Source organism: Capra hircus, assembly GCF_001704415.2.
Source record: "Capra hircus breed San Clemente chromosome X unlocalized genomic scaffold, ASM170441v1, whole genome shotgun sequence".
In the NCBI taxonomy this organism is placed as follows: Eukaryota; Metazoa; Chordata; class Mammalia; order Artiodactyla; family Bovidae; genus Capra; species Capra hircus.
In genome coordinates this window covers 16,603,245-16,675,333 of record NW_017189516.1, presented here as the reverse complement: position 1 = coordinate 16,675,333, position 72,089 = coordinate 16,603,245, and positions in this window count along the sequence as shown.

Sequence of the window (72,089 nt, the reverse complement as noted above, 5' to 3'; positions counted from 1 at the left end):
AACAAATTTTTTTTAAAAAAATGAGTGATTATCAACAAAGTTTAGACTTTGAATCAAGAAGGAAAAAAGGCACAGACAGTTTGGCAATTGTTCTCTGCTTATTATGTCCAGCATACCTCCATGTTTAATCACCCAAGATGAAACCCTATCCTTCATCTCCTACATGCCCCACACCTTGGCTTGAAATGCCTTTCTAGTTTGTTCTTTCCTATTCAGGTTCAGTTCTACTGTCTGGATCTCTACTTTTGTCTCCTCACTCCATGATACTTACAGGTTACTTATTTGGCTCCTTTGCAGCCTTCTTCCAGTTTCTCCTTCTCTGGCCTATTTGCCCACCTCTGCCAGGCTAAGCTTTGGAATTGCTTTGATTTGGTCTTCACCTTTCTGCCAATGACATGAATTCAAATTAATTCATTCATCAGATTTTTAAAAAATGTTGTTTAACTGTGGTAGGTCTTAGTTACGGCATGTGGGACTCGTTCCCTGACCAGGGATCAAATCCAAGCCCCCTGTACTGGGAGATGGAGTCTTAGCCACTGAACCAACAGGTTAGTCCCTCATCAGATACTATGATGTTCAGAATGTACTGTGTTAGGAGTGCTGGAAGAGTTGTCTAATACACATTAGAGTCCCTGTCTTTCATTAGGATAGATAAGACAGTTACAAAACACCCATCTGAGAAGGTGGTATGTGATAAAAACCATTGGAATGGTAGAAGCACAAAAATAGCTAGTGATCTTTTCTGGAGGGTGAAATTGGGGATGAAATAGTAAATGAGTCAGTGCTACAGAATTGATAGAAATACTTTATATAGAGATGGTGCCAATGGGATATCTAGTAGAGAGGATGGCATGAGCAAGGGCATGGAAATAGGAAAGTACAGATTCTATCCTGGGAATCATGAGTTAAATAATTGAAGTAGATGAGCAATGCAAGATCAAGTAGTACAGTTACAAAGACCAAAGAGAATGGAAGGCTTTGAGAGCCAGACAGATAGGTTTGAATTTCATGTTGTGCACACTGAAGAACAAGTGCCCTGGGGTTTCTCAGTTATTGTAGCCCCATCCCCTGCCTATTGTTAGGATATGCTGTGGTAGAGTGAAAAGGTTTTGTTGAGAAGTTTGGAGGAACCCATGAACTTTTGTCATGAACTCCCATCATGTTTTCTTCCAGTTGCTTTATCTCTCTATTCTTGGTTTTCCTTGTGAGACCATTTTCCTTGGACAAAATGATCTTCCTAGCATCTCTATTTCTGACTGCAAACATGGGTCGAGAAGCCCTGATGTTATTTGAAGAGTTAAGGCTAATGGCTAAGGAAAGAAGTGAGGACATTTCCATGGAGAAATGAGTCATTTGGAAACACTAGAAAATAAGAAAATATTTCTCTATAATCTATCCAGGTTCCCTGTTGCACATCTTTTTCCTTTTAGTGGCTTCCTTTCCATCTTGAATCTAGAAGGTTGCAAATTCTTCAGGGATGAAGCACATGTGCTTTGTTTAATCTTTTTACCTCTGGGGCATAGCACAGTGCCTAGCCCTTAGCCTCTCATGCTATATGAATAATTTCTTCCAACTTCTGTCAAAACCTGCTCTCAAGAAGGAAATATGTAAACAAATTTATACTAAGGTATAAATGGCTAATAACCATTTAAATGATGGCCCAATACAAATAGGAATTTTTCTTACAAGGAATGAAATAGCCCTTTGCTAAAAACAAAATCCAGTTCTAATAGTGGCATACATAAACTGAAGGAGGTTTCAAGATGGTAGCAGTGCCATTTCCAGCTGGATTTCTAGTCACTGTTAGTCTTTTCTCCTGAAAAGACCCCTCAGTTCCCATCTCAAGGTTAAATCTTGCCTCATTCTCTGTAACAAACACTGTCTGTTTGCAGTGAAAACTTCTGGAGCCCTGCTTTAACATTCTGGGCTTAGTATTGGACTCTGCTTGCGTCTAAATTGGTTCTGGGTCTCTCTAGTCCATTTCACAAAACTAAAATTGTGTCTTGTTTCATCAGCCTGGCTACCTGCCATGGTGATATGTCTTCTCCTCTGGAAGCTCTCAGATTAGAACTCCGTGTTTGTCTCTTTCTAGTATATCCTAACATCTTTCCCTAATCTGATTACCCACAGGGCCAAGTTTTGGCTTCCATAACTAGTTCAGTATCCATGGTCTTGCTCCTCTTTTGCCCTCGCTTCATCCAAGCACTATGTCTCAGAGGAAGGTGGATGCTGGCCTGCTTAGGACATAGGAGGCCCCAGCCCTATGACCAGGAGGAGCAGATGGTTTCAGCTCCAACCAAACAGCAAGGATGATGAGTTCCCTGCAGGATAAGGGAGTTCTCTTATCAGAGCAGGGAAAAGAGGGTTGGAGCTGACATCACAGTCAGATGTCCATTGTAGAGATTAGGTGAATAAAGGGGCTATATTAAGAGATTAAGAAGAAGTGGCAAGAATACACAGAAGAACTATACAAAAAAGGTCTTAATGACTCAGATAATCGTGATGGTGTAGTCATTCACCTAGAGCCAGACATCCTGGAGTGTGAAGTCAAGTGGGTCTTAGGAAGTATTACTACAAACACAGCTAGTGGACGTGATGGAATTCCAGCTGAGCTATTTCAAATCCTAAAAGATGATACTGTTAAAGTGCTGCACTCAATATGCCAGCAAATTTGGAAAATTCAGTGGTGGCCACAGGAGTGGATCGCATTCCAATCCCAAAGAAGGGCAGTGATAAAGAATGTTCAAACTACTGCACAATTGCTCTCGTTTCACATGCTAGCAAGGAAGCACTCAAAATCCTTCAAGCTAGGCTTCAACAGTATGTGAACCAAGAAATTCCAGATGTATAAACTGGATTTAGAAAAGGCAGAGGAACCAGAGATCAAATTGCCAACAACTGTTAGATCATAGAGGAAACAAGAAAATTCCAGAAAAACATCTACTTCTTCTTTATTGATTATGCCAAAGCCTTTGACTGTGTGGATCACAACAAACTGTGGAAAATTCTTAAAGAGATGGGAATACCAGACCACCTTACCTGCCTCCTGAGAAACCTGTATTCAGGTCAAGAAGCAACAGTTAGAACCAGATGTGGAACAACAGACTGGTTCCAAATTGGGAAAGGAGTACGACAAAGCTGTATATTGTCACCCTGCTTATTTAACGTCTATGCAGAATACATTATGTGAAATGCCAGGCTGGATGAAGCTGGACTGAAGATTTCTGGGAGAAATAGCAACAACTTGGATATGCAGATGATACCACCCTAATGAAGGAAAGCAAAGAGGAACTAATGAGCCTCTTGATGAAGGTGAAAGAGGAGAGTGAAAAAGCTGGCTTAAAATGCAACATTCAAAAAACTATGATCATGGCATCTAGTCCCATCACTTCATGGCAAACGGATGGGGGAAAAATGGAAACAGTGGAAGACTTTATTTTCTTGGGCTCCAAAATCAATGGTAACTGTGACTGCAGCCGTGAAATTAAAAGACGCTTGCTCCTTGGAAGAAGAGCTATGACAAAACTAGACAGCTTATTGAAAAGCAGAGATATTACTTTACCAACAAAAGTCCATATAGTCAAAGCTATGGTTTTTCCAGTAGTCATGTATGGATGTGAGAGTTGGACCATAAAGAAGGCTGAGCCCGAAGAACTGGTGCTTTTGAGCTGTGGCGTTGGAGGAGACTCTTGAGAGTCCCTTGGACAGCAATAAGATCAAACCAGTCAATCCTAAAGGAAATCAACCCTGAATATTCATTGGAAGGACTGATGCTGAAGGTGAAGTGCCAATACTTTAGCCACCTCATGGGAAAAGCCGACTCAATGGAAAAGACCCTGACACCGGGAAAGATGGAGGGCAATAGGAGAAGGGGATGACAGAGGATGAGATGGTTGGATGGCATCACTGACTCAATGGACATAAGTTGGAGCAAACTCCAGGAGATAGTGAAGGACAGGGAAGCCTGGTTTGCTGCAGTCCATGGGGCTGCAAATAATTGGACAGGACTGAGTGACTAAACAACAACAAGAGGTGCATGAATTTATCTCTGGTCTCTCAGAACTGATTTTTTTTTCTCTTTTAAATTTATTTAAAAGTATTTTAATTGGAGGATAATTGCCTTACAGTGTTGTGTTGGTTTCTGCTCTACAGCAATGTGAATCAGCTGTTAAGTATGCACATATCCCCTCCTTCTAGAACCTCTTTCCCACCCATATAGGTCATCACAGAGCATCAGGCTGAGCTCCCTGTGTTATATAGCAGCTTCCCACTAGCTATCTATTTTACACATGGTGGTGTATGTATATCAATGCTACTTTCTCAATTCATCCCACTCTCTCCTTCCCCAATGGTGTCCATAAGTCCATTCTCTGTGTCTGCATCTCTATTCCTATCCTGCAAATAGGTTCCTCAGTACCATTTTTCTAGATTCTGGATCTTCTTGCTTTTACAGGTGCTTCTCTGCTTTTTCATGCACTAGTTCCATCCATTGCCAGGCTCCATAACACAGAGCAGTTTGAGTGTAAGAAATACTGCTCACCAGAAAGTTTTTTCTAGTCACAAAGCACATATTTCCTTTCCTCAGCCTGTCACCCTCGATCTTCCTGGACAAGCTCTTGTTCCCTCCTCAAACTCTGTGTGGCCTGGTTTTAGATACCAGCAGCTGAGACTATGTCAGCAGTTAGACTGACATTTCCCCATCTGGCATTCAGTTGTAACAGTGATCTCTGTCTCCAAATTAATGGCCTGCTATTGTCAGAACCAGAATTCCTCTGAACAGTGTGGTTTCTTCTCTCTTGATGTTGGGCCATTCACATGAACCTCTCAAGAAAAATGGGATGATGTTGCCTATGTGTTTCTGTCTGTTTGGCAAGGGGACAGCTTTTCAGTGACTCCTAAAGCCTGGTGTTTTTGGAGCAAAAATCTAGACTGATAGGAGGAGCCTGTTGAGTGCTGAAGAATTTGGAGATCCTGTCTCCACTTCAGATGCTTTTCTGTCAGAAGTTCAGACCCCAAGGAAATATTACTCAGCCATAAAAAAGAATAAATAATGCTATTTGCAGCGACATGGATGCAACAAGCATTTATCATACTTACTGAAGTAAGTCAGAAAGAGAAAGACAAATACCATATGATATCGCTTATACATGCAATCTAAAATATGACACAAATGAACTTATCTATGAGATAGAAACAGACTCATGAACTTAGAGAACATACTTGTGGTTGCCAAGGAGGAGAGTGATAGGGGAGGGAAGGATTGGGAGTTTGGGATTAGCAGATGCAAGTTATCATACATGGAATGGATAAACAACAAGGTTCGATTGTATAGCACAGGGAATGATATTCAATATCCTCTGATAACCCATAATGAAAAAGAACACGAAAAACAATATATATATATATATATATATATGTATAACTGAATTGCTTTGTTGTACAGCAGAAATTCACACAACATAGCAAATCAATTATACTTCAATAAAAATTGAAAAAGAAGCTCAGACCCTAAACTTGTCAGAAATCCCAAGCTGCTCTAATTATCCAAGTTGTAATTATGATACTTTTATTTTTTGTTTTTGTGAATTCATTGTACAAATTAAACACTGATGAATATTTGCAAAACAAGGACTCACAAATAGTATTTTATCCTCTTAATTCTAGTTTATTATAATTTTACAACCATACTTTTATTTTTAGGCTCCATGGGATAGTATAACAAAAATAAATTCTGGCAATAAAAATGATCTGTGTTTCAAGCCTCCATATGCCAACTATCATATCTTCCTCCAACTGTGAATAAGGAATGTTATATTATGCATGAAGCATTTTATATAATGTTTTGGTATAGTTACAATTCAGGTATTAGGAAATCAACCCTGAATAGTCATTGGAAGGACTGATGCTGAAGCTGAAACTCCTAGACTTTGGTCACCTGATGTGAAGAGCCAACTCATTGGAAAAGGCCCTGATGCTGGGAAAGATTGAGGGCAAAAGAAGAGGGCAGCAGAGAATGAGATGGTTGGATGGCATCACCAACCCAATGGACATGAACTTGAGCAAACTCTGGGAGATAGTAAAGGACAGGAAAGCCTGGTGTACTGCAGTCCATGGGATCTTAAAGAGTCGAACATGACTGCAACTGAACAACAACAGTTGCAATTCAAGTGTTAGTAACTATGCAAAGTACTTGCTAAAATTGGAGTCTCCTAGGAACTGAACCTGGAAAGGTTAGGACAGGGGGACACACACAGTGAGAAAATATCCTTTTGGCATCACTACAATTATGGTACTTTAAAATTCTTTCCTGTGCTGTGCTATGCTAAGTTGCTTGCAAGGAGTCAGTTGTGTCTGACTCCTTGAGACCCCATGGACTGTAGCCCACCAGGCTCCTCTGTCCATGGGATTCTCCAGGGAAGAATACTAGAATGGGTTGCCATTCCCTTCTTCAGAGGATCTTTACAATCCAGGGATCGAACCTGAGTCTCTTACATTCCCTGCACTGGCAGGCAGGTTCTTTCCCACTAGCACCATCTGGGGAGCCCCAAATTCTTCTTTAGTCATCTATTTCAAGCTACCACAGCACAATGGCGTGACTCCTATTCTTCATAGGAGAAATCTAGGCACAGAGCAAGCGTAAGGCAGATGTGAGAGCAAAGCAAACTTTGAGTTGCAGGATAACTTTTTTTATTTTTAAAAAACTTTTTATTTTGTACTGGGGTATAGCCTAATTAAGAATGTTGTGAGAGGTTCAGGTGAACACCAAAGGGACACAGCCATATATGTACATGTATCCATTCTTCCCCAACTCCCCTCCCATCCAGGTGCAGGCTAACTTCTGTCTTGCTGCTTCTGTGCGTAGATGAGGCCAATGGGCTTTGGCAGAGATACTGAGACAGGGCTGGCTAATGTTGGACAAACATTGTGGTGGTTGGCACATGCAACCCTCCTTGTGAGGTCCTTCCCCATTCTCCTGGGGCTCCCTCCTTCTGTCTCCTGAAGTACCCCGATACAACCCAACATGCCATCGGGGCAGGAAATAACCTAACAAGCTGAGCTGGATAAAGCTATCAGTTCAGTTCAGTTCAGTCGCTCAGTCGTGTCCGAATCTCTGCAACCCCATGAATTGCACCACACCAGGCCTCCTCATGCGAAGAGTTGACTCATTGGAAAAGACTCTGATGCTGGGAGGGATTGGGGGCAGGAGGAGAAGGGGACAACAGAGGATGAGATGGCTGGATGGCATCACTGACTCGATGGAGGTGAGTCTGAGTGAACTCCGGGAGTTGGTGATGGACAGGGAGACCTGGTGTGCTGCGATTCATGGGGTCGCAAAGAGTTGGACACGACTGAGCGACTGAACTGAACTGAACTGAGGCCTCCCTGTCCATCACCAACTCCCAGAGTTCACCCAAACTCATGTGTATTGAGTCGGTGATGCCATCCAGCCATCTCATCCTCTGTCATCCCCTTCTCCTCCTGCCCCCAATCGCTCCCAGTATCAGGGTCTTTTCCAATGAGTCAACTCTTCGTATGAGGTGGCCAAGTACTGGAGTTTCAGCTTCAGCATCAGTCCTTCCAATGAACACCCAGGACTGATCTCCTTTAGGATGGACTGGTTGGATCTCCTTGCAGTCCAGGGGACTCTCAAGAGTCTTCTCTAGCACCACAGTTCAAAAGCACCAATTCTTCGGCACTCAGCTTTCTTCACAGTCCAACTCTCACATCCATACATGACCACTGGGAAAACCATGGCCTTGACTAGACGGACCTTTGTGGGCAAAGTAATATCTCTACTTTTTAATATGCTGTCTAGGTTGATCATAACTTTCCTTCCAAGGAGTAAGCGTGTTTTAATTTCATGGCTGCAGTCACCATCTGCAGTGATTTTGGAGCCCCCCAAAAATAAAGTCTACACTGTTTCCACTGTTTCCCCATCTATTTCCCATGAAGTGATGGGACCAGATGCCATGATCTTCGTTTTCTGAATGTTGAGCTTGAAGCCAACTTTTTCACTCTCCTCTTCCACTTTCATCAAGAAGCTCTTTAGTTCCTCTTCACTTTCTGCCATAGGGTGGTGTCATCTGCATATCTGAGGTTATTGATATTTCTCCTGGCAATCTTGATTCCAGCTTGTGCTTCTTCCAGCCCGGCGTTTCTCATGATGTACTCTGCATATAAGTTAAGTAAGCAGGGTGACAACATACAGCCTTGACGTACTCCTTTTCCTGTTTGGAACCAGTCTGTTGTTCCATGTCCAGTTTTAACTGTTGCTTCCTGACCTGCTGGAAAGCAATTGCTTAAGGATTTGTCCCACTCAGGGATATTTGCATTTTAACAGTAGACTCTAGAAGATCAAAAAGACTTTGGGGGGATATATTTCTTAAAATTAAAAAATTATTTTTAAATGATTACATACTTAGAGAAAATTGCAAAAACAGTAAATTCATCCTTCACCCAGCTTCTCCCAGTGGTTGACATCTTATATAGCTGTAGTATAACATCAAAACTAGGAAACTGACATTGGTCCATTATTCTTAGACTACAGGCTACATTCAGTTTTTACTATTAAAACCACCCTGCATCTCTCTCTCTCTCTCTCTTTGTATATGTGTATTCTAAGCCACTACAACAATCAAGATACAGAACTGATTCCCATCACCACAAAATAATCCTTTCATATTACTTCTTTGTACATATCCACTCTACCCCCAACTCTTCTCCAGCCTGGCTGCACCATTTTGTATTCCCACCAGCAACATACAGAGATCCAATTTCTCTGTGTTCTCACCAGAATTTGATATTTATCACTATTTTTTAAAAATAGGTGCCTACTGAGATCTCATTGTGATCTTAATTTACATTTTCTTAAAGGCTAGTGATGTTGAGTATCTTTTCAGATACTTATTTGCCATCCATATCTCCACTTTGGTGAAAAGAATGGTCATGTCTTTTGCCCAGTTTCTAGTTGGATTGTTTGCTTTTTTTAATTGTTGAGTTCTGAGAATTCTTTATATATTCTAGATATAAGGCCTTTACTGGGTATGTGGTTGGCAAATATTTTCTCTGTCTGTAATTTGTCATTTCATCTTCTCAACAGGGTCTTTCAAGAAACAAATGTGCTTAATTTTAATAAAGTCCAATTCATCATTTTTTAAAGGATTGTGCTTTTAGTGTCAAGTCTAAGAACTTTTCACCTTGTCCTCTGAGGTCCCAAAGATTTTTTCCTATATTTTGTTTCTAAAAGTTTTAGAGTTTTACATTAACTCCAAGATCCATTTTGAGTCAATTTTTGTAAGGTCTGAAGTTTGGGTCAAGGTTTATTATTTATTTCTTGGCAACGTGGCACATGAGATCTTAGTTTCCTGATTGGGGATAGAACCTGAACCCCCTGCAGTGGAAGCACAGAGTCTTAGCCATTGGACCACCAGGGAAGTTCCAAGGTTCATATTTTTGCTTATGAATATCCAATTGTTCCAGCACAATTTGTTAAAAAGGCTATCCTTCCTCTGTTGGATTGCCTTTACATCTTTGGCAAAAATCAGTTGGGTGTATTTGTGTGAGTCTGCATGAGTTTTTAATTCTGCTTCATTAATCTATGTCCATCTCTCTGCTAAGACAATAATTACCTAGGTTACTGTAGCTATGTGGGGCTTCCTTGTTGGCTCAGCTGGTAAAGAACTCGCCTGCCAATACAGGAGATGCATGAGATGTGGGTTCAATCCCTGGGTCAGGAAGATCTCCTGGAGAAGAAAATGGCAACCCGCTCCAGTATTCTTGCCTGGAAATTTCCATGGACAGAGGAGCCTGGCAGGCTACAGTCCATGGGGTTGCAAAGAGTTGGACACGACTGAGCAAATAGATTTGGTCTTTCACAATTAAGTATGATATTAACTGTAAATTTTTGTAAATACTCTTTATCAAGTTGAGGAAATTTCCCTCTATTTCTAGTTTTCTGAGAGTTTTTTTTTTTTTAATCGTGAATTAGTGTTGACTACATATGCTTCTTCTGCCTGAATGTCTCTTCTTGGTGAACTGATCCTTTTATTATTATGTAATGGTCCACTGGAGAAGGGAATGGCAAACCACTTCAGTATTCTTGCCTTGAGAACCCCATGAACAATATGAAAAGGCAAAATGATAGGACACTGAAAGATGAACTCCCCAGGTCGGTAGGTGCGCTATATGCTACTGGAGATCAGTGGAGAAATAACTCCAGAAAGAATGAAGGGATGGAGCCAAAGCAAAAACAACATCCAGTTGTGGATGGAACTGGTGATAGAAGCAAGGTTCAATGCTGTAAAGAGCAATATTGCATAGGAACCTGGAATATTAGGTCCAAGAATCAAGGCAAATTGGAAGTGGTCAAACAGGAGATAGCAAGAGTGAACATCGACATTCTAGGAATCAGTGAACTAAGATGGACTGGAACGGGTGAATTTAACTCAGATGACCATTATATCTACTACTGTGGGCAGGAATCCCTTAGAAGAAATGGAGTAGCCATCATAGTCAACAAAAGAGTCCGACATACACTACTTGGATGCAATTTCAAAACGGACAGAATGATCTTTGTTCATTTCCAACGCAAAGCATTCAATATCACAGCTATATAAGTCTATGCCCCGACCAGCAATGCTGAAGAAGCTGAAGTTGAACAGTTCTATGAAGATCTACAAGACCTTCTAGAACTAACACCCAAAAAAGATATCCTTTTCATTATAGGGGAATGGAATGCAAAAGTAGGAAGTCAAGAAACATCTGGAGTAACAAGCAAATTTGGCCTTGGAGTATGGAATGAAGCAGGGCAATGGCTAATAGAGTTCTGACAAGAGAACGCACTGGTCATAGCAAACACGCTCTTCCAACAACACAAGAGAAGACTCTACACATGGATATCACCAGATGGCCAACACCAAAATCAGATTGATTATATTCTTTGCAGCCAAAGATGGAGAAGCTCAATATAGTCAGCAAAAACAAGACCAGGAGCTGACTGTGACTCAGATCATGAACTCCTTATTGCCAAATTCAGATTTAAATTGAAGAAAGTAAGGAAAACCACTAGACCATTCAGGTATGACCTAAATCAAATCCCTTATGATTATACAGTGGACGTGAGAAATAGATTTAAGGGACTAGATCTGATAGATAGAGTGCCTGATAAACTATGGACGGAGGTTCATGACACTGTACCAGAGACAGGGAGCAAGACCATCCCCAAGAAAAAGAAATGCAAAAAAGCAAAATGGCTGTCTGGGGAGGCCTTACAAATAAGTGTGAAAAGAAGGGAAGCGAAAAGCAAAGGAGAAAAGGAAAGATATACCCATTTGAATGCAGAGTTCCAAAGAATAGCAAGGAGAGATAAGAAAGCCTTCCTCAGTGATCAGTGCAAAGAAATAGAGGAAAACAATAAAATGGAAAAGACTAGAGATCTCTTCAAGAAAATTAGAGATGCCAAGGGAACATTTCATGCAAAGATGGGCTCGATAAAGGACAGAAATGACATGGACCTAACAGAGGCAAAATATATTAAGAAGAGATGGCAAGAATACACAGAAGTACTGTACAGAAAAGATCTTCATGACCCAGACAATCACGATGATGTGATCACTCACCTAGAGCCAGACATCCTGGAATGTGAAGTCAAGTGGGCCTTAGAAAGCATCACTACAAACAAAGCTAGTGGAGGTGATGGAATTCCAGTGGAGCTGTTTCAAATCCTGAAAGATGATGCTGTGAAAGTGCTACACTCAATATGCCAGCAAATTTGGAAAACTCAGTAGTGGCCACAGGACTGGAAAAGGTCAGTTGTCATTCCAATCCCCAAGAAAGGCAATGCCAAAGAATGCTCAAACTACCACACAATTGCACTCATCTCACACGCTAGCAAAGTAATGCTCAAAATTCTCCAAGCCAGGCTTCAACAATACATGAACTGTGAACTTCCAGATGTTCAAGCTGGATTTAGAAAAGGCAGAGGAACCAGAGATCAAATTGCCAACATCTGCTGGATCATACAAAAAGCAAGAGAGTTCCAGAAAAACATCTATTTCTGCTTTATTGACTATGCCAAAGCCTTTGACAGTGTGGATCACAATAAACTGTGGAAAATTCTGAAAGAGATGGGAATACCAGACCACCTGACCTGCCCCTTGAGAATTCTGTATGCAGGTCAGGAAGCAACAGTTAGAACTGGACATGGAACAACAGACTGGTTCCAAACAGGAAAAGGAGTACGTCAAGGCTGTATATTGTCACCCTGCTTATTTAACTTATATGCAGAGTACATCATGAGAAACGCTGGACTGGAAGATGCACAAGCTGGAATCAAGATTGCCGGGAGAAATATCAATAACCTCAGATATGCAGATGACACCACCCTTATTGCAGAAAGCGAAAAAGAACTAAACATCCTCTTGATGAAAGTGAAAGAGGAGAGTGAAAAAGTTGGCTTCAAGCTCAACATTCAGAAAACAAAACTCATGGCATCTGGTCCCTTCACTTCATGGGAAATAGATGGGGAAACAGTGGAAACAGTGTCAGACTATTTTTCTGGGCTCCAAAATCACTGCAGATGGTGACTGCAGCCAGGAAATTAAAACACGCTTACTCCTTGGAAGGAAAGTTATGACCAACCTAGACAGCATATTAAAAAGCAGAGACAAAAAAAAAAAAAAAAGCAGAGACATTACTCTGTCAAGAAAGGTCTGTCTAGTCAAGGCTATGGTTATTCAGTGGTCATGTATGGATGTGCGAGTTGGACTGTGAAGAAGGCTGAGCGCCGAAGAATTGCTGCTTTTGAACTGTGGTGTTGGAGAAGACTCTTGAGAGTCCCTTGGACTGCACGGAGATCCAACCAGTCCATCCTAAAGGAGATTAGTCCTGGGTGTTTATTGGAAGGACTGATGTTGAACCTGAAACTCCAATACTTTGGCCACCTCATGCGAAGAGTTGACTCATTTTAAAAGACCCTGATGCTGGGAAAGATTGAAGGGAAGAGGAGAAGGGGATGACAGAGGATGAGATGGTTGGATGTCATCACCAACTCAATGGACAAGGGTTTGGGTGGACTCTGGGAGTTGGTGATGGACAGGGAGGCCTGGCGTGCTGTAGTTCATGGGGTCACAGAGTTGGACATGACTGAGCGAATGAACTGAACTTAATGTTCTTTTTCATTTCTAGTAATTTTGTTTGCTCTGGAATCTACTTTAATATTAATATAGTCACTTCTGCTTTTGAAAAACAGGCTATATATTGTATGTATTTTTCTATTCTTTTACTTCCCACCTACCTATGTGGTTGTGTTTGAAGTGACTTTCTTACAGACAGAATATGGTTTGATTAATTATTTATAACCTACTTTGCTAACCTTTTATTCAATAAATTTAAACTATTTATATTTAAGGTAATTATTGATCCATTAGGGCTTAAGTCTACCATCTTACTATATTTACATAGTCATAAATATGTTAACACTGAATACTGCTTTAATTCCAAGCTATGATATAAGTATGCTGGGAAGATGAAAGAGAAACTTTTGCGTGCAGAATGCTAGAAGAAGAGTGGTAGACTGTCATCTTCCACAGTAGGAAGTCAACTCACAATAAATAAAATTGAAAAGAAAAAATATCAGTATAGTAATATCACTGATAAAAGATGTAGGTAATTTAAGGGAATAGTTCAAAGGGTTGAATGTGATTGCTTCTGGGAAATGAGAATCAGGGATGGGGAGGGATAGAGCAAGAGTGTGCTTTTTTAAAAATAATTTTTAAGCCCAGGTCCTTTTTTTTTTTTTAAAGTCTTGATTGAATTTGTTACAATATTGCTTTTGTTTTTTGTGTTTTGGCTTCTTGGCAGTGAGGCATGTGGGACCTTAGCTCCCCAACCAGGAATCAAACCTGCACCCGCTGCATTCAGAGGGGAATTCTTGACCACTGGACTGCCAAGGAAGTCCCGAAATTGCTTTTATAAAAAGCTTTGTAGTAAGTACCATTTGACTTTTAAAACTTTATATCTATATTGCTTGATAAAAATGTAACTGTTACTATTTACAAGAGATAGGACATGGAAGCAACCTGGATGTCCGTTGGCAGACGAATGGATAAGAAAATTGTGGTACATATACACAATGGAATATTACTCAGCTATTGAAAAGAACACATTTGAATCAGTTCTAATGAGGTGGATGAAACTGAAGCCTGTTATACAGAGTGAAGTCAGAAAGAAAAACACCAACACAGTATATTAACACATATATATGGAATTTAGAAAGATGGTAATAACGACCTTATATGTGAGACAACAAAAGAGACACAGATGTAAAGAACAGGCTTTTGAACTCTGTGGGAGAAGGCAAGGGTGGGATGATTTGAGAGAATAGCATTGAAACATGTATATTATCATATGTGAAATAGATCACCAATCCAGGTTCGATGCATGAAACAGGGTACTTAACGCTGGTGCACTGGGACAACTCTGAGGGATGGGATGGGGAGGGAGGTGGGAGAGGGGTTCGGGATGGTGGACACACTTACACCCGTGGCCATTCATGTCAGTAAAAAAAAATGTAATTGTTGTTGTTTAGTCGCTGTTGTGTCTGACTCTTTGTGACCCCATGGACAGTAGCCCACCAGGCTCCTCTGTCCACGGGATTCTCCAGGCAAGAATACTGGAGTAGGTTGCCATTTTCCTTCTCCAGGAGTATTGGCAGGTGGATTCTTTACTACTGAGCCACCAGGGAAACCCAAATGTAATTAGTAAGTTTAAATTTTAAAAATAATCAAGCCTTTTTTAGTCAGTTTTCATCAACTCTGGCTGCCTGTTGGAGTTGCCTAGGGGAGCTTTATTTTTCCTTCATTTTAATGTATTTAATACTAGAACTTAGAAAAGTACACATACATACATGTATACATATAAGAGAGGTCCTGCCTAGGGGAACTTAAAAAAAAAATCAATTTCAGGCCCTACCTAATACCAATTAATTGCACCTGGAGTTCAGACATCAGTAGTCAAAAATCATTTTCCAATTTATTTAAATGCATATCTAGGGTTGAAGAGGGCTGATTTAGAACATATATTACCTGTATACCTTTGGTAAAATGCTAATGGCAGTGAGAAAGGTAAAACATGAGGCTTTTACCATCTTCAGGTCAGCCCGTTTATTGGGTGCTGGTACATCAGACATTTTGGGGAAGCCTTACTTGAGAGAAATTAAACACAAGCTGTGGAGGTTTAGTCATAAGTTGTGTCCAACTCTTGCCATCCCACAGACTGTAGGTTCCTTTGTCCATGGGGATTTTCCAGGCAAGAATACTGGAGGGGGTTGCCATTCCCTTCTCCAGGGGATCTTCTCATACCAGAGATCGAACCTGGTCTCCTGTGTTGCAGGCAGATTCTTTACTGACTGAGCCACCGGAGAAGCCCTAAACACAAGCTAGATATTTGTAGAAAGTGAAGCAGAGAGAGCTAAAGGGCATTAGAACTGCAATCTTGGGCCTTCTGGGTTTACTTCATGTGATTAAAACTAACCGGAGGCTTCCCAGGTGGTGCTAGTGGTAAAGAATCTGTCTGCCAGTGCAGGAGATGTAAAGAGATGCGGGTTCGATTCCTGGGTCAGGAAGATCCCCTGGAGGAGCACCTGGCAACTCACTCCAGTATTCTTACCTGGAGAATCCCTTGAACAAAGGAGCTACAGTCCACAGGGTCACAAATAGTCGGACATGATTGAAGCAACATAGCATAGCATGACAACTGGTTTCCTGGTTCATATAGGAAAGCAGAAGAGGAGGAAAGAAGAAAACATAATTCCTAAATTTAGGGTATTTTGTAGTCCTTACAGTATGACCTGAAATAGGTTATATACAAAATGGCCTGTGATACAATCTCAACTCCTCTATTTGGGCCTCTATTAGCATTTAGTAGGGTGATAACTAATGGCTCAGGTACCAAGATAGAAGACATTGAAGCTGTGTCTGCAGAAGAACATGGGACGTTGACAAGGAACCAGAAGAAGGTTCATTTTGTACAGGTATCCAGAAGGATGTGCATTCAGGAAGGCTGCAAAAGTTAAAAGACATACATTACCCATCTTAAGAGGTAACTAGAAAATGCACTCCTAAAGGGAATTATGTTATTTTTTAAAACTGTACAATTTAGTGGGGTTTTTTTAGTGTAGTCACAAAGTTGTACTATCATCTAGAACATGTACCTAATCTAGAACATTGTCATCCTCCAAAGAAACTCAGTGCCCATTAGCAGTCATTTCCCCTTCTTCCCTTCTCTCTCTTGTAGGTCTTCATAGAACTGTTCAACTTCAGCTTCTTCAGTATTACTGGTCGGGGCATAGATTTGGATTGCCATGATATTGAATAGTTTGCCTTGGAAACGAACACAGATCATTCTGTCAACTTTGAGACTGCATTCAAATACTACATGTCGGACTCTTTTGTTGACTATGATGGCTACTCCATTTCTTCTAAGGGATTCTTGCCCACAGTAGTAGATATAATGGTCATCTGAGTTAAATTCACCCATTCTAAATCCAGAGTCCTAAGCATATGTAAAAATGTAAGTCCATAGTGACTCAGAGAGTGGTAGCAGATACTGGCTTTCTGAATACAAGGCAGCTGAATAACTCTGCTCAGCTGAGCCCTCTGGTTTTTTTTAGTACCAATTAAATGACATTTCTGTTTTCTGTTTTGTTGTGTTGTGTTTCTGTACCAGAAAAGAGTTTGTCCTCCAATCAATGCATGCTTTGATTTGCCTTTTATCAAGCTGGGGAACTTTCAACTTATTATCTGGGTTTTAGCCCCAAACAATATAAAGCATTTTATTCTAAAAGCATTTTGCTCCCTGAGTGTTAATTACAGTCGTTTCAATGGTCCCTGCTGCCAGTTTCTTCTGCTCTTCAATCTGAGTAAAGTTAATTCAGTCACCCAAATTTTTGGAGATACATGCAGGCTTCATTGCTGCTTTATTTTTGTCCTGTCCAGATGGCTCCAGGTTCCTATGACTGCATAGAAGTCTTTTTGGATTATCCTGTTTATTTTCCCCAAAGCCCTAGGTAAGAGTTGGTCTTCATGAAGCACATTTGTCAGCAAGATGTCATTCACCACCACTGCTGCTTGAACACCACAACCAAAGTTATTAGACTTACTATATCTTTTCATAAACTCCATAGCAAAAGCTGGAAGAAGATTGCTGGTTTGTTTTTTGATGCAGCCAGAGGAAGAGAAACAGCTGGAAGGACTCACCAGAGAGAAAGGGTACCCTTAAGGGGCTCCAAAATCCCTCCCTGAGCCCTTCTTTGTCTTTCAAAACTATAAGCAGAACATCTCTAATAAAACTAATAAACACACAAAGATGTGATGTTCAAAGAAATAATAAATCAAAACTGACAAATGCAGTATTTCACTGTGAGACTGAGGAATTCAATTCATCCAAAGGGAACACTTAGCTTTTGTTTAAAAAGAATCCTCACATGTTCCTATACAATGAAATCTCTTATCTTAGCCTAGGCTAGAGCTTAATGTGCTCTGGTGCCTGTAGGTTTTGAAACCTTGAAGAACATGCAGGAAGTCACCCAGCACAGATTTGCAGCACTTGGTTTTTGACATGTGCACCAGAACATATACAACCAGAAATTATGAGTTACCATTGTCACTGGTTTCATTCACCAGAAAGGTTTATTGTTCAAAATGCCTTGTGTGCTAAGTCGCTTCAGTTGTGTCTGACTCTTTGTGATCCCAGGGACTGTAGTCTGCCAGGCTACATGGGATTCTCCAGGTAAGAATACTAGAGTGAATTGCCATTTCCTTCTCCAGGGGATCTTCCTAACCCAGGGATTGAACCTGTGTCTCTTACGTTTCCTGAATTGGCAAGCAGATTCTTTACCACCAGCTCCACCTGGGAAGGCCAGATTAATGAAGATTATTAGATTGTTGGTTCTCATTCCTAGATCAGTCCCTCTGATGGCCTACCCTTGCAATGCAGAATCCAAATGGCCTCTAAAAGCAGGGGGAGTTACTTGTCTTTTATCTAGGAGAAGCCAAATCAAAAATTTCTGACTTCTGGGGTCAAGCTAGCCTATGAATAATGGTGCCTGCCTTATCAGTAAACAAAGGATGTTGCTGCCATCAAGCCACTACAGGTACTCCAGATACTGAGCCCAGAGGGAATTCAGGATGGAGACACACTGGCTTCCCTGCCTGCTGCCAAGCCCTCAGTTCCTGCAGCCACCACCCAAGGATGCACCCTGAAGAGACTCAGGATGAGAAAGCACAGGGTACTTTTGGGCCCCAGATAGTTGAAGTGCATATCAAAGGAGTGAGTTCAGTGAGCCTGGACTCTTACATCCCTTACACAGAAAAACACTAAATTTCTGAACTTGAGATATCTGGTTTTCTTTAATTAACAGTAATCTTTTAAAGTTCCAATTATTAATACCTGGTCTTTGTTGCAAAAACTCCTATATATCCCAGCTCTTCCTGCTGCAGTGAAAAGGAAAAAGGAGGAATGAATTTTCCTCTTTCCCTTTCCTGGGAACAAAGAATATAAAGAGAACAGTGAGCATGCCTGAACATTCCCAGCTTTTTACTTTAACTGCTCCTAACTCTGAATGTGTGCAACTAAGTTTACTTTTCTGCCCCCTAACTCTGCGGAAACTACACTTAGTACCTATTTTCCTTAGACTATGCTAAATACATCTCCCATCTGGTGTTTACTCTTACAATACCCTTCCCCTTTTAGTTACATATCAGAAAGAAGGCCTCAGAGCCACCGAACTGCCAAACTCAATTACTGGGTTACTGATGCCAGTTTATGACTATCTTGAAACAATGCAAGAGGAATAAATCAAGATCCTATCACCTTTGTTCCTCATCACTGACTCCTGACTGTGAGTCCTTGCCTTGTATAAGCCCCTAGGCTACTCATGGGGAGGGAGCACAGTTCTTGCAGCATGAGTCGACTGTGTTCCCCTCTCCACTGAGTGAGAATAAAAGCCATCTTTCTATTCCCTCCAAACTCTGTCCCCATATTTTTCATTTGGCTTCTGTGGCCAGAGAAAGCCAAGATTTTGGCCTCCAACAACTTGGGTGGTTCGTCTGGGATCTGGTCACGGGCAGGCGGCCCCGTAGGGCCCTTGGCTAATGGACAGCCAGGGACTTCTGCCACAGGGCCCTGCCCAGAATCACACCCGACTCACCTGCCGACTTGGCTGGGGAACTCTGGAACTGTGGTGGAGAACCGGAGAGAGGTTGTCCTTCACAGATGCCAAGGCCCCTTTTGCCTTGTTGTTCAGTCGCTCAGTTACGTCTGACTCTTTGCGACCCCATGGACTGCAGCATGCCAGGCTTCCCTGTCCATTGCCAACATCCAGAGCTTGTTCAAATTCATGTCCATCAAGTTGGTGATGCCATCCAACCATCTCATCCTCTGTCATCCCCTTCTCCTGACTTCCAACTTTCCCAGCATCAGGGTCTTTTTGAATGAGTCATCTCTTCCCACCAGGTGGTCAAAGTATTGGAGCTTCAGCTTCAGCATCAATCCCACCAATGAATATTTAGGACTGCTTTCCTTCAGAAATGACTGGTTTGATCTCCTTGCTGTCCAAGGGACTCTCAAGAGTCTTCTCCAACACCATAGCTTAAAAGCATCAATTCTTCAGCACTCAGCCTTCTTTATGGTCCAACTCTCACATCCATCCATGACTACTGGAAAAACTATAGCTTTGACTAGATGGACCTTTGTCGGCAAAGTGATATCTCAGGTTTTTAATATGCTATCTAGGTTTGTCATAGCTTTTCTTCCAAGGAGCAAGCATCTTTTAATTTCATGGCTGCAGTCACCATCTGCAGTGATTTGGGAGCCCAAGAAAACAAAGTCTGCCACTGTTTCCATTCCCCCCCCCCATCTTTTTGCCATGAAGTGATGAAACTGGATGCCATGATCTTTGCTTTTTGAATACTGAGTATTAAGCCAGCTTTTTCATTCTCCTCTTTCACCTTCATCAAGAGGCTCTTTAGTTCATCTTTACTATCTGCCATAAGGGTGGTGTCATCTGCATATCTGAGGTTATTGATATTTCTCCCGGCAATCTTGATTCCAGCTTGTGCTTCATCCAGCCCAGCATTTCGCATGATGTACTCTGCATATGGTGGCTCAGAGGTTAAAGCGTTTGCCTCCAATGCGGGAGACCCGGGTTGGATCCCTGGGTCGGGAAGATCCCCTGGAGAAGGAAATGGCAATCCACTCCAGTATTCTTGCCTGGAGAATCCCATGGACGGAGAAGCCTAGTAGGTTACAGTCCACGGGGTCGCAAAGAGTTGGACATGACTGAGCGACTTCACTTTACCTTACCTTACTCTGCATATAAGTTAAATAAGCAAGGTGACAACATTCAGCCTTGACACACTCCTTTCCCAATTTGGAACCAGTCGGTTGTTTCATGTCCAATTCTAACTGTTGCTTCTTGACCTGCACACAGGTTTCTCAGGAGGCAGGTAAGGTGGTCTAATATTCCCACCTCTTTAAGAATTTTCCATTTGTTGTGATTCACACAGTCAAAGGCTTTGGTGTGTCAATGAAGCAGAAATAGATGTTTTTCTGGAATTCTTTTCCTTTTCTATGATCCAACAGATGTTGGCAATTTGATCTCTGGTTCTTCTGCCTTTTCTAAATCCAGCTTGAACATCTGGAAGTTCTCAGTTCACGTACTATTGAAGCCTAGCTTGAAGGATTTTGAGCATTACCTTGCTAGGATGTGAAATGAGCTCAAGTGTGCAATAGTTTGAACATTTTTGGCACTGCCCTTCTTTGGGATTGGAATGACAACTGACATTTTCCAGTCCTGTGGCCACTGCTGAATTTTCCAAATTTGCTGGCATGTTGAGTGGAGCACTCACAGCATCATTTTTAGGACTTGAAAAAGCTCAGCTGGAACTCTATCACCTCCACTAGCTTTGTTCATAGTAATGCTTCCTAAGGCCCACTTGACTTCACACTCCAGGACGTCTGGCTCTAGGTGAGTGATCACACGATTGTGATTATCTGGGTCATGAACATCTTTTTGTATAGTTCTTCTTTGTATTCTTTCCACCTTTTCTTAATATCTGCAATTTCTGTTAGGTCCATACTGTTTCTGTCCTTTCTTGTGCCCATCTTTGCATGAAATGTTCCCTTTGTATCTCTAATTTTCTTGAAGTGATCTCTAGTTTTTCCTATTCTATTGTTTTCCTCTGTTTCTTTGCATTTTGTTGCATATGTAATTAATTAAGGTGATGAGAAGGAAAAAAAGCTGGCTTGTAACTTAAAAAAAAAGGCATCCTGGGGGAAACTTACATTTCTATGTGCTTTTCATATGTAAATGTTCTATCTGATCTTCCTAAGTTTTTCTATTGTGTGTTTGTTTGTGTTAGGCTTATAAGAGGTCTTTTTATAATTTATTGGTGGCCAAATGATGGATCCTTCTAAAATCAGAGAAACTAACAAATTTTTAAATGTAGAGTGGTCTCACTGTAAGCAACTGTTTTCTGGGTACCTATAAAACAAAAGTCAAATTAGCCTGAGAATGAGAAAAACTGGTTTTGGAAGCCTCATTGTGACCTTCCCCTCAATGTCTAAGAACAATTAAGAATATCAACAGAAAAAAACTTGGAAGAATTCTAGCTGTTATTTCAAGGAGATAATTATTTTTTTAAAAAAGGATTTGCCTCAAATTAAAAAAAAATTGGGGATTGTTATTTAAAATGGAGTAAACAGAATGGATATTTACATGATTAAAATCAGATTTGACAAGTTAATGAGCCAAGAGGGATTCCCTTTGTTTTCAGTGGCTCAGCTGTGTCCAACTCTTTCCAACCCCACGACTGCAGCACTCCAGGCTTCCCTGTCCTTCACTATCTCTGCGAGCTTGCTCAAACTCAGGTACATTGAATCAGTGATGCCATTCAACCATTTCATCCTCTGTCATCCCCTTTTCCTCCTACCCTCAATCTTTCCCAGCATCAGGGTCTTTCCCATTGAGCTGGCCCTTCACATCAGGTGGCCAAAGTATTGGAGCTTCAGCTTCAGCATCAGTCCTTCCAATGAACATTCAGGGTTGATTTCCTTTAGGATTGACTGGTTTGCTTTACTTGCTTTGGACCTTTGTCAGCAAAGTGATATCTTTTCTTTTCAATACGCTGTCTAGGTTCTTCATAGCTTTTCTTCCAAGAAGCAAATGTCTTTTAATCTCAATGGCTGTAGCTGCCTTCCATAGTGATTTTGGAGCCCAAGAAAATAAAGTCTCTCACTGTTTCCATTTTTCCCCCCATCTATTTGCCATGAAGTGATGGGACCAGATGCCATAATCTTAGTTTTTTGAATGTTGAGTTTTAAGCCAGCTTTTTCACTCTCCTCTTTCACTTTCATCAAGAGGCTCTTTAGTTCCCCTTTGCCTTCTGCCATTAGGGTGGTATCATCTGCATATCTGAGGTTATTGATTTTCCTCCCAGCAATCTTGATTTCAACTTAGGCTTCATTCAGCCTTGCAAGAAAGCAAGGTAACAATATATAGCCTTGAGGTACGGCTTTCTCAATTTTGAACCAGTCTGTTGTTCCATGTCTGGTTCTAACTGTTGCTTCTTGACCTGCATATAGGTTTCTCAGGAGGCAGGTAGGGTGGTCTGCCTGCCTGTTTAAGAATGTTCCATCTGTTTAAGAATGTTCCACAGTTTGCTGTGATCCACACAGTCAAAGGCTTTAGCATGGTCAATGAAGCAAAAGTAGGTGTCTTTCTGGAAACCTCTTTTTTTCAGTGATCCAACAAATGTTGGCAATTTGATCTCTGGTCCCTCTGCCTTTTCTAAATCTGTTTTGTACATCTGGAAGTTCTCAGTTCACATACTAGTGAAGCCTAGCTTGAAGGATTTTGAGCATTACCTTGGTACCATATGAAATGAGCGCAATTGTACAGTAGTTTAAACATTTTTTGGCATTGCCCTTCCTTGGGATTGGAATGAAAACTGACCTTTTCCAGTCTTATGGCCACTGTTGAGTTTTCCAAATTTGCTGGCATATTTTGTACAACACTTTAACAACATCATCTTTTAGGATTTGAAACAGCTAAAACTCCATACCTCCACTAGCTTGTTCTTGTAATACCTCCTAAGACCCACTTGACTTCACACTCCAGGATGTCTGGCTCTAGGTGAGTGATCACACCATCGGGGTTATCTGGGTCATTAAGATCTTTTTTTTGGTACAGTTATTCTATGTATCCTTGCCACCGCTTCTTAATGTCTTCTGCTAATGCTGGGCCCATTCCATTTCTGTCCTTTATTGTGCTCATCTTTGCATGGAATGCTCCAAAATCAGATTGATCATATTCTTTGCAGCTGTCAACTACAAACTGGCACTTACCAAGAGCATTGCCAACGACTGAGCAACAGAGCCATTTGCCATTTGCCTCTTCTGAGATTGAACCCCAGGCTGCTATAGCTTAGGGCTGACCTTCAACAATCCCTGAGGGAGTTCAAGGTGGAGTGAGGCACTCTGTGCTCCAGGGAATCTGTTGGGACAGGTCTTTAGATAGTTGGATGTTTTTAGGAACAGATTTTATGATTTCAATGCTTGCATCTCCTCATATCTAGAGAAGCACTAAAATCCCTTCATGGTGACATCAGATCCTCATGACTAACAAAAACCTTTTGTGAAATGAGTGCTTCATGGCATTGAATGCCCTCTTCACCAAAACCTTATATATTGACTTTCCCCCACTGCCGCTTTGGAGCAGTCTCTCAGAGCTATCTGAGATGCTGCCTCATGGGCTGCAGTCCTCATTTTGCCCCAATTAAATTTAACTCACAACTTTCAAGTTGTACACCTTTTTCAGTCAACACAGATGAAAATGGAGAAGCTCTATACAGTCAGCAAAAACCAGACTGGGAGCTGACTATGGCTCAGATCATGAACTCCTTATTGCCAGACTTAAATTGAACAAAGTAGGGAAAACCACTAGGCCATTCAGGTATGACCTAAATAAAATCCCTTACAATTATACAGTGGAAGTGACAATTAGATTCAAGGGATTAGATCTGATAGAGTGCCTGAAGAACTATGGACAGAGGTTCGTAACATTGTATAGGAAACAGGAATCAAGACCATCCCCAAGAAAAACAAATGCAAAAAGGCAAAATGGTATTTTGAGAAGGCCTTACAGGTAGCTGAGAAAAGAACAGAAGTGAAAGGCAAGGTGAATTGGAAATATATACACATCTGAATGCCGAGTTCCAAAGTTCCAAGGAGAGATAAGAAAGCCTTCTTCAGTTATCAATGCAAAGAAATAGAGGGAATAAATAGAATGGGAAAGACTAGAAATCTCTTCAAGAAGATTAAAGATACAAAGCGTACATTTCATGTAAAGATGGGCACAATAAAGGACAGAAATGGTATGGACCTAACAGAAGCAGAAGATATTAAGAAGAGCTGGCAAGAATACATACAAAGAAAAAATATACAAAAAAAGATCTTAATGACCCAGATAACCTCAATGGTGTGATCACTCACCTAGAGCCAGACATCCTGGAATGCAAAGTCAGGTAGGCCTTAGGAAGCATCGTTATGAACAAAGCTAGTGGAGGTAATGGGATTCTAGCTGAGCTATTTCAAATCCCAAAACATGATACTGTGAAAGTGCTGCACTCAATATGCCAGCAAATTCGGAAAACTCAGCGTGGTCATAGGACTGGAAAATATCAGTTGTCATTCCAATCCCAAAGAAAGGTAATGCCAAAAAATGTTCAAGCTACCATACAATTGTACTCATCTCACATGCTAGCAAAGTAATGCTCAAAATTCTCTAAACGAGGCTTCAACAATATGTGAGCCAAGAACTTCCAGATGTTCAAAGTGGATTTAGAAAAGGCAGAGGAACCAGGGATCAAATTGTCAACATCTGTTGGATCATAGAAAAAGCAAGACAGTTCCAGAAAAACATCTACTTCTGCTTTATTGACTACGCCAAAGCCTTTGACTATGTAGATCACAACAAACTGGAAAATTCTTAGAGACGGGAATACCAGACCACCCTACCTGCCTCCTGAGAAATCTTTATGCAGGCCAAGAAGCAGCAGCTATAACCAGACATGGAACAAAGGACTGTTTCCAAATTGGGAAAGGAGTATGTCAAGGCTGAATGTTGTCATCCTGTTTATTTAACTTATACACAGAGTACATCATGAGAAATGCCTGGCTGGATGAAGCGCAAGCTGGAATCAAGATTGCCAGGAGAAATATCAATAAGTTTGATATGCAGATGATACCACCCTTATGGCAGAAAGCTAAGAGGAACTAAAGAGCCTCTTGATGAAAGTGAAAGAGGAGAGCGAAAAAGCTGGCTTAAAACTCAATATTCAAAACACAAAGATCATGGCATCTGGTCTGATCACTTCATGGCAAATAGATGGGGAGACAATGGAAACAGTGATAGACTTTATTTTTGGGGGCTCCAGAAGCACTGCACATGGTGACTGCAGTCATGAAATTAACAAGATGCTTGCTCCTTGGAAGAAAAGCTATGACAAACCTAGACATCATATTAAAAAGCAGAGACATTACTTTGCTGACAAAGGTCTGTCTGGTCTAAGGTATGTTTTGTCCAGTAGTCATGTATGAATGTGAGAGTTGGACTATAAAGAAATCTGAGTGCCGAAGAATTGATGCTTTTGAACTGTGGTGTTGGAGAAGACTCTTGAGAGTCCCTTAGAATGTAAGGAGATCAAACCAGTCAATCCTAAAGGAAACTGGTCCTGAATATTCATCGGAAAGACTGATGCTGAAGCTGAAGCTCCAATACTTTGGCCGCCTGATGTGAAGAAGAACTGACTTATTGGAAAAGACCCTGATGCTGGGAGAGATTGAAGGCAGGAGAAGAATGAGATGACAGAGGATGAGATGCTTGGATGGTATCACTGGCTCAATGGACATGAGCTTGAGCAAGCTCCGGATGTTGGTGATGGACAGGGAAGCCTGGCGTGCTGCAGTCCATGGGGTTGCAGAGTCAGACACGACTGATTGACTGAACTGAACTTGCATGGAATGTTCCCTTGGTCTCTAATTTTCTTAAAGAGATCTCTAGACTGGGCCCTAACATTAACAGTCAAACAAGTCTGTTCTACTTACCTCAGTTTTAAGTTACATATATATAAGGGCCTAGAAAAATTTACACTGAGATATCTGTCCAGCAATTAGTTTAAGACAGGTAAAAATGGCTTGACTTCCTAGGCTCTATCCAACTCCAGGGATCTCAGAGCCTTTTATATAAAAATAGTAATTTTACTTTGGCTCAATTTATAAATTCAAATGGACTTTGCTGAATGCTGAAGGTATAATAATTTAACTCTAAAGGTATAGAACACAGAACTTCATAAAGTAAATTTCAGTTTGACTAAAAAATCTTGTCACTGATTTTAGTAACTTTTGGTAACAGAACTTTCTTTGAAAAACTAAGCAGCTGTCTTTGTTTTGCAAATATCTGAACCAAAATGTAAATACAGGCTTCAAGGACCTGCAGGCAAGGGAAAAAAAGGTGACACTTAAAAAGTTCCCTAACTCAAACTTACAGACAACAGGCCTTGGGCATCTGAACAAGCAACCTCAGTGTATAACAACTGCTTATAAACTAGTAAGTTAATATTGTAATACCTGATTCATAACTAAGCTTTTAAATGAAGCCATGATGTCTCTAGTCTGCCTATTTATGTCTGTGTACACATTATATATGAGATATCTCTACTTCTAAGAAGTAATATCAAAAGTAAGACCACATCCATCTCATCAGAACTGATTCAAATGAATTCTTTTTAACGAGAAACTGGAGCTGATTATACAGAGTGAAGTAAGCCAGAAAGAAAAACACCAATACAGTATACTAACACATATATATGGAATTTAGAAAGATGGCAATGACGACCCTGTATGCAAGACAGGAAAAAAGATACAGATGTGTATAACGGACTTTTGGACTCAGAGGGAGAGGGAGAGGGTGGGATGATTTGGGAGAATGGCATTCTAACATGTATACTATCATGTAAGAATTGAATCGCCAGTCTATGTCTGACGCAGGATACAGCATGCTTGGGGCTGGTGCATGGGGATGACCCAGAGAGATGTTATGGGGAGGGAGGTGGGAGGGGGGTTTATGTTTGGGAACACATGTAAGAATTAAAGATTTTAAAATTAAAAAAAAAACAAACTAAAAACAAACAAACAAAAAAAAATTAAAAAAAAGATAATAGAACAGGGAAATGCTTATTTTATACTATTAAATGAAAAAAGAATGATATTAAAATACATAGTCCCACATTTAAAAGTTCACATATATAAAAGAAGACTGGAATGAAATATAACTAAAAGAATTTATGCATTTTTTGTTCAGATTCTATAATGAAGATGTATTACTTTCATAATGAGTAAAAGCAAATATTTGCTGTTGTCAAAAATACAGTGTTAAGAGAAAGACAATCACAAGGACCCAGACCCTTCAGTTTTTAACTTATTTGTACCAGGAAAGAAACAGCTAGGGGAGTAGTGTCTTGGGAGTTAGAGGCTGGAATTCCATTTCTTTGCCTGGTAGTGACACACCAATATCATCTCTTTCTTCCTCCTTATTACAAGCAACAGGAAATTTTGTTGGGAATGAATAAGTAACATCTTGACTAAAAGGCTTATACAATAATGGAAAGAGGACCAGACAGAAGTGAGCCAAGTGAGCCTTGGCTATAGACCCAAGGTCTCAGGCTTAAAGACTACTATAAGCACCAGGCAGGTAAGCTACAGGAGTAAAAAGGTGGACTGGTTTGACTCTGGAGAACTAGACAGTAGCTGCCATTCAACCACAGCAAATTGTTCAGGCTCATATCCATGTCCAATGTGCCAGAATTTTTGAATTTTTAGGTCATAGTGGACATCTGGAGCTTAATATGACATGTTTGATTCTTAAATGCCAGCAACAGATTCAAACTGTTTAAAAAAAAACAGCCCAAATAAAGCATATCTGAAGGTTCCATTCAGACCACAGGCTGCTGTTTGCAACCTCTGTTATAGTCTCCGCTTATAAATATTGCAATAAGTTTTGCTTATTTGGGGGCAAATAAAATCAAAGCTTAACTCTCTTTACAAGTCTTAAGAGAAAAAGTGTCACAGCCATGTATGGAAAAGCAATATTATTTCCAATGGCAATAACAGTGTCTGTCTAGGCTAACCCGTTTATCAAATACTTGAAGAATTTGAATCTTTAGGAAAGATAATGAAGGCTGAGATTGCACAGAAATAGTGAGTTTTGAGGGTTCAGATCCATGTCAAAGGACCCACTTCCTTCAATGAACCCAGCCATTCATTCAAAAACTCAGCATTTCATCTATCTAGTTCATTTTATGTGTATAAATCTTAGCTCCCCAAGTAATTATGATTTGTAGGAGGGACAGTACATGCTACTTAACCATTCTGTAATCCATATCACTTTGTACAATGCAAGTCATAGGGAGACTGTTCAAAAAGCATTTATTGACTAGAAATGACTGTAGTTTTGTGGGCCAACTAAATGGACCACATATACTGCTCAGGGGGTTTAGCTGTCTGTTTAGAATTTAGATTTGCTTGCTTCCAGAGTATTTAAAGGTAGTAGCTAGAGAGAGAAAAAAGAAGTATGACCTAAAAATTCAGTTGGTCCAATGATACATGGACATCTCTTAGATTGCTAGCTTTAATCTGTTATTTCTTACACTATTATGGAACTTTTCAAACATTTAATATCATCTATTCTCCTGGATTCTAAGGACTTGGAGGGCAAGAATAATGGCCTGTTATTAAATACTTCTTGCTCTCCCGTAATGCTGAGTCCAGCAGCTTACTCACAGCTGATGTTCAGCAAATGCGAGCTAGCTGATGAACTCTCTATGACCAAAGATGGTTCTGGTATTTCTGGTCCCAACCATCTTACTCCTATGGGGATGTGCTGAGTCCTTCAGTTGTATACTATTTTGACATTCTCCTATTTGTAGGACCACACAGTACTTTTATATTATGTATTAAAATTTCTATGTTAATATGGAAGGAAATTCTATAGATTAAAGAGGTTTAAGGGATATGTCAACTCCATTGCAATACTGGGGCCTTATTTGAATTCTGATTCAAACAAACAAGCTATAAAAACAAAATATTTATGAAATAGTTTGAAATATGAACATTGACTTGATAATTGATTAAATAAAGGAATGATTGTCAATTTCAAAAAAAAAAGTAAGACCACAGAAAGAGAGACAATGTGGCCACAATATTCTTTAGGTTCTGGAGAAAATTGGCTAAGACAAAATTTCTTTTAAAATTGCAAAACTGGCTCTTTTTGCGTATGCAATTAAAAACAGCTAGCTCATTAAAAAAAAAAAAAAGCCTAAAAAGAGACTTGAAGTTAACTCTTATGTACTTGAGATACACAGCCCACCTTGCCTGAAACTTCAGCTTTGGGTTAATAGTTAATGCTCACCCATCTATAAAATGCTAATATAAAGGTCAGTTCTTGGTTACTTAAGAAAAGTAGGGTGTGTGTTTTCAGTAAAGAAGATGAGGAATGAAATTACATTTTATTAAGAGAAAAGAAAGTAGGTTTGGCTTACAGGTGACTGTTTCTGAATGGGAAAGGTGATGGATACGGAAAGTAAAAAAAACAAAACCAAGGCTTATGGAAAGTGAAACCCGAGAAAAGAATTTTGTACATGATATAAGTTTTCTTAAGATATTGAAGTGCCTTTGAAATTTTTCATTGTTGCTTTGGCTAAGTGAATATCTATTGTTTCACAGTGCATGGTAGGTATTACTAATACAGATGTTCTAACGGTTACATGAAATTCATAAAAAAACTGATTTAATATTGAAAGCTCAGAAGGACTGTGATAGGTAGATGAGTTCTGCATGTATTTGGGAGGGATCTGAGTCTGGGGAGGGAGTGATGGCATATTCAGAAAAAACAAGGTAGAAGCCAGAAAATGCAGGGAGTGTTTTTGAAATGGGGCATAGAGGTATTATGCAGCATGGTTGCAGGAGGGGAATGTGAGAGAATGAAGCACATAAAGGTTAACAATAGATAACTGAAATCACAGTGCCAACAACTACTATATATTGCCTGGTTTATACTGGCACTTTGCTAAGTGCTTTTCACCTATTATCACATTTAAAGCACAGAACTCTCTGAAGTAGACATTGCTATTCCTATTATACAGTTGAGGGAACTGAGGCACAGCGAACTTATATAACTGAAACTTTTCATGCAGTCTTGGAGTAAGTACCCTCATGTTCCTTTGTCTTTCCACAGCTTATTCAAACTGTTAAATTCCACTATGGCCACATTCTCAAACTATTGATTTGTGTGTGTATTTTATCTCCCTAGCTCATCTTCTGTCTCTTTGAAGGAAGGGATTTTGTCTGTCCTCTTGTACCTTCCCCAGAACAGGTAGCTTAACACACATGAAGGTTCATTAATTGATTAGGAATCTACCAAGCATTTTGCTTAATAAGCACTTTTCTACCTGTCATGTTTGTTGACTGCCTGAGTAAATGCCTTCATCATCAAGTGTATCTGGGAGGGAAGGCACTGGCACTTTGGTGATTTCACTTAATTTCCTCTAGGTGTGTACTGTATATTTTACAAGGTGAGGAAACCGAGGCTCATAGAAAATAGGTAACGTATGTCAAAGAAGAATCCAAAGACATCGTTTATTATTATCACACTGATTTACTTGACTACAAAAAAACTAAGATTGATTTTATCTAACAAAGGATTTATCTACAAGAAAAATGAGAGAGGAAAGAAGGAAAACCACAAATATATTTTGAAATAGTCAACTTTGTTTTCCTCTTGTTGAGTAAGCTGGCCACCAGCAAAGGGCCACATGGAATGTTCTGCCCACTGGGTCCTCAAAAAAAGCAATTTGGTTGTTTATGGATTCCCCAGAAGACCTTGGGAATTTAACTCTAAGCAATGTATACTAAATCTTTCACTGTCTTCACTTAGCACCCCCATCTCAGCTGCAACTTTCCCAGGATTTCTCAACGAGCCCTCTAAGTCACTCAGCAACCAGGGTAGGTTGACCATGGGGATAGCAGGTTCCTTCTGATGCTGATTATGAGTTAACTGTTGTTTTGGGATCATGGTTGTGAAAGAACATTTTAAGAACCTGGATGTTAGATAGTGGAGGGTGGGGGGCAAAAAGCTTAAGGATGATAAGAAGAACAAATATTTCAATCTACTTTATGTCCAACGACTTAGTTTGCCTAAGTCCAACCAAGAATGCTATTCACAAGGATTAATTTGGTTAATATTAAGTAAGGAAGTGGCTTTTGAATTAACTGACTGATTTTTCCATGTCGCCTAAGGTATTTATTCAAGTACAAAAAGATGTGTTACCCATCTCTCAGACTCTACCTTGGCTGGTGAGCAAACAAAACTTTTGATAAATTTATTCTTGAGCTGTTCCTTTTGCTATTTGAGCCAGTCTGGTAACATGGATAACATGATCTAGTTCAGCAACTCCTAACCAGAGTATAACCAGTGGGGCTTCCCTAGTGGCTCAGAGGTAAAGCGTCTGCCTGCAATGTGGGAGACCCGGGTTCGATTCCTGGGTCGGGAAGATCCCCTGGAGAAGGAAATGGCAATCCACTCCAGCACTCTTGCCTGGAAAATACCATGGACAGAGGAGCCTGATAGGCTACAGTCCATGGGGTCGCAAAGAGTCGGACACGACTGAGCAACTTCACTTTCGCTTTCAACCAGAGTATAAATCCCTGTACAAATCAGTGAGATAGTGTCTTGGATATCTCCTGATAAGATAAAATGTCAAAATGTTAATAAAATGAAAGCACTGGGAAGTACTATTTAGAATGCTTGGAAAGGCTGAATGAGTGTAACCAAAGTGCACTGCATGTTTTAATGTGACAAGTGTAGGGGATCCATCTATTATACCAAAGAAAATCCCAGGAGTGTACATGGAACAGGCACAGTTGTGTTGTTTATGGTGTCATTGACACCAGCTTGCATGTACCCCTGGATGCATACTATAGGGCAGCAAAATCTGCCATCTATCCCCAAGTGTCTCTTTGGCACGAGGATTAATTTAGGCTGATTGTTTTTAAGAAACAGAAGATTTAGGAAGTCTGTATTTTTACCTCTCCCTTAGCTGCTTAAAGAATTTAAATAAAGGGCCTGTTTTCCGGAATAAAGCATTACCAACTCAATGGACATGAATTTGAGCAAACCGCAGGAGACAGTGGAGGACAGAGGAGCCTGGTGTGCTGCAGTCCATGGGGTTTCAAAGAGTCGGACACAGTAACAACAAACATACCTGCAATGAATACCAGCCGGGTGTGTGTGTGTGTAGGGGTAGACTCAAGGCAGGGCCTAGAGATGAGTCCTCTCTGTGTTCCACTATCTCTGTGAAAGTGAAAGTCACTCAGTCATGTCCGACTCTGTGACCCCATGGACTCTATGCTGCTGCTGCTGCTAAGTTGCTTCAGTCGTGTCCGACTCTGTGCAACCCCATAGACAGCAGCCCACCAGGCTCCCCCATCCCTGGGATTCTCCAGGCAAGTACACTGGAGTGGGCTGCCATTTCCTTCTCCAAAGCATGAGAGTGAAAAATGAAAGTGAAGTCGCTCAGTCGCGTCCAACTCTTCCAGATCCCATGGACTGCAGCCTACCAGGCTCCTCCGTCCATGGGATTTTCCAGGCAAGAGTACTGGAGTGGGGTGCCATCGCCTTCTTCGCATGGACTATATAGTCCATGGAATTCTCCAGGCCAGAATACTGGAGTAGCCTTTCCCTTTTCCAGGGGATCTTCCCAACCCAGAGATTGAACCCAGGTCTCCCCTATTGCAGGTGGATTCTTTATCAGCTAAGCCACCAGGGAAGCCCAAATATGGTCTGGCAAACATTTGTTTGTCAAACACTTCCTTTTCTAGCTTCCTATGAATTGCCTTCCTCCCCTTTGAAGTCCCCATTACCTCTAACATTCTCTTTATTTTTTAAAGCTGAAGATGGTATTTAAGGTGACAGTTTTGGTCATTTTCATAAGTTAGTTTTCCTGGATCTTTCCCTTGTGTATATGTTATTAAATTTTTGTTTTTTTCCTGTTAGTGTGCCTCATGTCAATTTAATTCTTAGACCAGCCAGAAGAACCTAGAAGTGTTGAGGGAAATTTCTTCCTCCCCAGCAACATCCTGAAGTTTAATGTAGTACTTGTAGTTAAAAGGACCTGAAATGGTCCTTTCCAGTGTAGTTCTAAAGCAGACTTTCATTGGTGTCTCTTCCTAGTAGCCTAGTCTCCTGACTGCAAATCATGTAAAGGTATATTTGGTCACACTGTGTACCTGTTGAACATATGATGTCATTCTGGACAATAGTTGACAAACCTGAAGTATTAACAAGGTGGAGCCTGATAGAGGAGAGGTCACAACAGTCCTGCAGGGCCTGGAATCATTTCCTATGAGGAGAGCCTCTGAGGCGTCTGAGGTGAAGAGTGCATTATCATTAGAGCTAATGGTTAGATTTTAAGTCAGGGAGATTAAACTCTTCTGAAAATTGGGATGCTTTTGATTTTAAAAGATTTGGCCAAAATTTTATCGGTCATTGTAGACAAGAAAGTTTATGTTTTACACAGCTGCCTAAGAATTTCACCTGTAAAGTGAGATTATCTATCACTAGAGAGTAATAACATACTATCCAGGTGGGAAAAACAAATTTATTCTCTTTTTTGTTTTTGTGGCATGGTATTAGCCTTTTTGCAAGGGAAGACTTCAACCCGAGCATAAAACTAACAAACCTTGACTAAAGTGTTATAGGGGAGGAAAACTTTTCCTCTATCTTCTTAGTTCAGTACCAGGGTGCTTGTGAATGAAACTGACAAAAAGATTAGCAAGAGGAAAAACAGTTTATCTGCATGTGCAATGTGCAGACAAGAGGGAATGCTGAGTGATAAGTCATTCAAAGGGGTGGTTAGAATTGGGGATTTATATGCTTTAGTAGGAAAGGGCACAGGGAAGGGGAGAAAAGGTTCTAATTTGAAGAACAAACAAGTTCTTTAGGAAAGAGACAAATGGGTTCTTAGGAGAACAAATGGGAGATAAGTTTGTGATGTTTGTTCACACAGGCTCAGGTTTGAGTTGTCTTTCTCTCTTCAAGACTGAAACTTCCTGAGAGAGGGCATTCATGGTGGGTTTACTCTTGATCGCTCTTCTGGGAGTTGACGCACCCTGAAGAGGGAATTTATGGTAGCCTTGCTTCCCAGAGGTTGCTGCTTTTAGATAGTAAGGGAAACTCTGAGAAGGTTTCTTTCTGCATCTGTTGATTCTCAGTTGCCTTCAGTTCCAAATAATCCTTGTGTTAAAGGGGTACATTTTTGCATATCTTAATCCCCTATAGTATTATTCAAAATTTTATGATTTGTGCAATTGAAAGGAATCCATTTGGAAATGTTCAAATGGTTTCCGAGGCAGGAGTTCTTTATAGCTTTTCCTGGGTTATGATAACAACAAATAAGACCAGATTTGTCTACCTGTCTTGAGCAAAATTTCCTCACCAATATTTTTATAATGTTTGACCCGATCTACTAAGATTGTGAATGATTTCACAGAGAAAGCAGTAAGGATCTGTAGATGGCCTCGGTGATGTTAGGCAGCCATCTTGGCAATGCTGATGCCAATGATATATTTGACAGTTTTGAGATGGCCATCATTTCTTTTCTTCTGAGGGGGCAGATTTTCATATTTGATTGAACCTTTCAGGATTCATGAAATCAGATTCAGCAAGTGTCTTCAGAATACCTATGGTAGCAAAACCAGAAAGGACTGCTTGTTTAACATAATAGCCAGCTAGGAAATTCCCTTTTGCTTTATAAGTATTATCTTTAAAAGGAACTTCTGTTTACAACTGATACTTCAGTTGGATGTTGTATTGTTTCCAACAAATTATGACATTTCTTCTACTTTATATGCAGAGACTGAAGAAGTTAGAAAACCTCTTTGTTCCCTCTTTGTTTAATGTACTAAAATCATGAACATCTCCAAAGATGTATTTATTAGTACAGATGTGTACTCTTAACTCTTTAGCAAAATGACATGCTTGTGATATAGCTGTCATTCAGCTATTTGAGTGGAGTGAAATCTTGGGCTTCTCCAGTGGCTCAGCAGTAAAGAATCCGCCTGCAATGTAGGAGATGTGGGGTTGATCCTTGGGTGGGGAAGATCCCCTGGAGAAGGACATGGCAACCCACTTCAGTATTCTTGCTGGGAAAATCCCATGGCCAGAGGAGCCTGGCGGGCTACAGTCCATAGGATTGCAAAGAGTCGGACAGAACTGAAGTGACTGAGAACGAGCCCAAGTGATGTAGCTGTCATTCAGTTATTTGAGTGGAGTGAGCTGTATGTAATGGACCAACTTCAATAGCAGAATATTCAGAAGTTATAGCATAGCCAGAACAAAATATGCCCTGATTATTCTCAAGATATGAGCCATATCTTGAAGAATTATGGATGGAGGTTCATAACACTGTACAGGAGGCAGTGATCAAAATCATCCTAAGAAAAAGGAATGCAAAAGGAAAAATGGTTGTCCGAGGAAACCTTACAAATACCTGAGAAAAGAAGACAAGTGGAAGTCAAAGGAGAATAGGAAAGATACACCCATCTGAATGCAGAGTTCCAAAGAACAGCAAGGAGAGATAAGAAAGCCTTCTTAAGTGATTAATGCAAAGAAATAGAGAATAATAGAATGGGAAAGACTAGAGATCTCTTTAAGAAAATTAGAGATACCAAAGGAACATTTCATGCAAAGATGGGCACAAGAAGGGACAGAAACGGTATGGACCTAACAGAAGCAGAAGATATTAAAAAGAGGTAGCAAGAATACAAAGAAGAACTATACAGAAAAGATCTTCACTACCCAGATAACCACGATGGTGTGAAAACTCACCTAGAGTCAGACATCCTGGAGTGCGAAGTCAAGTGGGCCTTAGGAAGCATCACTATGAACAAAGCTAGGGGAGGTGATGGAATTCTAGCTATTTCAAATCCTAAAAGATGATGCTGTGAAAGTGCTGTGCTCAGTATGCCAGCAAATTCAGAAAACTCAGTAGTGGCCACAGGACTGGATAAGGTCAGTTATCATTCCAATCCCCAAGAAAGGCAATGCCAAAGAATGTTCAAACTTCTGCACAGTTGTACTCATTTCACCTGCTAGCAAGGTCATCATGCTCAAAATCCTCCAAGCTAGGCTTCAATAGTATGTGAACCGAGAAATTCCAGATGTTCAAGCTGGATTTAAAAAAGGCAGAGGAACCAGAGATCAAATTGTCAACATCCGCTGGATCACAGAGAAAGCAAGAGAATTCCAGAAAAACATCTACTTCTGCTTCACTGACTATGCTAAAGGCTTTGACTATGTGGATCACAACAAACTGTGGAAAGTTCTGAAAGAGATGGGAATACCAGACCACCCTACCTGCCTCTTGAGAAACCTGTATGTAGGTCAAGAAGCAACAGTTAGAACCAAACATGGAACAGACTGGTTCAAAATTGGGAAAGGAGTGCTTCAAGCTGTATATTGTCACCCTGCTTATTTAACTTCTGTGCAGAGTACATCATGAGAGATGCCAGGCTGGATGAATCACAAACTGGAATCAAGATTGCCAGGAGAAATATCAATAACTTCAGATATGCAGATGACACCACCCTTAGAGCAGAAAGTGAAGAGGAACCAAAGAGCCTCTTGATGAAGGTGAAAGAGGAGAGTGAAAAAAGCTGGCTTAAAACTCAGCATTCATAAAACTAAGACCATGGCATCTGGTCCCATCATTTCATGGCATATAGATGGCGAAACCAGGGAAACAGTGACGGACTTTATTTTCTTGGGCTCCAAAATCACTGTAGATGTTGACTGCAGCCATGCAATTAAAAGATGGTTTCTCCTTGGAAGAGAAGCTATGACAAACCTAGACAGTGTATTAAAAAGCAGAGACATCGTTTTACTGACAAAGGTCCATCTAGTCAAAGCTGTGGTTTTTCCAGTAGTCATGTATGGATGTGAGTGTTGGGCCATAAAGAAGGCTGAGAGCCAAAGAATTTATGCTTTTGAACTGTGGTGTTGCAGAAGACTCTTGAGAATCCCTTGGACTGCACAGAGATCAAACCAGCCAATTCTAATGGAAATCAGTCCTGACTATTCATTGGAAGAACTGATGCTGAAGCTCCAATACTTTGGTTACCTAATGGGAAGAGCCAATGCATCAGAAAAGACCTTGATGCTGGGATAAATTGAAGGCAGGAGGAGAAGGGGACGAGACAGGATGAGATGGTTGGATGTCATCACCAATGGCCATGAGTTTGAGCAAGCTCCAGGAGATGGTGAAGGACAAGGAAGCCTGGCGTGCTGCAGTCCTTGGGGTTGCAAACAGTCGGACACAACTGAGTGCTTGAACAACAAATGAGTCATCAATAAACATCATATCAGGATTGTCTAGGGAAGTGGTTCTCAACCTTTAGTTTGCCTCAGAATAATTTGGAGGACCTAGTAAACTATGGGTTGGTTAATGGAGTGGAGTCCAAGAATCTGCATTTGTAAATAGTGCTGGATGATACTGGGGACCACACTTTGAGAGGCAGTGCTGTGAAGGACCACTAGTCAGATCAGGATGAAGAAGACTTCGAGTTTAAAAGGATTCTAGACAGTCATGAGATTCAGTCATTCTGAAGAGGAAGTAGGACACCACCATTTAGATTAGAGCAACATTGAACAGTTTTGTGTGAAGCACAAAATTCTTAGAAGAATTTCATAGGAGCCAATGTGACTAGCTGCCAAATGCTGGGTTTTGTTCTTAAGTGGTAAGGTTTCTACCCCTAGGGGATCCATAGGGTCAGGGAGAGGCTAAGAAGATGTCTGCTGTAGCTTCCAGTGGTCTAGCTGCTGCTCTACAGCATGGATACAAGGCAGATGAGCCTTGGCCACAGGGGCAGAGATGTACATGATGGTCTTAATGATAGCCCCTGATTTTTGATGAAGTTTGCTTTCACGGGAAGAGCTTAGCACAGTTAGGAATGCCCAAAGTTGCACTTGCTTAGGGGAAGAAAAGCCCTGATGTCATCTTGAATTCCCAAAGCAGGGGCTCTGGGACATTGGCCTTAGACAACTCATCAATAGTTGAGATCTAGCAATTCAGTTCAGTTCAGTCACTCAGTCATGTCTGACTCTGCGACCCCATGAACTGCAGCACGCTAGGCCTCCCTGTTCATCACCAACTCCCGCAGTTCACTCAGACTCATGTCCATTGAGTCGGTGATGCCATCCAGCCATCTCATCCTCTGTCGTCCCCTTCTCCTCCTGCCCCCAATCCCTCCCAGCATCAAAGTCTTTTCCAATGAGTCAACTCTTCGCATGGGGTAGCCAAAGTACTGGAGTTTCAGCTTTAGCATCATTCTTTCCAATGAACACCCAGGGCTGATCTCCTTTAGGATGGACTGGTTGGATCTCCTTGCAGTCCAAGGGACTCTCAAGAGTCTTCTCCAACACCACAGTTCAAAAGCACCAATTCTTCGGCACTCAGCTTTCTTCACAGTCCAACTCTCACATCCATACATGACCACTGGAAAAACCATAGCCTTGACTAGATGGACCTTTGTTGGCAAAGTAACGTCTCTGCTTTTCAATATGCTATCTAGGTTGGTCATAACTTTCCTTCCACGGAGTAAGCGTCTTTTAATTTCATGGCTGCAATCACCATCTGCAGTGATTTTGGAGCCAAGAAAAATAAAGTCAGCCACTGTTTCCACTGTTTCCCCATCTATTTCCCATGAAGTGATGGGACCAGATGCCATGATCTTCGTTTTCTGAATGTTGAGCTTTAAGCCAACTTTTTCATTCTCCTCTTTCATTTTCATCAAGAGGCTTTTTAGCTCCTCTTCACTTTCTGCCATAGGGTGGTGTCATCTGCATGTCTGAGGTTGTTGATATTTCTCCCGGCAATCTTGATTCCAGCTTGTGCTTCTTCCAGTCCAGCATTTCTCATGATGCACTCTGCATAGAAGTTAAGTAAGCAGAGGGACAATATACAGCCTTGAGGTACTCCTTTTCCTATTTGGAACCAGTCTGTTGTTCCATGTCCAGTTCTAACTGTTGCTTCCTGACCTGCATACAGATCTAGCAATAGTTCCTGACTAAAAGTTATGTCTTCAGCAGCTGTTTTCTTTTTCTTTTTCTTTTTCTGAAGACCAGTGTTTCTTCTAGTAATTCTTAGAATCGAATACAAGTATATTAGCTAGTACTGATTCATGATTTATTTTTGTCATTCAGTGCTAAGTGGTGTCTGACTCTTTGTGACCCCATGGACTGCAGCACACCAAGCTTCCCTGTCCTTCAGTACCTCCTGGAGTTTGCTCAAAGTCATGTCCATAAGGTTGATGATGCCATCCAACCATCTCATCCTCTGTTGCCCTCTTCTCCTGCCCACAATCTTTCCCAGCATCAGGGTCTTTTCCAATGAGTTGGCTCTTAGCATCAGGTGGCCAAAGTATTGGAGCTTCAGCTTCAGTGTTGTAGCCACACTTTCCAGGAAACAAACTCACTCAGAAGGACAATGCAGATAGTGGAGTGCAGTTTATTACACCGGCAGGCCCAAGGCAGAGTCTCCTCTTAGCCAAGGACCCCAGCCAGTTTTTGTGAAAACCTTATATACCCTAAGAGTACGTGTCCAAACCCACCTCCCAAAATTCTCTGAAAGTAGTCTGAATAAAGGAAGAGAAAGATACAATACAAGTTAACCCGTGATTCATATGCCTTAAGCCTAGGTAGTTAACAGTGGACAATTATCAATAGGCCTGTGGTCATACCCAAATAAGCATAATAGAATTTATGATTCTATTTGGTTACACAGATAATTAGGGTATTTTTTTAGGCAATGGAGAGTCCAGGTATGAGGCCCGGGGTTCTTCCATCTAGGGGGGTCTGGTTTTCCAGTTGGTATGTCGTTTCCATAGATCCTGGGCATATAGCTCAAAGTCCACAGTCCAGCCCAAGATGGAGTCCTGCTTTCCAGATGGAGCCTGTCTGTCTGTTTCCTCCTTCATCAGCATCAGTCCTTCATGATAATATTAATGAAATAGTAATATGGATGTATTCTCTCTCTTTCAGTAATACCAAAACTATCTGATGAATAGAGGAGATACTTCATATATATGAAGTACATTTACGACAATATATTATACTTTGCCTTACATTTAGCAGAGGATATTATACATAGTTCCAAACTCTTTTCTATAGACTTCTATTTTTTGAAACTGGCCAGCAACATAGGCGTTCATTTTATTAGATTTACTTCTTTTAAAAATCTCTTTCCTGAGTTCCACACAGCTGTCCCTTACCCTTCTGTTATCATGCCTATTTCTAAGAGGACACTTTGAGGTCATTGCTTCTAATCTGCCATAGGAAGGAATTAAACAAACAGGTTAATTAGTAAGTGCTGTGTGTGGGAAAGAATTCCAAGACCGAATGAGGGCCCAGGGCAATGAAACAGTTCAGCTTGAGAGCATGGGCTGTGTTAATGGCTGTTTTTGGGCTCAATGGCATTGCTCAGATGATTCCTGCCTCCAGCCTTCATGGGACGTGACTGTCAGACAGACACCCCTGGAGGCCATCTCTGTGAACATAAATTCCATCAGAGTCTTGAGTAAAGTCCTTATCTGGGAATATCAAAGAAACACATGATTCTCTGGATTCTTGGGAACTCAGTCTTTAATGTGGGATGATGGTAAATCTTCCTAAGAACAAAGCAACATATCACACATTCATCACATATGCACTGGTTCAGCACTGAAGGAACACATCATAAAGATTTCCTGAAAGAGATATGAATGGAATCCATTTTCCTTTGAAGAAATGACAGATAGGCTTTGGTGATATCAGGAAAAGTAAAATCATGACTCTCATACAGATAAAACAATAAACACATGCTAAAGAATTAATTTTATCCCTATTAAAGAGAACCAGAGCCTGATAGCAGTTAAAGCATACTTTATTCAGGAACTATTGCATTAGGGGAAAAGAGGCCTCAGTGTAGATCTGGCTCAGTTGTGAATACATCAAAGACAGCTGGGATTTGAATTAGAGGGGTCCGTGGCTGGAAAATTACCAAGAAGAAAAACATCATCAAGGAGATTATTGCTAAACCGAGCTCACAGGATTCTTGCTGGAGGCAGGTCAGGGCCATGGAATTTTCAAGGGTGGGAGGATTCACTCTAAATGACTTAGCAGGATTCTTGCTATCACCAGGCTATGCAGGCCCTTCAAGAACACAGGGCCAACATCAAGGCCTAGCAGAGAAGAGGACTCAGGGAAGCCTGACTAAAGTTTGGTCAAAGAAAGAGTCTTTGTCACTTCTACAATATAAGAGAACCAGATAGATGTTATAACCAGTTCAAAGGAAAAGTCAAACCAGCACAGATTTATATGAAGTAAAAGATTGTTGAGACGAATTGCAAATGTCCCCCCAAATGGAAAAGTCATGATTTTTGCACTTTGGGGGAAGGAAGCTAATTAGAATTACTACCCAACAGGACAGAATTTACATATCTATCAGATATCTACAGCTTGCAAAGAATTGCAAAGTAGCTCAAAGACAATGAATGGGGCTAGAATCTTGTAAGGATAACCCTGGATGGGCATGCTGTAAATGCTGCAGTTTCCCATTGAAACACAAATATTTCTCTACAAGGTTTCTGGCAAGGTGAATGGCGGGGTGAAAAGCAGAGAAGTTAAGAACAGGAATGCTGAAAAGGTAAGAAGTCACAAAAGGTTAACTAAACCCTTGGGTTGGACTTGCCATGTGATCAACAGGAGACAGGATTTTTTTTCAGGGTGAAAGAGAAGGTCTGATTTCAGGTTCTCTAACCTTTGTTTAAAAGCTGAGGTATAATTGAGTTCCAATGTTATATTAGTTTTAGGTGTACAACATAGTGATTAACAATTTTTAAAGGTTATACTGTTTATAGTTATTGTAAAATGTTGGCTGTATTTCCTGTGTTCTCAATATATCCTCATAGCTTATTTATCTTATACATAGTAGTTTGTAGAGTCTCTAAATCTTTAGTGCATAGAGCTCCAAAGTGTGCATATTTGATCATAATGGCTTTAGGATTCCTATCAGCTGATTCTGAAAGTGCTAGTTGCTCAGTCGTGTCAGACTCTTTGCGACCCCATGACTGTAGCTCACCAGGCTCCTCTGTCCATGGAATTCTCCAGGTAAGAATACTGGAGTGGGTAGCCATTCCCTTCTCCAGGAGATCTTCCTGACCCAGGGATCGAACTCAAGTCTCGTTGCATTGCAGGCAGATTCTTTACTGTCTGAGATGATTCTAGCTGCTTCTAGTTCCTGTGACTACAAATTTTTTCACCAAGCTGGGGCTTCTCTGATGTTGTTCATTATGAGGTTTGGTGAAAATTTTTGATAGCTTTGAACTGTATGGGGGATGGAGAAAAAAAGGAGATGAGTAATTTGATATATTTAATCTTTCTGTATTAGCTTTTATTTTAAAAAAAAACTCTGTAATCCTTTTCAGTTCCCCCCTCAGGACAGTTTTTCCTCTGCATACTCTTTCAAACTGAGTGGCCAAAATTTCATGACCTACCTACTGGAACTGAGGGACCAAGTTACGGAGGAGGGGCCGCCACTAGGGGGCGCGGATAATGAGACAGGAATGGGGATACAGGTTAGCAAGGTAGGAGTCAAGAGGGCATGAGGGAAGATATAAGAGGGAAGACATAAAAGTAAAGAGAGCTAGAAAAGCTCATCACGACAAATGGTTTAGCACAGCTAGAAACATCTTGTTGTTTTACCAAACTTTTTCAGCTAAAATATTCAATATGCCAAGGGTGGCACCTCCTGATCTTCATCACAGTTAAGAATCCTTGTTCTTCTTTATTTTTTTGGCCACACTATGAGGCTTGTGGGATCTTAGCTCCTCAACCAGGGATCAAACTCTGGCCCATAACAATGAAAGCACTTAAACACTGGACCACCAGGGAATTCCCCCTTTCTCTTTTTATTAAGAAATATTTTTATTAAAAATAATCAATATTTTCTTCTACCATAGAATCCCCACAGAAACCTTAGGTTTTATAGGTTTCCAGGGGATATTTATGAACACTCTTTGGGTCATTTTTAAAAAATGAGATATAACTGACATACAACAGTGTGTATGATTAGGGTGTACAATGTGTTGATTTGATACATTAATATATTGTGAGTACCACCATAGCACTGGTTGATAACTCTCTCACATCACATAATTATCATTTCCTTTTTTGTGATGAGAACATTTAAGATCAGTCGCCTAGCAATTTAAAGTATATATAATGCAGTATTGTTGACTATAATCACTATGCTGTACACTGTGTGAGTGCTAAGTTCCTTCAGTTGTGTCTGACTCTTTGTGACCCTATGGACTGTAGCCCTCCAGGCTCTTCTGTCCATGGGATTCTCCAGGCAAGAATACTGGAGTCGGTTGCCATGCCCTCCTCCAGGGAATCTTCCTCACCCAGGGGTTGAACCTGCAGCTACTGCATTGCAGATTCTTTACTGTTGAGCCACCAAAGAAGCCCATGATGTACATTCAGTTCAGTTCAGTTGCTCAGTCGTGTCCGACTCTTTGCGACCCCATGAACCGCAGCACGCCAGGCCTCCCTGTCCATCACCAACTCCCGGAGTTCACTCAGACTCACGTCCATCGAGTCAGTGATGCCATCCAGCCATCTCATCCTCTGTCGTCCCCTTCTTCTCCTGCCCCCAATCCCTCCCAGCATCAAAGTCTTTTCCAATGAGTCAACTCTTTGCACGAGGTGGCCAAAGTACTGGAGTTTCAGCTTTAGCATCATTCCTTCTAAAGAAGTCCCAGGGCTGATCTCCTTCAGGCCTCCAGAATTTATTCATCTTATAGTTGCAACTTTATACCCTTTGATCAACTTCTAATTCCCCCACCCACTGGTAACCACCATTCTACTCTCTGTTTCCACAAGTTTGGCTTTTTTAGAGTCTATATATAAATAATATCACACAGTATCTGTCCTCTGACTTACTTCATTTAGCATAGTGTCTTCAAAGTCCACCCATGTTGTCACAAATGGCATGATTTCTTTCATTCTTATGGCTGAATAATATAATATTCCATTATGTTGAAGGGGAGCATAATATGCCACCTCCAAATGTGCCATGTTGTGGATTATTTTGAGCTGAAGGTAATCACGACCCAGCAGGCTCAAGAAAGTCTGCCTCTTTCTTAACAGCCTAAAAGGAGTTAGACAGAAGATCTGGTCTGGAAAGAGAGCTACTATCAGAGATAAGTTTTTATAGGTAAAACTTACATGGCAGGGCAAACATTTGCTCTTTCTATTGTCCTGTGAATTGCCCTCTTCCCCTATGAAGCCCTTGTGAGCCACTATACCATTCCTTAGCTCAGAATGGCATATAAGCCTCATATATTTGCCTGCCTTTAGGTCTTATTTTTTAGGGTTCCTGTGTATATGAGATTAAATTTGCTTTTTCCCAGATAATCTGTCTTGTGTCAATTTAATTATTAGACCAAAGATTCTAGAAGGGTAGAAGGAAAAAATATTTTCCATCCTGACAGTATATATATATATATATATATATACACACACACACACACACACATATATATATCACATCTTTATCCATTCACCTATTGATGGGCACTTAGGTTGTTTCCAATATATTGGCTGTTACAATAAACATGGCAGTGTAGCTATCTTTTCAATATCCTACTTTCATTTTCTTCAGACATATACCCAGGAGTGGGACTGCTAAGTCATAGAGTAGCTCTATTTTTAATTTTTTGAGGGACCGTCATATTATTTTCTATTGTGGAATGGTGGCTGTCCCATCAATAGTGCCTAAGAATTCCCTTTTTGCTGCATTCTCACCAATACTGTTATCTCTTGTCTTCTTGATGATAGCCATCCTAACAGGAATGAGGTGGTATCTTATTGTGATTTTGATTTGTATTTCCCTGATGATTAGGTGTTGAGCATCTTTTATGTGCCTATTGGCTATCTGGATAACTTCTTTGGAAAAATGTCTATTCTCTTCGGCCCATTTTTAAACTGGGTTGTTTTTGGTATTGAGTTGTGTGAGTTCTTTATGTATTTTGGATATTAACCCCTTAGATACATGGCTTGCAAGTATTTTCTCCCATTCCATAATGTTCCTGGGTCACTTTTGGTGATATTTCTCCTTTCTTTTTTTGTGAGCAGAGCAGGAAAAGCAACATGCTACTATTGTCTCTGACTCCATTTAGGCCATGGTCATAGAGTGCCCTTGGAGTTCAGAAAACATGTGATAAATACTGAGGTCAGCCTCAGTTTGAGCTCAGAAGTGACAGACTTTTCCCATGATCAAACTTTAGCAGGCTCCCTCTGAGACCTCTTCTCAACTAGGCCTTGTACCTGGGCCCTGTCTTCTGTCTGCCTAGTCCAATTGTAGCAAGAATCTTACTAAATCAGCTTAAAGAGAATCCCCTATCCTTGATATCTGATCACCTTAGCTTGCCTTCAGTAAGAATCCTGTAGAGTTGGTTTAGCAAGAATCTTTCTACTCTTGATGTCTCCTTAGTAATTTTCCATCTACTGACCCTTCATTCTGCCCATTGGCCATAAATCCCCACTTGACCTCTTTGTATTCAGAGTTGAGCCGAAACTCTCTCCCCTATTGTGAAAGTCTTGATACTTGACACTTGATGGAGTCCAGAATATGCCACTGTGGCATTAAAATTATTTGGAGAAGAGGTATTTGAATTCCTGAAATCTCTTATCTGCCTAAAAGCAGAGCTTCTGCAAAGAACTAAATTGTCATAAATCCTCTTTCTGGCAGCAACAAGGGAAGATTAACTTTTATCATCAGAGATGAGAAGCTTCTGGATCACATATAAACAGATATTTTGCAAAACTACCATATCTCCTATCTGTTCTCCTAAGGGCCTATTTATCATTCCAAAAAGTTATTTGTTTTCCCTTAAGCTCCCTTCTTCCCTTCCTTTTCCCTAATAAGATGGTACATAAACCCCAATTCTAAATGCCTCCTTGATACATACATAAATAAAAATCTGTCTTTTCTCTAGCTAATCTGTTGTAGAGGAGGAAAAAAATCTGTTTCTTCTACTGATCCTAGGTTTATTGGCTGGAGTCCTAAAGACTGACAAAATAGATTAACAAGAGAAAATCAAACAGGTTTATTAATGCCTGCTAGGGGATTCCCTGGTAGCTCAAATGGTAAAGAGTCTGCCTGCAATGTGGGAGACCTGGGTTCGATCCCTGGGTTGGGAAGATCCCCTGGAGAAGGAAATGGCAATCCCCTCCAGTATTCTTGCCTGGAAAATCCCATGGACAGAGGAGCCTGGCAGGCTATAGTCCATGGGGTCGCAGAGTTGGACAAGGCTGAGAGACTTCACTTTCATTAATGTCTGCATTGTGCATATACATGGGAAAACTCAGTGATGAGGAGTTCAAACAGGTGTTTAGAACTTGGCTTATACAGTATCTTAACAAAGAACAAAACATTTTATTTAGTTTTTTGGCTGTACTGCATAGTTTGCAGGATCTTTGTTCCCCAACCAGGGAATGAACCTGGCCCAAGTAGTTAAACTGCCAGGGAATTCCTGAGAACAATACATTTTAGAGAAGTGACAAGACAAAGGAAAAGGACCTTGAGTTTCTATGAGTGGCAAATTGTGAGAAGTTAAATATATGGGGCATTAATGACTTTGTTACTAAAATTTGTTATGTAGATCCCTCTGGGGTGACCTCTGGGATGATAAGTGTTTAGAATTATCTCCAGTGATCCTTCCTAGTAGAGAGATGGGGGCATACATATTCTGGGCTTACATATTCTGCTACCATTTAGTATCCTGTGGCAGTTTAATTTGCAGGTTCCCAATCAAACTAAGATGACAGAGGAAAAAGCTTTTCCTCCCCAATATAATTATTGCAGTAGTACCTAATAAAGTCTTCCTTGCCATTTTAATAAGTGTCAGAATCATTCTTTTCCGCTTCAACAGAAGGGATTTTAAGAGTCTGCAAGTTACTTTCTGCCTTGCTGCTGCTAAGTCACTTCAGTTGTGTCCGACTCTGTGCGACCCCATAGACAGCAGCCTACCATCCTCCCCCGTCCCTAGGATTCCCCAGGCAAGAACACTGGAGTGGGTTGCCATTTCCTTCTCCAATGCATGAAAGTGAAAAGTGAAAGTGAAGTCGCTCAGTCGTGTCCGACTCTTCGCAACCCCATGGACTGCAGCCTACCAGGCTCCTCTGCCCATGGGATTTTCCAGGCAAGAGTACTGGAGTGGGGTGCCATTGCCTTCTCTGACTTTCTGCCTTAGCCTCTTCATTTTCCTAAAAAACTCCTTTGTTATAAAGGTTTACTGTTCTATCTCTGCCACTATGCTCCTGAGAGCATTCAACAGGGTCCATTGCACTGGCCAGCTCATTTTATTGATTTAAATTTTTGTAATTTTTAAGCTATCATTTTTGCTGCCTTTGTTTACTGGGTCTTCCCAAACCTGAGATACTAGAGTATAAAAATAACACTTTTCACTCATTTTCCTTGTTTTTTTGAGTCAATAAAAATGGTTCATAACACATTTCACGTTCCAAACAAGTCATATTTACTGAGAAATTAAGTGCAAGGTTATTACCATGCTGGCTTCTTGGGGATTCAATTTTATACATTCAGTCAAGGAGGATTTTTGAGTATCTGTTTGCCAATCTTATGTTAAGCATTGGGATTAGAGTTGAGAATGAGACCAACATGGTCCCTGCCCTTTACAGTGCTAACTATGAAGTCTAGTTTAGATAAATAAAAGCCTGGGCCTCTGCTCCAGCCATGTCTAGGGGCAGAACCTCTGGGCTGGGATATCCACGTGAATAAAGGCTCCTCCCCACCTCCCAGCCTTGCCCACCAGAGTAAGACCCAGCTTTCCCCACAGCCAGTCCCTTCCATCAGGAACCTTCCACAAGCCTCTTATCCTCATCCACCAGAGGGAAGAAAGAATGAAAATCACAATCACAGATATTTTGGAGTGTAAAGTCAAGAGGGCCTTAGGAAGCATCACTATAAAAAAGCTAGTGGAGGTGACAGAATTCCAGCTGAGCTATCTGAAATCCTAAAAGATGATGCTGTTAAAGTATATTCAGTATGCCAGCAAATCTGGAAAACTCAGCAGTGGCCACAATGGAAAAGGTCAGTTTTCATTCCAATTCCAAAGACAGGCGATGCCAAAAATGTTCAAACTACCACACAATTGCACTTATTTCACACACTAGCAAAGTAATGCTCAAAATTCTCCAGGCTAGGCTTCAACAGTACGTGAACTAAAAACCTTCAGATATAGAAGCTGTGTTTCAGAAAGGCAGAGGATCAAATTGTCAACAACCACTGGATCATAGAAAAAGCAAGAGAATTCCAGAAAACCATCTATTTCTGCTTCATTGACTACGCTAAAGCCTTTAAGTGTGTGGATCACAACAAACTGTGGAAAATTCTTCAAGAGATGGGAATACCAGACCATCTTACCTGCCTCTTGAGAAATCTGTATGCAGGTCAGGAAGCAACAATTAGAACTGGACATGGAACAACAGATTGGTTCCAAATAGGGAAAGGAGTACATCAAGGCTGTATATTGTCACCCTGCTTATTTAACTTCTATGCAGAGTACATCACGAGAAACATTGGGCTGGATGAAGCACAAGCTAGAATCAAGATGGCCAGGAGAAATATCAATAACCTCAGATATGCAGATGAAACTACTCTTATGGCAGAAAGCAAAGAAGAACTAAAGAGCCTCTTGCTGAAAGTGAAAGAGGAGAGTGAAAAAGTTGGCTTAAAGCTCAACATTCAGAAAACTAAGATCATAGCATTCGGTCTCATCACTTCATGGCAAATAGATGGGAAAACGATGGAAACAGTGTCAGACTTTATTTTGGGGGGCTCCAAAATCACTGCAGATGGTGACTGCAGCCATGAAATTAAAAGATGCTTACTCCTTGGAAGAAAAGTTATGACCAACCTAGACAGTATATTAAAAAGCAGAGACATTACTTTGCCAACAAAGGTCCTTCTAGTCAAGGCTATGGTTTTTCCAGTAGTCATGTATGGATGTGAGCATTGGACTATAAAGAAAGCTGAGTGCTGAAGAATTGATGCTTTGAACTGTGGTGTTGGAGAAGACTCTTGAGAGGCCCCTTGGACTGCAAGGAGATCCAACCAGTCCATCCTAAAGGAAATCAGTCCTGACTATTCATTGGAAAGACTGATGCTGAAACTGAAACTCCAATACTTTGACCACCTAATGTGAAGAGTTGACTCATTTGAAAAGACCCTGATGCTGGGAAGGATTGAGGGTGGGAAGAAAGGAGATGACAGAGGATGAGATGGTTGGATGGCATCACTGACTCAATGGACATGAGTCTGAGTAAACTCTGGGAGTTGGTGATGGACAGGGAGGCCTGGCATGCTGCAGTCCATGGGGTCGCAAACAGTTGGACATGACTGAGTGACTGAATTGAACTGAACTGACCATAAGGGTGCATGTATCTTTTTGAATTATAGTTTTGTCTGGATATATGCCCAGGAGTGGGATTGCTGGATCTATTTTTAGTTTTCTGAAGAATCTCCATACTGTTTTCCATGGTACTGCATCAAGTTACATTCCCATCAACAATGTAGGAAGGTTCTAAAAGACATATTTGTAATCTTATTTTAATGATGTTGCTTTCATTATTATGCCACTGTTAAATATACAAAGTTTCTTGACAAACTTTTCTTTAAAAAAATGAAAGGATATTCTAGAAGGAAAGTCATAAATAGTCTTGGAGGAAAGAAGCAGCATGGTGTATATGGAGAATTACAAAGAATCCAGTACAGCCATTAAAATAAGTCACAGATGGACTTCCCTGGTGGTCCAGTGGTTAAGACTCCTTGCTTCCACTGCAGGGTTCTTGTTCAGTTGCTAAGTCATGTCCAACTCTTTGCGACCCCATGGACTGCAGCCTGCCAGGCTTCCCTGTTCTTCACTATCTCCTTGAGTTTGCTCAAACTCATTTGCATTGAGTCGGTGATGCCATCCAACCATCTCATCCTCTGTTGCCCCCTTCTCCTCCTGCCTTCTATCTTTCCCAGCATCAGAGTCTTTTCTAATGAGTTGGCTCTTAGCATCAAGTGGCCAAAGAATTGGAGCATCAGCATCAGTTCTTCCAATGAATATTCAGGACTGATTTCCTTAAGAATTGACTACTTTGATCTCCTTGTTGTCTAAGGACTCTCAAGAGTCTTCTCCAGCACCACAGTTTGAAGGTATCACTTCTTCAGCGCTCAGCCTACTTTATGGTCCAACTCTCACATCCAACACGACTAATGGAAAAACCACAGCTTTGACTACACAGACCTTTATCAGCAAAGTAATGTCTCTGCATTTTAATATGCTTGGTCATAGCTTTTCTTCCAAGAAGCAAGCATCTTTTAAATTTCATGGCTGCAGTTACCATCTACAGTGATTTTGGAGCCCAAGAAAATAAAAATCTGCCATTGTTTCCACTCCCCCCCCCATCTATTTGCCATAAAATGATGGAACTAGATGTCATGATCATAGTTTTTTGAATGTTGAGTTTTAAGCCAGCTTTTTCATTCCTGTCTTTCACTCTCATCAAGAGGCTCTTCACTTTCTGCCATTAGAGTGGTATCATCTGTTTATCTTAGTCTGAGGTTGTTGATATTTCTCCTGGCAATCTTGATTCCAGCTTGTGATTCATCTAGCCTGGCATTTCCCATGATGTACTCTGCACAGAAGTTAAATAAGCAGAGTGACAATATACAGCCTTGTCATATTTCTTTCCCAACTTTGAACCAGTCCCTTGTTCATATCCATTTCTAACTGTTGCTTCTTGACTTGCATACAGGTTTCTCAGGAGGCAGGTAATGTGGTCTGGTACTCCCATCTCTTGAAGAATTTTCCACAGTTTGTTATGATCAACACAGTCAAAGGCTTTAGCATAGTCAATGAGGCAGAAGTAGATGGTTTTCAGGAATTCCCTTGCTTTCTTTATGATCCAATGGATGTTGGCAATTTGATCTCTGGTTCCTCTGCATTTTCTAAACCCAGCTTCTACATCTGGAAGTTCTTGGTTCACATACTGCTGAAGCCTAGCTTGAAGGATTTTAAGCATGACCTTGCTAGCATGTGAAATGAGTGCAATTTTACAGTAGTTTGAACATTTTTGGCATTGCCTGTCTTTGCGATTGGAAAGAAAACTGACCTTTTCCAGTCCTGTGGCCACTGGTGAATTTTCCAAATTTGCTGACATATTGAGTGCAGCACTTTAACAGCATCATCTTTTAGGATACGAAATAGCTCAGCTGGAACTGTGTCAGCTCCATTAGCTTTGTTCATAGGAATGCTTTCTAAGGCCCACTTAATTTCACACTCCAGGATGTCTGGCTCTAGGTGAGTGACTATAAAGGGTCATTAAGTGACTATACTAGGTGAGTGCTTATCTGGGTCATTAAGATCTTTTCTGTACAGTTCTTCTGTGTATTCTTGCCATCTCTTCTGCTTCTGTTAAGTCCCTGCCATTGCTGTCCTTTATCATGCCCATCTTTGCATGAAATGTTCCCTTGATGTCTCCAATTTTCTTGAAGAGATCTCTACTCTTTCCCCTGCTATTGTTTTCCTCTATTTCTTTGCATTGTTCATTTAAGAAGGCCTTCTTATCTCTCCTTGCTATTCTCTGGAACTCAGTTGGGTTCAGCCCCTGGTGGGGAACTAAGATCCCACATGCCTCACAGTGGGGCCAGAAAAAAATTGTAATCAGTCAATCACAGAGCTTTGAGTTCCTGAAGATGGTATTGAAAGGTTTTTTGTCTATACTGTGGTGGAGTGTTTTAAGGGGGCCATGCTGGTTATCTTCCATGTATTACCCTACACTCACTTTCTTCTTTTTCTCTGCCTTGCTGGGTTCTCTAAGGCTGAGCCCTCATAGACTGCATCCCCTTGACTCTCTAGACATCCCCTAGACTCTCAGAATTTCAGTTTTATATAACTGCATAGCTAACCATCTCAAACCTAGTGACATGACGTGATCACAATCATTTATCATCTTTCACAGATCTGGGAGTTGACTGGGCTTGGCTAGGCAGTTCTCAGTTGGGGATCTCTCATGTGGTTCCAGACAGACAGCTGTCTGTTTCTGAGTCATTCTGAAGTCTTCTTCACTCATCTGGTTGTTGTGCTGGGTGCCAGCTGGGACTTCTGCAGGGGAGTTTTGCCTAAAGACAGCCCATACGTGGGGCCTCTACGTGGCTTGGACTTCTTCAGAGCATGGCTGTGTCCCAAGAGTAAGCATCCCAAGAGAGAGCCAGGCGGAGGCTGTATTGCCTTTTATGGCCTAGTCTTAGAAGTTATGTGGCATTACTTCCACCACATTCTGTTTATTAGAGGCAAGTAAATCTTTAAGGCCAGCCTACATTTAAGTGGAGAGAATTAGATTTCACCTTTTGATGAGAGGATTGTAAAAGAATTTTAAGCAGTTTTTCAAACCACTATGTCCTTTGACTTCTGCTTGGTTTTGGACAATGTATGTATGTGTGTATGTGTTGGTGGGGGATAGGTTGGTGGGAAGAAATGGGCACTGGCAGACCAGAGTGTGGTTTGGAGAGAGAGTTTATGTGCATTTATCTTCCCTCCCACCACAACTTGCTCCATGTCTGGCTGTGAATCCATCAGTGGTTGTGGTTCTCTACCTATAGCCACAGCTCCTATTTGCTGGCCATTCTTTCTATCACTCTAGTTCTCACTGGGTTCCAGTAATAACTCTTCCTCCCCTTCCTATTTCACATCTAGGGATGGTAATTGAGTCTTCTTATTGCTATTCCCCAGATATCTCATCACCCTTGATTGGCTCCTTTAAATCTGCAAAAATCCCTGTGAGTGGCCCATCCATTCATGTTTTTCTATTTAAACACTTTGAATGAACCATCTTTTTTACTGCCATGAAGTTAACTAAATCAGGGTGAATGATCATGTTGATGTATGGCAGAAACCAGCACAATGCTATAAAGCAATTATCCTTCAATTAAAAAAAATATTACAACACCCCCCACTAAAAAAGGAATCCAGATTGGAAAAGAAGAAGTAAAACTGTCATTATTTGCAGATGACATGATACTATACATAGAAAACCCTACATATGTCGCCAGAAAATTACTAGAGCTAATCAATGAATTTAGTAAAGTCATAGGATATAAAAATTAATACACAGACATACCTTGCATTCTTATACACTAACAATAAAAAATCAGAAAGGGAACTTAAGGAAACAATCCCATTTACAATTGTAACAAAAAGAATCCCTATGCTTTTAATCATGGTGAAGTATATACAACATAAAATTTACTACCTCAACTATTTTTAAGTGTACATTTCATTTAGTACATTCACATTGTTCTGCTACAGATACCCAGGAGTTTTTCCTCATCTCAAACTGAAACTCTGTATCCACTGAACACTAATTCCCATTCACCCTCCCTCAGTTCCTGGCAATCCCCATTCTACTCTATCTATGAATTTGACTAAGTATCTCATATAAGTGGAATCATACTATATTTGTCTTTCTGTGTCCTCAAGATTCATCCATGTTGTAGTATGTGTTAGAATTTCTCCTTTCTTTTCAAGGCTGAATAGTATTCCATTTTATGTATATGCCACATTTTGTTTCTCTATTCGTTCTCAATGGATACTTGGGTAGCTTCTACCTTTTGGTTGCTGTGAATAATACTGATCTCAGTATTTTATAGGGCCTCTGTCCCAAGGTTTGTTTGTGATATATTTTTGGTCTGTCTTCAGGTATGAAGTCTCTGAAATCTTTGAGGGCCTGTATCCCAAGGTATGACTCTGTGGTATTTAAAATCTTTTTCAGGGTACAAGGTTTTAAAATGCTTTGATTGTCTGTGTTCCAAGATTTGAGTCTGAATTAAATTATGTTCCATATTCAGTGTATGTGGTCACTGAAATCCTTCAGAGTCAGTATTTCACATGATTTAGGTCTGACTTATTTGGGAGGTCTGGGTTTAGGATCCAAAATCTTAGAACTTTTAGAGAATCTGTTCAAATTTGGTTTTGAGATATTTGGTGTAGGAAATCAAGAGTGTGAAGTCCTTGAACTCTGAGTACCTGTACTCCAGAGTTTGAATGTGCACTCTCTGAAACCACTTCAGTATCTGTGTTTCAATATATGAGTCTGAAGTATTTGGGAGTCTGTGTTCAGGGTCTCCTGAGGCTCTATGCCATTGAAGGGGTCCAAGTATTTAAACATTTGTGTTCGTAGTGTGAAGTCTCTGAAGATTTGAGGGTTTGTGTCATAAGGTTCGGAGAAGGCAATGGTAACCCACTCCAGTACTCTTGCCTGGAAAATCCCATGGGTGGAGGAGCCTGGTAGGCTGCAGTCCATGGGGTCGCAAAGAGTCTGACATGACTGAATGACTTCACTTTCACTTTTCACTTTCATGCATTGGAGAAGGAAATGGCAACCCACTCCAGTGTTCTTGCCTGGAGAATCCCAGGGACGGGGAAGCCTGGTGGGCTGCCATCTATGGGGTCACACAGAGTCAGACACGATTGAAGCGACTTAGCAGCAGTAGCAGTAGCAGTCATAACGTTTGAGTCTGAGGTGTTTGTGGGTTCCTCTTAAAGGTGTCAAAGATGGAAAAGCTCTATAGAATCAGCAAAAACAAGACCTCGACCTGACTGTGGCTCAGATCATCAGCTCCTTATTGCAAAATTTGGACTTAAATTGAAGAAAGTAGGGAAAGCCACTAGACCATGCAGGTATGACCTAAATCAAATCCCTTATGATTATACAGTGGAACTGACAAATAGATTCAAGGGATTAGATCTGGTAGACACCTGAAGAACTATGAACAGAGGTTCATAACACTGTATAGGAGATGGTGACCAAAACTACTCCCAAGAAAAAGAAATGCAAGAAGGCAAAGAGGTTGTGAGGAGGCCTTACAACTAGCTGAGAAAAGAAGAAAAGTAAAAGGCAAAGGAGAAAGGGAAAGATATACCTAACTGAAAGCAGAGTTCCAAAGAACAGCAAAGAGAGATAAGAAAGCCTACTTAAGTGAACAGTGCAAAGAAGTAGAGTAAAACAATAGATTGGGAAAGACTAGAGATCTCTTCAAGAAAATCAGAGATACCAAGGGAACACTTCATGCAAAGATACACAATAAAAGACAAAAATGGCAAGGACTTAATAGAAGCAGAAAAGATTAAGAAAAGGTGGCAAGAATACACAGAAAGTGAAAGTGAAAGTTGCTCAGTCCTGTCCGACTCTTTGCAACCCGATGGACTATACAGTCCATGGAATTCTCCAGGCCTGAATACTGGAGTGGGTACCTTTCCATTCTCCAGGGGATCTCTCGACCCAGGGATTGAACCCAGGTCTCCTGCATTGCAGGCGGATTCTTTACCAACAAGGGAAGCCCAAGAATACTGGAATGGGTTGCCTATCCCTCTCCAGTGGATTTTCCCAACCCAGGAATCGAACCGGGGTCTCCTGCATTGCAGGCGGATTCTTTACCAACTGAGCTATGAGGGAAGCCCAAGAATGCACAGAAGAACTGTACAAAAAAGGTCTTAATAACCCAGATAACCACGATGGTGTGGTCACTCACCTAGAGCCAGACATCCTGGAATGTGAAGTCAAGTGGGCCTTAGAAAGCATTGCTATGAACAAAGCTAGTGGAGGTGATGGAATTCCAGGTGAGCTAATTTAAAATCCTAAAAGATGGTGCTGTTAAAGTGCTGCACTCAATATGCCAGCAAATTCGGAAAACTCAGCAGTGGCCACAGGACTGGAAAAGGTAAGTTTTCATTCCAATCTCAAAGAAAGGCAATGCCAGTGAATGTTCAAATTACTGTACAATTGCACTCATTTCACATGCTAGCAAGATTATGCTCAAAATCCTTCAAGCTACGCTTCAACAGTATGTGAACCAAGAACTATCTAATCATCTCATCCCCTGCCATCCCCTTCTCCTTTTGCCTTTAATCTTTCCAAGCATCAGGGTCTTTTTCAACCTTCAAATCAGGTGGCCAAAGTACTGGAGCTTCAGCTTCAGCATCAGTCCTTCCAATGAATATTTAGGACTGATTTCCTTTAGAAGTCACTGGTTTGACCTCCTTGCAGTCTGAGGGACTCTCAAGAGTCTCCTACAACACCACAGTTCAAAAGGATCAATTCTTTAGTGCTCAGCTTTCTTTATGGTCCAACTCTCACATCCATACATGACTAATGGAAAAACCATAGCTTTGACTAGACAGACCTTTGTCGGCAAAGTAATGTCTCAGGTTTTTAATATGCTGTCTATGTTTATCATATCTTTTTTTCCAAGAAGCAAGCGTCTTTTAATTTCATGACTGCAGTCACCATCTACAGTGATTTTAGAGTCCAAGAAAATAAAGTCTGTCACTGTTTCCATTGTTTCCCCATCTATCTACCATGAAGTGATGGGACTGAATGCCATGATCTTCGTTTTCTGAATGTTGAGTTTTAAGCCAGTTTTTTCATTCTCCTCTTTCACCTTCATCAAGAGGCTCTTTAGTTCCTCTTCGCTTTTTGCCATAAGGGTGGTGTCATCTGCATATCTGAGGTTATTGATATTCTCCTTGCAATCTTGATTCCAGCTTGTGCTTCATCCAGTCTGGCATTTCACATGATGTACTCTGTACAGAAGTTAAATAAGCAGGGTGACAATACACAGCCTCGATGTACTCCTTTCCCAATTTGGAACCAGTCCATTGTTCCATGTCTGGTTCTAACTGTTGCTCCTTGACCTGAATATAGATTTCTAAGGAGGCAAGTAAGATGTTCTGGTATTCCCATCTTTTTAAGAATTTTGCATAGTTTGTTGTGATCAATACAGTCAATGGCTTTAATGTAGTCAATGAAGCAGAAATAGATGCTTTTCTGGAATTATCTTGCTTTTTTTCATGATTCAATTAATGTTGGCAATTTGATCTCTGGTTCTCCTGCCTTTTCTAAATCCAGCTTTGACAGCTGGAAGTTCTCGGTTCACATGCTGTTGAAGCCTTGCTTGGAGAATTCTGAGCATTAATTTGCCAGCATGTGAAATGAATGCAATTGTTCGATCATTTGAACATTCTTTGGCATTGCCTTTTTTGGGGAATTGGAATGAAAACTGACCTTTTCCAGTCCTGTGGCCACTGCTGAGTTTTCCCAATTTGCTGGCATATCGAGTGCAGCACTTTCATAGCATCATCTTTTAGGATTTAAAACATCTCAGCTGTTATTCCATCACCTTCACTAGCTTTGTTCATAGTGATGCTTCCTAAGGCCACTTGACTTCACACTCCAGGATGTCTGGCTCTAGGTGAGTGATCACACCATTGTGGTTATCTGGGTCATTAAGACCTTTTTTCTATAGTTCTTGTGTATTCTTGCCACCTCTTCTTAATATCTTCTGCTTCTGTCCTTCATTGTGTCCATCTTTGCATGAAATGTTCCCTTGAAGAGATTTTCTTGAAGAGATCTCTAGTCTTTCCCATTCTATTGTTTTCCTCTATTTGTTTGCATTGATCATTTAGGAAGGCTTTCATATATCTCCTTACTATTCTTTGGAACTTTGCATTCAGATGGATATATCTTTCCTTTTCTCCTTTGCCTTTCATTTCTCTTCTTTTCTCAGCTATTTGCCTCCTCAGACAACCATTTTGCCTTTTTGCATTTCTTCTTCTTGGGGATGGTTTTGATCACCACCTCCTGTACAATGTTACAAATCTCTGTCCATAGTTCTTCAGGCACTCTGTCTATCAGATCTAATCCCTTGAATCTATTTGTCACTTCTACTGTATAATCGTAAGGGATTTGATTTAGTTTATACCTGAATGGTCTAGTGGTTTTTCCTACTTTCTTCAATTTAAGTCTGAATTTTCCAATAAGAAGTTCATGATCTGAGCCATAGTCAGCTCCTGGTCTTGTTTTTGCTGACTGTACAGAGCTTCTCCATCTTTGACTGCAAAGAATGTAATCAATTTGATTTCAGCATTGACTATCTAGTGATGTCTATGTGTAGAGTCGTTGTTTGTGTTGTTGCAAGAGGATGTTTGTGCTGGAAGAGGAAAGGTATGCGTTGGGGTGGGGGTCCAGCTGTATGCTGCTCAAAAGCCAATAAGCAGGCCAGGTTGGTGGAAGGGAAAGTTTGCTTTATTTCAGATGCTGGCAACTGAGGGGGGAGGGTGGTTTACATCTATCCAAAGGCTGACTCACCCCTTCCCCCGACAAGCAGGGGATGAGAGCATTTACAGACAGAGTGGGGGAGGAGGTTACATGCAGAAACAGCACAGTCATCTCTAATGGTCATCTTTAATTGGTCATCAGTGGTCTGACTAGCATCATCTTGGTTGTTTTAGGTACAATTAATCTTTAGTTCTGGGGTGCAATTGTTCTCATTTCTTTGACGTCAATTCTTGGAATTGTGGCAGCTCATGTCCTGGGTACAGTCTGGTTATCATGTAGTTAACTTTTCCAAATGGGGTTTTGGTATCTATAAGACAGCACACAGGATATGGCTCAGAATATTATCTATAGCCCTTGAGAAAGAACTAAAGGTCCCTGACTATGTTTAAGACTACATTATTATTATTTAGTCTCTTTTGACTGTTTTCCTTTGTTTCAGCATTTCTCACTTCTCTGATTAAACTTATTCTTTGAAGTTTTCCACAGGCAAAAGGCAGGCAGAGGACATGGTGGGGGGGCAAGAGCCATATGGTCCTGCTCCGTTTCAGTCTCCCCTTTTCTTTTATATTCCTCAATCTTGAGGAGGGACAGGTACACAACAAGAAAGGCAATAAGCTTTCATAGTACCTGGACAAACATTTGAAAATTACTAGACATAGTACAGTGAGTTTAATAACCAAAATCCACCTTTGTGCTATTTTTTATCTTAATGATTAAAGCAGATGTACAATGTATGTTTAATAGGTGACAAACAGGCTGTTTTGGTTAGCCTAAAATTCAAATTAAATAATGTATTGGCCAGAATGACTTTCCCATACCTCAAAATGTGAATATTTTTTCTATCATTTTCTCCTTTTAAGTTGCAGTTCTTTCCATAGAGAGCATTGATCCAACATTGCTAAAGTCGTTTATTTGCCTGCTCTGGGTCCATCCATGTCCCTCGGTGCTAGGCCTCCTTTTTAGTTATATATTTGTCTAGTTGTCCATGTTGGGGGGAAACTAACCAGATATCATAAATAGGCTCAGAGGTATCTTAATAGGGAAATGCTTTATAGGCCATACATTTTATCATTCATACCCAATTGTCACACAAACATTGTACATGTGCTCTAAATGGTACACTTAAAGCCGGCAGTGTTACACGTCAAGAGCAGTTATACTCTGTGACAACTTTACTGGACAATTTTTCAACTCTGAACATTGGGGTCAAAGTATGATTAGAAACAAAACAATTACTTTCCATTAGAAGTCTCTGTTACCAAATCAGATCAATATCCCAGGAGAACTTTTCTTTCTTAGCAGAAAAACCAACTTCAGTCTTGCATTAGTTTACTGTTAATAAAATTCATATACCTAATTACATTTAGTCTAATCTTATTCCTGGCAGTGTACACAATTCTTTTTTTTCAAAATTCCTTTTTCACAAACCTTTTGTCACTTTCTAGATCCAAACAAATTTATCCTGTATGTCTTTATCCAGAAACAAAAAACTATAGGAAAAAATTATTATCATCATTTTTCCTCAACAAAAATATCTCCATTCTTTATACCTTCTCTTTGTCGACAACATATATCCTACTTGCTTTACATACCAAAATGCTTCGCTTATCATTTTTACATATCACAATTTTTAACCCTTCAAAGTTTTAACAAGTGATTGAAATGTTACACCAACATTTTGTGATTGGCAAACTTAAGAACATATTTCATAACCTCAAAAAATATACTTTTTTTACATAGTGTAATTTTTCTTCAGTGGTATAACACATATGTTTAATAAACCCAAACATCTTTAGTTTCCCTCTTGGTCTTACAAGAATACAAAAGTAGGTAATCAGTTTATGGATTATAGCCAGAATGGCCAAATTATACATTTAATTTTAAAGCTTTTTTTCTTTTGCCTAGTTAACCTAAGGCTGAATATCTAGGCAAAGTGGACTGTGTTTGTATTTCAATGACATGATAAGCAGCAACCTCAAGCTTTTTCCCAGGCATATTTTTGTTTACTCAGGGTCTGAAAAAAGTGTTTTATCAAGCTAGCTTTCCCTAACTGCATATGCAAAGAGAAACAGTTTTTTTGAATTTCAAGTGTCCTGGTTACCATGTAGTTAACTTTTCCAACTGGGGTTTTAGTATCTAAAAGACAGCGCACAGGATATGGCTCAGAAAACTGTCTATAGCCCTTGAGAAAGAACTAAAGGTCCTTGACTATGTTTAATGACTACATTATTATTTAGTCTCCTTTGACAGTTTCCCTTTGTTTCAGCATTTCTCACTTCTCTGATTAAACTTATTCTTTGACCGAAGTTTTCCACAGGCAAAAGGCAGGCAGAGGACATGGTTGGGGGCGGAGGGGCAAGGACCATAGAGTCCTGCTCCGTTTCATCTGCTGTTAGCCTTTGCCCTGCTTCATTTTGTACTCCAAGGCCAAACTTGCCTATTACTCCAGGTATCTCTTGACTTCCTTCTTTTTTCTATAGTTCTTCTGTGTATTCTTGCCACCTCTTCTTAATATCTTCTGTTAGGTCCATACCATTTCTGTCCTTTATTGTGCCCATCTTTACATGAAATATTCCCTTGGTATCTCTAATTTTCTTGAAGAGATCTCTAGTCTTTCCCATTCTATTGTTTTCCTCATTTGTTTGCAATGATCACTTAAGAAGGCCTTCTTATCTCTCCTTGCTATTCTTTGGAACTCTGCATTCAAATGGGTATATCTTTCCTTTTCTCCTTTCCCTTTCCCTTCTCTTCTTTTCTCAGCTATTTGTGAGGCCTCCTCAGACAACCATTTTGCCCTTTTGCATTTTTTTTTCCTTGGGGATGATCTTGATCACTCTCTCCTGTACAATGTCATGAACCTCTGTCCATAGTTCTTCAGGCAGCCTGTCTATCAGATCGAATCCCTTAAATCTATTTCTCACCTCTACTGTATAACCATAACGGATTTGATTTAGGTCATACTTAAATGTTCTAGTGGTTTTCCCTACTTTCTCTGTAAGTGTGAGTTTTGCAATAAGGAGCTCATGATCTGAGCAACAGTCAGTTCCAGTTCTTGTTTTAGCTAACTGTATAGAGCTTCTCCATCTTTGGCTGCAAAGAATATAATCAATCTGATTTCAGTATTGATCATCTGAATTGATGATGGACAGTACATGGACAGTATTGATGTCCATGTCTAGAGTCTTCTTTTGTTTTGTAGGAAGAGGATGTTTGCTATGACCAGTGTGTTCTCTTGGCAAAACTCTGTTAGCCTGCACCCTGCTTCATTGTGTACTCCAAGGCCAAATTTGCCTGTTACTCCAGGTATCTCTTGACTTCCTACTTTTGCATTCCAGTCCCCTATGATGAAAAGGACATGTTTTTTGGCTGTTCTAGAAGGTCTTGTAGGTCTTCACAGAACCATTGAACTTCAGCTTCTTCAGCGGGATTACTGTCATACTGAATTGTTTGCCTTGGTAACCAACAGACATCATTCTGTCGTTTTTGTGATTGCACCCAAGTACTGCATTTCAGACTCTTTTGTTGACTATGAGTGCTACTCCATTTCTTCTTAGGGATGCTTGCCCACAGTAGTAGATATAAGTCATCAGAATTAAATTCGCCCATTCCAGTCTATTTTAGTTCACTGATCCCTGAAATGTTGATGTTCACTCTTCCCATCTCCTGTTTGACCACTTCCAATTTACCTTGATTCATGGGCCTAACATTCCAGGCTCCTATGCAATATTGTTCTTTATAGCACTGGACTTTACTTCCATTCAAAACTGGGTGCTGTTTTTGCTTTGGCTCAGTCTCTTCATTCTTTCTGGAGCTATTTTTCCACTCTTCTCCAGTAGCATATGGGGCACCTACTGACCTGGGGAGTTCATCTTTCAGTGTCATTTCTTTTTGCCTTTTCACACTGTTCATGGGGTTGTCAAGGCAAGAATACTGAAGTGGTTTTCCACTCCCTTCTCAAGTGGACCATGTTTTGTCAGAACTCCACCATGACCCGTCCTGTCTTAGGTGGCCCTACATGGCATAGCTCATAGTTTCATGGAATTAGACAATGCTGTGAAACAAGTGACCAATTTGGTTAAGTTTTCTGTAACTGTGGTTTCCATTCTGTCTGCCCTCTGACGGATAAGGATAAGAGGCTTGTGGAAGCTTCCTGATGGGAGGGACTGGCTGTGGGGGAATCTGGGTCTGTTCTGATGGGCAGGGACACACTCAGTACATCTTTCATCCAATTTTCTGTTGATGGGTGGGGCTGTGTTCCCTCCCTGTAGTCTGGCCTGAGGCCAAACTATGGTAGGGGTAATGGCGAACTCCTTCAAAAGAACTTGTGCCAGGACTGTTGTATTCAGTGCCCCTAACCCCACGGCAGGCCACTGTCAACCCACGCCTCTGCTGGAGACTCCTGGACACTCATAGGCAAGTCTGGCTCAGTGTCTTGTGGGGTCACTGCTCCTTTCTCCTGGGTCCTGGTGCACACAAGGTTTTGTTTGTGCCCTCCAAGAGTCTGTTTCCCCAGTCCTGTGGAATATGATTGATCTATCATATTTCTCCACAACTGTCCACTCTTCATCAAACCTAGCATAAAAATCCTCAGGTATGTTTCTTTGGGTTTTCATTTTCTTATGAAGGCTTCTGTGTCATGTACAACTTAATATTGAATAAATAAATTTGTATGCTTTTCTCCTCTTAATCTGTTTTTGTCAAATTAACAGGCCCAGTCAGGAGCTCTAAGAGGGTCAAGGAAAACTTTTCCCTCTCCTACACCGGTGAAGGTTCAGGCCTTTGCTGATGGATCTATGATTGGTGTGGGGAAATGCATATCGTTTTACCACATGTTTTAGTGGAGGCCAATAGCTTGCATGTGCCTGATTCCATTGTTTTTTAGTGGGTGCAGCCTGGAACATATGCACAGCCTCCATGGCCCCCAGGGAGAAGTATGATCTTAATGGGGAGCTTTTGAGCTGTCTATTTTCCTATTAAACTTCCGACTTATTTGTAGTTTTATCCTTTGGTATTGGTTTCATGACACTATTAGCCTTCTCTTGTCTGACAGTAAGACATTATTGTTTTCAGCTACACCTTAAGACATGATTTCCTCCTGCAGGAGAGAAAAATGTTATCCTTCTACCCTTTTAAGTTCCCGACTGGGGTACCCACCACAAAAGACAGATTTACAAGAGAAGAACAACATTCATTAACATGCATACTTCATGTATACATAGGAGACGGCTAAGGAAAAATGAATAACTCCCAGTGATGGCTTAGAACTTAGGTTTAAATACCACATTCAAAGAAAGAAAGATATAGGTGCAGTCATAGGGAGGTGACCAGGAAAAATACAATAGACTAGGATAAGGTTTTTTATGCAAATTTAAGTCAGAGCCTTTTCCATGGATAAGAATTTCTTGTGATATAGTCATCCTTCTCTTCTAGTCCAAAGAGGGAGACATTCTTAGAAATGGTGATTTCCTTTATAAATGTAAATGTCTCTTACAAAAGGGTTATGTCTACTCTGTTTTCAGAGCTTATTTTCTGTCTTTTGTTCTCAAGATAATCCTTAGGTCAAAGAGGAATATTTTAGGGTGGAGTATTCTGGTTTCTTAGTCGTATTTTGGGGTGGCATTTTCTGATCTCCTATACCTCACACTCTGTTCCAAATAAAATCATTTCCTCAGCAGAGCTGTCCTCCTGTCCTGCCTCTCTATTTGGGCAAAACTTCTGTGCTCCTACACTGGGGACAGGTAAGGTGACCTGCTTCTTCAAAAGCAATACCTGCAAGTGGGAACTGAAAGGGACTGCAGCTCCCATCTTCTGTGCTTGTCCCTCCCTGAATGGAACTTCTGCCCTGTGAAGGGGATCTGAGGATAAGGGTTGCTACTGAGGTCCCAGTATTGCCTTGCCTGGGTTACAGCTTCCATCCTATGAACCTTCACTCTGAGTGGGGGAAGGAATCCCAGTCTTTTCTGCCATGGACTAAGGCTTCTGTAACACAAAGATACTTGGGATTGAGAGATGTCTGTGACTTCCTCTCCTGGGATGAAACTGGAGTCTTAATTGGGAGCTGTGGTTAAAGGGAACCCTCCCATCTTCTTGGCTGCACTTTCCTGGAGTTAAAGCTTCTGTAACACATAGCTGGATGGAGGGAATTTGAAGGGGATGGAGGAAAGCAGGTTCTAACTCAAGTGCCACAGATTTTTCACTGTTCTTACCAAATTTATTAGATTCTCCTGAATAAATTGCTGCTCAGTCTGCTGTATGACCTTAGATCAACTTCTAGAAACTTTAGATGACTGTGTTTTATAAAGTTCACCAGTTAATTAAAAAAAAAAAAAAACCTGAGTAGAGGGTCCACTGAGCTCCTCACATGGTTATTCCAAAAGTCCCATCATGTTTCACTATTTTTTGCTTCAGGTACCACAATCCAAGAGAATTAATAAACCAAATAGAGCAAATATAACAAAGGCTTGCATTCAGAAAGATTTTCTCCTACAATTGCATCCATGCCTCAGCTGTACCTGTTGATGGAGATCTCTGTCCAGTTGGTGACTCATGCTCTGTCCTTGGAAGCTTGAGAGCCTTTGTTTAAAGCCAGAGCAGCCCAAGAAGGCTTTTCCTGAACCTGTCCACATGTGTGCTCCTGCCTTTATAGCAACAGCCCTTCAGCTGCCCAAGGATAAAGCCATCATAAGCTGTAATCATGAGAGGGTAACAGACAGGAATGCCAGGGTTCTCCAAATAGGAAATAGGCTACAAGTGTCAGACATTTTTTATCTCTCCCTTAAGTGGCAGGAGGAAACAAACTATAAGTGTCAGATTTTTTTCCTTCTTTATACAAAATTAAAAGGTTTCTCTTAAAATTCTGTGTTGCTACAACGACACCTGGTTCCACCTGAACTTAACTTTTCTCAAACCTTGAGCTAACCAATGTGTTTTTCTTATGGAAATGTTTTTCTTAAGCTATGTTAATGAAACTATGTATTTGCTTTGGAATTTGCCTTTCTTCAAAATGGTTTCACCTAAGACTAACTTTTTCTCTTTTCTCAAACCTTAGGCTGATAATAGCTCAACAAATCAGTATTCATATCAACCATTTTATGGCTGGGGGATGACACACCTCGTGCCATCCTATCTCAAAAATGCATATTGTGGGAGAGGGGCCCGGTGAAACTCCCTCAGCCTTGAGGTGACACTCTTATCTGATTAATAATTTTCTAACAGACATAAAACATTTGTCTAAAGACTAGCAGGGGGCACTCTTTCTGCCCCCTTCTGATGTCTATGTCAGAAGCTTTGCCTATCTCTTTTATACTTTAATAAAACTTTATTATACAAAAGCTCTGAGTGATCAAGCCTCATCACTGGCCCTGGACTGAATTCCTCTCCCCCAGAGGCCAAGAATCCCAGCATCTTTCACAGCTCAGCAACAACCTTTCAATCACTTGTCAAAGACAAAACACCCATGACACCTGCCAGGAAGACCACCCAGCATGCTGTTTCTCCCCTCCCCTTGCTCATGGCCAGCCTCTTCTGTTCAACAACTCAGCAAATATCTGTGGTGCATCCATGAAGCATGGTCCTAGGGCACAGCAGGGAAGCTCACAAAGTTTTGCTCTTGTGGGCTGACATACTGTCTCCTAACAGGAATAGCTTTTTGTCTTCCCATTTATCGCTGACCTGACTGACCATTTCTCCTTTCTCAAGAATTCTGGATTTCCTAAGATGGGGACAGAGTGTTGAGCCTTTGTCACTATATACTCCTGCTGTGGGTGAGTTTGCCTGGGCTCATTCATTATTTCTCCACAGCTTAATACCTGTGCTGTAAAGAAGAGATCCGGTCCTGGTTCTTTACCATATCTAGAGCACCTATTAAATTTTTGTTTCAAAATTTTGTCTGCCTGATTATCATATGTGTTATTATGTCCTAAATAGCTACTACAGACAGTCTTAGGAACATACCTTGCATTTGTATGGCACTTTAGTCATTAGGGTTAACATAATTCTCACTACTGCCCCATGATTTGGTGAGGCAAGTAGATATGGATATTACTTCCCATTTTACATAAGGGAGGGTTGGTCACATCAAAGTTAATGCCACAGACTTGTCTAGGGTCATACAGCACAGGAACCCCAAAGCAAGAACAAGTCTGAGGTCCTTCAGCCCCCTGCTTAATGCCTAGTTCCTTCCACATGCGTGCTGAGTCGCTCAGTCATGTCTGACTCTTTGTGACCCCATGGACTGTAGCTTGCCAGGCTCCTCTATTCATGGGATTCTCCAGGCAAGAATACTGGAGTGGGTTGCCATGCCCTTCTCCAGGAGATCTTCCCGACTCAGGGATAGAACCTGGGTCTCCTGTGTTTCCTGCATTGCCAGCAGATTCTTTACCACTAGTGCCACTTGGTAAGCTTAGTTCCCTCCACAGGACTCTACAATTAGGAAACACCCTCCCATAAAGAGCAATCTGTAGCTTAGGTTAGAACAGAATTTGGTGTGCTAAGAATTTCCAGTCATTTGAGATGGGGAAATAGACATTCAGCTATTGACTGAACTCTGCAGGGAATTTGCAGACATTCAGTTTTTTTCAGTACCCTCTTCTACAAAATCAGTGGCTAAAATGTACAAATAGGGCTTCTCTCTAATCCTTAAAATTTTCATTGTTGGCAGTCATTCCAGCTCTATTGCTCAGCTGTATGGATTTCCACCTTCTGGAATGAGTTGCTTTAATGAGCCTATGTTAACCGATTGTCACTCAAAGTCCACAGTTAGGATTCACTCTTGGTGTTGTACATTCTATGATTTTAGACAAACATGTAATTATATGTATTTGCCATTATAGCATCAAGCAGAGCACTCTCAGCAGTGGTAATTTTTAACCTTGTCTTCTTAAGGGCAGGCTTAGCTTCATTTCTAGAAGATTGATTTGAAAACCTCAAAGATAATTATAAAATTCTGTTGAAGTCCCTGAAAGTTGGAGAGGGCCTATTAATGCTACCTATCATCTTCACTGGTTATATGACAAGCCCTCTAACTAGGAGGCATTTGCAATGGTTCAGACTGTTCTCTTTTGAAGTCTCCATAGCAGATTGGTCAACATCATTCTTTCACCAGAGAGGTCTGGAAGGCGATACCACAAACAGCCTTGCAAGTTGTGAACTATATAGCTCCAGGGGGCTCTATTCACATAGACTATGGCTTAATCCTACTCCTTGGAATTTTGTAATATGGAAACCTTGATCCTGGGAAAGGTCTGGAAGAATCATTTAGAGCATCATAGGTTTTAGCTCTATGTTTAACCAGGCTGTGCTAAAATCAGTTTCTCATAGTTAGAGTAATTTTTGAATATGAAAATGATTATGTCCAAAGAGTGTGAAAACCAATTTGCTACAAATTATTTGCTTTAGATAAGAATTACGAATCATCTTCCTGTGCAACTGCTTTCTTTATCAATAATCTTTCTGAAATAGAGGGATGGAAAGACTGACCCGATGTTTAGAATTTCATATATGATGGTCCCAGATGGAAGATGCTCTTAAGTAGGGGGCTTTAAAGGCCTTAAATCATACTGCTATGAGTGGCCACCTAGTCCTCCATCCAGGATTCTCCTTCTCACAGAGTTGACCTAGGATGAAAAGGATAAGGGTTTTGATTTTCAGTTATGAATATGCTCAAGAGTATATGGCAATGTTCCATTTTCACAATTCTTCTATTTCTCATTGCCATCAGTAGCTGAGAGTTGATGACACTGAAATTATTATGCTACCAATTTGAAGGCCAATGATACCCATTGTGTCATTAATCAAGTTTCACTCATTTAACTGATTTGACAAAATGCAAACGTGGAAAAATGCCTTTTATTTATTTTTCTTCTTTATACCTGCCAGTGTGTGCTCAGTCATGTCCAACTCTCTGTGACCCCATGAACTGTCACCTCTGTCCATGGAATTCTCCAGGCAAGAATACTGGAGTGGGTTACCATTTCCTCCTCCAGGAGATCTTCCTGACCAAGAGATTAAACCCCTGTCTTCTTGTGTCTCCTGCACTGGCAGACAGATTCTTTACCACCGAGCTACCTGGGAAACCCATGGTGGTGGTTTAGTGGCTAAGTCATGTTCAACTCTTGCAACCCCATGGACTGTAGCCCGCCAGGCTCCTCTGTCCATGGGATTCTCCAGGCAAGAATACTGGAGTGGGTTGCCATTTCTTTCTCCAGGGGATCTTTCCAACCCAGGAATTGAAGCTGGGTCTCTTGCATTGCAGGTAAATTCATTATCAACTGAGCTACAATCAAACTCAAGGTATGGGAAGCCCATACCTGACAGTAAAGAGTCTTAATTAAGCCTTCTATAAGATGGGCTTTTCCTTCATCCTGAATACTATGTCCTTTTCACTCCAAAGTTAGGGAAGGATGGCTATTGATTGATCACTTCAATCTTGTCTGCAGTCTCCATTTACACATTTAAATTCGTTTTCAAAATGTTCCCTTCTTTGATGGAAATGTTCTGGAATTAGATAGTGGCAAGGGTTGAACATAGTGAATATAGTAAAAACCACTGAATTGTACACTTTATTATTTTTCTAATTATTTTTAATTTTATATTGGAGTATAGCTGATTAACAATAGTGATAGTTTTAGGTGGACAGTAAAGGGACTCAACCATACATATACATGTATCCATTCTTCTCCAGACTCCCCTCCCATCCAGGCTGCCACATAACATTGAGCAGAGTTCCCTGTGCTATACAGTAGATCCTTGTTGGTTATCCATTTTAAATATAGCAGTGTGTGAATTGTATACTTTAAAATAGTAAGGTTTCTGTTATGTGACTTATATTTTAATTAAAAAAAAAAAGCTTTGGTTTAAAAAAACCTTCCCTTCTGATATCTTTTTGGAGGCCTAACTTGATTTTGTCTCCCAGATCAATGTATCTGACCTGTGTTTCCATGTAAAACATTGCCCAAACCAGCATCCAGGGAAGCCATTCTAGATCTGCAATCTGTGGAAATGTTTATCCCTAGTTTATAGATGGGGACCTGAGACAAAAAGAGGTGCCTGATCGTCTCAGAATCACTCGGCTTCCAGACACCCACACAGAATTGATCAGACAGCACCAGCTGGATGGCTGCTGCAGGTGAACTGAACAGTGTCTGTCTTTAGAGTGTCCTCAACCTGCAGCCCGCCCTCGCTCTCTTTTATTTTTCCTTCTTCTGTTCAAATGTGCTCCTGAAAAGAATCTGGTCTACCATTGGCATGTATTTCAGATCAGGTACTACTGATCTCTGGGAGATTTTTTTTTTTAATTAAAAAAATTTTGGGGGGTGCTACTCTGTGGCATGTGGGATCTTAGTTCCCTGGCCAGGGATCAAAGCCATGCCCCCTGTAGTGAAAGCACAGAGTCTTAATCATTGGGCTGCCAGGGAAGTCCCTCTATGGAAGATTTAAAAACTTATCTGTATTTAGGAACTGGAAAGGATTGTTCCCTGTAGAAGAAAGGAGGCACTAACAAACTGCTGGGGAGCTTAGGGAGGGACTGGTCTGGGTCTTCCTCAGAGCTCTTCCGATGCTGCCACATCACTGCTATCTACTCTGCTGCTGCTGCTCCTGCTAAATCGCTTCAGTCGTGTCCGACTCTGTGCGACCCCATAGACGGCAGCCCACCAGGCTCCCCCGTCCCTGGGATTTTCCAGGCAAGAACACTGGAGTGGGTTGCCATTTCTTTCTCCAATGCAGGTAAGTGAAAAGTGACAGTGAAGTCACTCAGTCGTGTCCAACTCTTAGTGACCCCATGGACTGTATCCCATCAGGCTCCTCCATCCATCCAGTCTACTTCCACCTAAAGCCAAGTGTACATCTGAATAATGATTCTGTTCTTCCCTCCAGCTATCAATGATGTTGACTCTGAGGCCTCACTGCTCAGTGTGTGCAATACCCCTATTGCATGAGGCCATGTGGTCAAAAGACCTGGTCTTTGACTTGAGTCTACCCACAGACTGCTTCATTTCATGAAGAAAGAAAAAGAAAGTGATCTTGGGATGTATTATATGGGAAGCATCTGTAGATCCCTTCACATGGAGGCAGAGTCAACACACAGATCTAAAAATGTTCTCCCGGAAAGGTCTGGCGAGAAGCACAGTAGCAGGTGTGGTAATTCCATTTTCCCAGGAATACAAACTGTCAGTTACCACAGTGCTAAGCAGTAGCTGACAACTTTCTTCTTTGACCCAAAGATTTCTTGAAATTGCTTTTGATGAAATAAGGCCAACATTAATTTCCTTTTAATGCACTTTATCTATCAATTGAAATGGAAGAAGAAAGCCATTGCCAGCTTTCATAGATGATAGATGATTTTCCCCTAGGACTCACAGATGCAAATGGGAAGGGCGAGTTGCAATACTCAGCGTTCATATTTTGAGGGCAAGATAAATATGATGATCAAAGCCCTGCTGGCTCACATGGACAGCTCTGCATCTCTGCCTGCAGCGCTCTGGTGTGTGTGTGTGTGTGTGTGTGTGTGTGTGTGTGTGTGTGTGTGTGTGCCAGAAGGAAGTTGAGGTGGCCACCTCTTCACAACCTCTGTCCTATAGACAGTTGCTTACCCCACCCCTCACCACTGGAGTAAAGTCATTTGAAATACATAGCATCTAGAAGTGCTAAAATACACAGTGGGCCCAAGTAGCAGTGATTCAGCTCCATGAGGCCCTCAGCCAAAACAACAATAAGAGAGCTGGGCTGCTTTCAGCATCATGGCAGCTCACTGTCTACACACCAGACCAATATCATAGAGGCCCAGGGGACATTTGTACCCTTCTGTTTGGTGGAGGCCACTTTGGTTAACTCAGCTCTTGAGGTTTCCTTTGAAGAGAGAGGAATGTGTACAAGTTGTGACAGTGAATTCAACATCCTCTCCTCAGCTGACCTAAAGGGTCTATTTTCCAAAGTGATCCCATCTGACCTTTGGATAATGCTGGATTCAGTCCATCCCTCCCAGAGGAGCTTACACTGGTAAGACGGTGGGGCCTCTGTCCAAATGCTCGGAACAAGAGCAGAACAGCCAGTTGGTTTTCTCACACAAGACTCTGAGTGGTACTCAGCCCACTCATGCTCCTATTTGATGCTTTTTAAAGGAGCAAATTCATGCTTGGTAATAAGCAGAAAGGAGATCTGTTATGCATTTTGCCATCTTTAAAAACTCCCTGGATGAGGTTCTAAAATTCCATTGAAGGGAAATGTGTGTACAATATAGGGGAGGTAGAGCTCAGGTTTCTCTTTGAATTTCTACTTGAGAAGAATCAAAGAAATCTGAATGCCTTTAGCACTTTTTTTATTTTAATAAAAATTTATTTATTTTAATTGAACGCTAATTACTTTACAATATTGTATTGGTTTTGCCATACATCAACATGAATCCACCACGGGTATACACATGTTCCCCACCCATTTTAACCTGGTTCATGAAATATGTGACAATCCAGTGTGTGTGTGTATGTGTGTGTGTGTTTGTGTCCACGCATGTGCTCATACTGGAGGGTACAAATGAGTGCTTGGGTACTCATATCTTCGAAGTTGCTGATGCAATATGGCTTAAAAACTTGAAAATTTTCATCTATACAAATAATTTGTTCAAATTCAACAAAGTAGAAATGATTGGTAGAGTGAGGGGAGGTTAAAAGAATTCAGTGTGTAGAGCTAAGGAGAGCTGGGA